Source organism: Rattus norvegicus, chromosome 10, assembly GCF_036323735.1.
Source record: "Rattus norvegicus strain BN/NHsdMcwi chromosome 10, GRCr8, whole genome shotgun sequence".
Classification (NCBI taxonomy): domain Eukaryota; kingdom Metazoa; phylum Chordata; class Mammalia; order Rodentia; family Muridae; genus Rattus; species Rattus norvegicus.
Genome location: NC_086028.1, coordinates 98,226,778 through 98,298,866, shown reverse-complemented (window position 1 = coordinate 98,298,866; position 72,089 = coordinate 98,226,778). Strand labels below are relative to the sequence as shown.

Genomic DNA, 72,089 nt, shown 5'->3' with positions numbered 1-72,089 from the left:
CTCTATTGATTCCAGCAAATTCTGGATGATTGCATTGTTGACTTACCCCTCATCCTTTGCAGGGAGGTTTCTTTCTAGTACTTTCTTAGCCCTTGGGCTCATGGAGAAGCCTCTGTCTCTTGGGTAAAAGCTATACCACTGTTATTGTCACTTACTGTTGCCTTCAGAAACAGGGGAGACTTAATCAGATTCCAGGTGAAATCGTCAATGAGGCCTACCAGGCCTCCTTGTCTGGTGCCGCCAGAATTTAATTTGGGGAGGTGATCTGCGTTCAACTGCTTACGTCACCTATGATGATGTAAGGACTCCCTAGTCATCGATCTTTGCTCCCATCTCTGCCCTTGGTACAAAGAATGCTACGTTTTCTTGTGCCTTTAATGAGCCCAAATAGACTCTGATGAATGAAAAGTGTTTATCGAGGGAACAAATGCCACAATTTAGCCAGAGAAATGAATACATCATTATTATAGTCTGGTAGGATTTGGGGTACCAAGTGCAGAGTGAGGACGTCTGGTCAGTTAATGACATATCTTGAGACGCTCTCCAGTATGTGTTAGATCCTCGTTCTGGAACCTTCTGTATTTCCCGTCTCCTGATGTTTTCCCGAGAGGAGCGCCGACTGACGCTCTCCCGTAGACTGTTTGGAATTATGGACATAAAGCCTTCAGAGCACAGTCTTTATATGTATATTCCTGGCCTGAATTTACAGCTTTTGAGAAAACAATCAAACCACAAATCGTAGTAATTATTAACGCATTAGAACCCCCTAACCCTCCCAGACCTTGCTTACCTAAATATACAATGATGAGAAGTAGTTTTTTTTTTCCCTCCTCTTCCTGGTCTTCTTACTTGCCTTTCGATTCACAGTGCACAGATGGTTTCCAACCGAGCTGCAGGGCTGGGGAGGCGACAGACAGCGACGTGATGCTCGGAGACAATAATACTCCATAGCTTTCCTATCAGGACAACAGCGGACCCTGCTGTCTCCTGTTTGTTTTGAGAGGTAGGGCCATGGATATTGCATGATTGGGCCTCACACGGAGGCATGTGCATGTGCTTGTTTATGTTTATATGTGCGCATGTATACACAGGTGCATGCATGAGTCTGCATGTATAATTTGTGTATTATGTTCATGTATGTCTGTGGGCATGCACGCATGTGCATTGTGTGTGTGTGTCTTTGTGTGCATGTGTCTGAAGCTACCTGGATTCTGTAGGCTAATCATTCCCAGATGGCTCCAGGGACTGCATTCTGGTCCCCAGAACCCCAGAGGCACTGACCCATCCTTAGCCCTTCCTGGGGACAGGGTTGGGGGTGAGGCACTGTAAGGAAAAGTGAGACAGAAAGTCTCTGTGCATAGATAGGCTCTACCCTGTCTTGGAGCTGTGGTAGCTCACAGGACTTTGTTCTATATTCCTTTCGGCCTGAGGCAAGCAAAAAAAACTAAGGCACCCATCTCCACCAGTTTCCAGTCTGAACTATAATATAATTAGAAGAAAGAAAAGGAAAAGAGGGAGTTAGAGGAGGGAATGGCTAGCTTTAGGAATCCCATTGGCCCGGGTGTGGGGATAATGGATGGGAGTGGGTTCCAACAGGGATTTATTTACTTACTAAATGTCCACGTCGATCCTAGCTTTCTGGTAAAAAAATCTGCTCAGTTGGGTGGGGTGATGTAGTGAGAGTGGGGTTCAGTGTTCGTTCTCCTTTAGCTAGGGGCAGCTAGCCCACAGAAGGAATGTGGGGCGCTTGCTGAGAGAAGAGTTGCCCTAGGTCTCTTTAGATCCCGGGACCTCCCTGTTTCATACACTTAATTACCCATGTTGTGGTTGCTGTCCCTGTCTAGCCACAACTGACCTTGGTCTGGACCCACACACTGCTAAGATCATTTACAAAGGGAATTCCAGGAGCCTGTACCTGCCCACCCCCTTGGGTGACTGCCACTCTGAAGTGTACATTCTCCTTCACTCGCTTGCCTTCTCATCTCTGGCTGAAAAAAATAATCCCCCTGCTAATGGTTCTTCCTTTCCATTGCCTCTCTCAGCCTCCTAGGAACCGCCCTTATATCCTCTCCTCTCCCCGGGTGTCTCAGGAGGCTGTACGGGGGAAGAAATGACTCTTTTAGCTTTACACTCGAAAAAAACGGTAGCTCTGAAAATAGCCCGTTGCTTGCTCAAGGTCACAGAGCTAATGGGAGAGGCAGATCCCCGGCTGCCCTGTTCTGGGAGCCGTGCCTGCCTCCCTCACAGACCCACGCACACACGGAATCCTGCAGGCCACTGTCGGAATGGAGCAGTCCCTAGACCCACTCCTCCATGGACTTCCAATGCCTCTCTCACTTGGCCACTAGCCAAATGGGTCCCATGGAAAGACACACGCTCCTGGTCTTTCCTGTGCTTCTGATTTGATTTTATCTCCCACCTCGTCCCCTAATCAGTGGTTGGTTGCCTCTGTCTGGAAGAACAGAGAACATAGTGTGCCCAGAACAACCACACCTGACAGGACACCCCTTTCCCCCTACCCCCACCCCATCCAGTTTTCATGAGTCATGAGTTTGCCTTTCCCTCTTGTCCTTTTGAGACAGGGTCTTACTGTGTAGCTGTCCTGGAACTCATTCTGTAGACCAGGCTGGCCTTGAACTCAGAGGTATCCCCCTGCCTCTGCCTCCTGAATGCTGGGATGAAAAGGCTTCTACTGACTTCGTTGTGCCCCTCCTACCCTGCTTTATTTATTCATCTTAATTGAAAAATAATGCCATTAGCTGTTTGTCTCTCTGTGCGTGCTTAAGACACGGTGCATGCATGGACACGGGACAATGTCGAGGCGCTCCCCCAGGAAACAGAGGCTTCTAACTACCTTTACATACTGATCCTGCTGGGTAGTTCCTCCACCTGGCTTTGGGCTGGTACATTTTGACGTGGGGCCTTTTCATGTTTTGATTCAGACTTATCTAGATAGTCAACATTAATTTTACCTTCCAGATTGACACTAGAACCTGGTTACCCTCTAAAACCTGCCAGAGCCCTCACCATTTTGGAAAGAGAGACCTTCCACACTTGCCCAGGCTTTCTTGGGCACCCTGGGATGTTTATTGATAAGAAGGGGTGTTTGCAGGGCTCTAGGCAACCTGCCAACAGTTTTCCTTGATGTTGTCACCTGTATTTACCTCTCTTCTGAAAATCTTTTGTGGGGGTTGATAGTCTCTTCACTTTCACAAATGACAATGCTGGTTAATTCACTTATCCAAAGTCTCAAAGCCCTTTCCCGGTAAAAACCAGTGTTAACAATAACCAAGTAAGCAAGCCAGAGCTGCCAAGTCTTGGATGCTTACCATGCAGAAACTAAGCACCGAGACCTGATGGGCAACATTGCTGGAATGTCTGTTTGACCTGTGGGGATTTTTTTTTCTTTTTTAAAACCTGTGGGCTTGTTTATATTTTAGTCTGGCCTTGTTTCTTTAGGACTCTGGGTTTGGAGAGCACCCTTAGGCCACATTTAGGGATGACCACTGTCCTTGAATAAAGCTGGCTATGGAAGAAATTGGGGTGGAAGGGGACGGGACTGCTTGGAGTCCAGAATCCGAATGTCTGTCTTGTTTTTGGCATTGGCCACAGCAGGGGTTCTGTCTCTCCTCTTGTCCCCCATTGCTGAAGGTCCATGTGAGGAAAGGCCCCATTCTTCCTAGGAGGAATTCAGATTAGAACCTTCTGGGTCAGTCCAGGTCCAGCTGATAACACATTGGTTTCCAACCTGATGCCGAGTAACGGAGTGGAAGTGGGGGATGCGCTAGTTTACTGACAGGGTAGCCAAGACCTTGCTCTCAGAAAGCCACAAGGTCCAGGAAATTTGCAACGCACGCAGGTGCTGTGATTATTCTTTTTCTGTTTAGCATAAAAGGAAGATCCTGTTTACCATTCACTTGGGCTGTATAGCTCAGCTGGTAGAGTGCTTGTCTAGTCTTCATGAGGCACGGTATAAACCGGGTGTGATCAGTTCCAGAGCTGTGGTGAGGAGATCAGAACTTTAGGGCCATCTTTGGCTACCAAAAGAGCCTAAGGCCAGCCGGGCTACTGGAAAGGGTTGGATGAGGGCTACTGTGAGGGACCGAATATCTCCAGAGGATACATGTCGGTCTTCTTTTTTTTTTTTTCCCCGGAGCTGGGGACTGAACCCAGGGCCTTGCACTTGCTAGGCAAGTGCTCTACCACTGAGCTAAATCCCCAACCCCATGTCGGTCTTCTTATCTGCTGGTTTCCTATCAATGGTGGATTGAAAATATTTTTAAAAATATGATGTTCACACCGTGCAAATGTAGGCTTTTCTTTCTTGTCATTATCCCCACAAACAAAACAATATAATTACCACTTACACAGCACCTCCATCAGGTCATACGTGACAGACGATTAGCAACACGTGGGAACTGTCTTTAGTTCTGTGCGCACACCATTCTGTTTTCTATGCGACTTGGGCGTCTCTGGATTTTTGTCGCTATGGAGGGTCCTTGAACCAATGCTGGTGGATACTGAAGAACAATGGTGTACAGAATGGGGACAGGAGAGTTCAAGAGGACAAGGTCATTCGATTCAGTCGCACACTGTGCTGACTGGCCCTGAGCTCAGATTGCTCTCAGAAAGCCAGGAAGGCTGGAGGTGGGAGGTGGGGCAAAAATACTCCTCCTCTAGAAAAGCCCATGAGCTTTATCAGCGTCAACAAGGCCTTTAAGCAAGGGTGGTGCATTTTTGCAGTGTCTGAGTCCTGCCTCGCTTGGGGCTGGCCACATTTACTAGCCCAAATGCAACCACAGTCCAAACTCATCCTATCAGTAGCTACCTACTTTTTAGCTGGGCTCATATCGGTGTGGTCCTTGGTGAAGAATTGGCACTTTGTGGCTCCACTAGAAAAAGAGAAAGTGACACATTCATGCCACCAGGACTCGAGGCTCTTGGGGTGACTTCCAGGCTGCTGACACTTGCTCACAGCCTCATTCACAGCCTCATTCTGAGCCCGTGGCTATAGAAGTTTCCATGGATACTCCAAAGTGCTTTGTGTGTTGGAAAGTTTGAATAAAAAGGTGAGAGAGAGAGAGAGAGAGAGAGAGAGAGAGAGAGAGAGAGAGAGGCAGTCACCAAGCTCACTCTAACTCTAAACCTCAGAGTCTTGGAAGAAGTCAGCTGTAGAGATAGTCTCAAACTGCAAACATACCCAGATGGCGAAGGAGATGTTTCCAGAGACACTGGGGCTTCTTCTGCTTGGGCAAGAAGTCTCCCTGCATACACCAGCAGGGAGTGGGGTTAGGACTTTTTAAGTTCCTGGGAGCAAGGCCCTTTCTACCTGATGCCTGTCACCAAGAAGCCAGGCACTTGTGGTTGGCCCCGGGAACTTCTGTAGCTACCTTCCTGTAGTTGGTAGCTGCCTTCTCTTCTGCCAGCCCTTATCTGGGAGAGAGGATTTGTACCTTTCTTAGTCCCAAAGGTTCTGAAAGAAGGTATTGTTATTTTGTGAAAACCCGCCCAGGTTAGGAACAAAAGCCAGAGGCTGGGTCTTCTTCAGGCTGGGCAGAACTCAATTGACATTCCTTTAAAGTGCCTCTGTATTACAGCCAATTTCTGCTAATAGTTAGTTGACAAGGGAGAAAGGCTACCTGACTCCTATACGGGGTTCCAGGCTTTCATTTTCCCCATTTCTTCCTGTGGGGGCTTAAGAAAAAATGGTACGTAGTTGGAGTTCCCACAAGGCTAGTATATTTACACCTTAGGTATGGGACATATGCAGAAATCTTACTGGACAAAGGTTTATTTTATAAGAGGTGTGATTGTGTGCCTTTTCAGGGTAGAGAAAATTGAGCTATCTTCTTTTTTTTATTTATTTTCAACTAAAATGCTTTTGGAACTGTATCTTAGAAAAATAAAATAGGACAATGCAAAATAAAATTTTGAACACACACACAGGAGGAGGAGGGTTTGTTTCACAGCTGAATTTGGTTTATTGTTACATATTATTGGTTATAGGACTTTAGAAAGATGCCTTATAAACAATTAGTCCTCAACGAATATTTGTTGAAAATAATTGCACCTGTTATACTCGAGGAGGAGTAGAAGGCCCTGGACCGCTCCATGCTCTTCCCAGGTGCTAGAATTGTTTTAATGAGCATCAAACCATCAGTTCCCCAGGGAGAGGAGAGAGTTGAAGGCTGTCATGCCCTAAAGCCCAAGCATATGTTCATAATATTTGTTGAAACCCAGAAGCCCACTTTTGTCAAAGCAATAAATCTCTCAATCTGTTTCAGATCATACTAGTGCATTATTTGAGGTGTGTCGAGCGAGGGAGGGATGTAGCTCAGTTAAGCACAGAGCTGCCTCACATGCGCAAAGCCCTGGGCTCCACCCCCAGCACTTTGGAAAACAGGTATGGTGTGATGGATTTTCCTGCAATCCCAGCTCTCAGGAAGTAGAAGCAGGACGTTTAGGAGTTCAAGGTCATCCTTGGCCACATAGTGGAGTTCATATCAACCTGGGCTATATGATACCCATGTAAAAGTAGTTTTTTGTTTGTTTGTTTCTTGAGATATGGTCTTACTCTGTAGCCTAGAACCTACACCAGAACTCACTATAAAGCTCACGGAGACCTTGAACTTCGGGACAATCTCCTGTCTCAGCCTCCTGAGAGCAGGCATTATAGGTTTGAGTCGCCAATGGCAGCTCTGATAATTATCCCAAATCAGAGGTCAATAGACCCAACTCAGACCTCTGGGGGCTTCAGATATGTCACATGACCATCTACCAACTGCTTTGCTTCAACGACTCAGGCCTTCTCATGTAGAAAGTAAGATATAGTCTTGTCTGAGTCTCCATAGATCTCTAAGGATTACAGGTTCAGGTCCAAGGGGATTCTGACCTGTGATAGAAGACCTGGATTTACAGAAGGAATTCTAAGTACACCACTGGTGTTATCAGTATGGATGTTCCAGTCCATCTGCCGGGTTGATAGACAAGCTAGGGTGTGGGTTTTCCAAGTATCCTTCTTTAATAAAAATCGGCTCAATAGCAGCAGTTTCAGGGGGAACATGGGTCAAGAGGGGTCATGTTAATGCATTGTTCTTTGTCATGTGTGCTGTCACAAACTATACAGAATTGTTTTTTTTTTTTTTTTTTTTGCTCTGTTCGTTTCAACTCAAACCAAGTGTTACCAGCCTTGCCCCATCCTCCTCTGTTTCTACCGCCCCATCCTAGCTCTCCAGACAGGGCCCACACATTGATTTGAATCTTCAACACTTAGCACCTGACTTAGATCACCAACTGAGAGAACAGGGAAGGTCAGTCAGCCTTACACCTCACCCAGCGTCCTGGGATTAGCATCCAAAACAAACAGATCTGAGGTGGGGATGTGGACTCCCAGAGAGAAGTTCCCACGTGTCAGAAAGCCCAGGAGATGGCGTTTCTCAAGCTTGCTGATGTCATTGAGGTTCACCGTCCAAGACTTTACCTTACTGAGGTCGCTGGCAGTTAGGACCTTCCAGAAGCGCTGAAAGAACCTTCCAGAAGTGCTGAAGAGGTAGGCTGGGTGGATTAAGAAGAGTGGGGAACGGGGAGGAGAGGGAGAGGAGTCCTGCCTGCTAATCAAAGGAGAAACCAAATAAAGTCCAAGAAAAATACAACGCTATTGTTTTGGGGGCACGGGATGCTGGAGGCTTCATTGAGTAATCCAAGTTACGCCCTTTCTCTGTGGGACTGAGGAATGTTGGCTGTGGCCCTGGAGGCCAGGTGGGAGGTGGGTAGACAGGTCTAGGAAGATGAGAAGTTCTGGAGCCATAACTCTGACCGTCCTCCTGGCCTTGCAGCTGGGACACAGAGAAGGAATGTGGGCTAGGATAAGGGAGCCGTGGCCATGATTGGGACAGGGGAGAGGAGAGCAAAGCCCTAGTGGAAGAAAATTGGGTGAAGGAGAAGGCTGTGGCGTTCTCACCGTCTCCTACAGGGGCTTCTGTGTCCTCAAGAGCTCCAGGTGGCAGTGTCTCTTTCTCATTGAGCCACAGGGCGGATACCCAGGGAGAGGTGGCATGTCTCAGTCTGGGCCGTGACAGGAGCAGGAAGTCCAGTCATTTCACAAGACACTTTGACACTGGAAGGAGAGCCAGCAACAGCTGGCAACCCCCCAAGTTGGGGTGGGAAAGTCTGGCCCAGTGTGAAGAACTCTTGGCTTCCCGTTGGGCTGTGGGTTTGTTGAAAAACAGGGCAGTCCACACAGTTGGGATGCCAGTCCACCTCAGAGCGCACTTTCTCTTCCCGTCCTTGGTTGTTTTCCTGTGTGATGGCATGGGTGCTGCTGCTGCTGCTGCTGCTGCTGCTGCTGCTGCTGCTGCTGCTGAACTCCCACAGCCCAAGGAAGGCTTTATGTGAACAAACGACGATACCTTGACAGGAGCGACTGTTCTGTAGCAAAAACCCTTACAAGGAATTCCTACAAGTGTTTGCCAGTTCCCTTGGTCACCCTTCCTTCTCCTCAATCTTTCTTGTCTTTTGATTTTTCTTTAACCAATAATCCTCTTTGCCTGCCTTCAGCTCTGGGCTTCCTCACTGTTCTCTTGAGAGAGTTTTCCTACTACTGGATCATGCCCACCAAGGATCGTCATCCTTCTCCCCCACTGAGAACTTCTTTCCCAAACTCTGCCTCAAATTCCAACTTGTCTTCAATTATAAATGTTGAAGACTCAGGCTCTCTTGCTCCATGCTCACACGGATGTGGAGTATGTCAGAGGTGTCTCCATGTCTTGTCTTGATGTCTCAGAAATTTCATCCCTCTAAAAGAAGGCAGAGTCCGTAGGAGTTTTCCAGTTTTCTCTGAAATACCTGTTTTACTGTTTGATTTGTTTTTTTTTCTTTTTTCATTCCCAAGACTCCAGACTTGCTGTGTGGAAGTGACTGCTGATCTCAGGCAGAGCGGCGTGCTAGATTGAGAATCCCTAGGTTCTCTCTCTTGATCTGCTCAGTCTGAGACCTGAGAGAATGAGTTGTGTTTCTGGGTTTCGGTTTGACGTCTTACTCAAGGCAACCTCCTCGAGATTTAGTGTCCAGGCACTGGGAAGAGAGCTTAATCAGCGAAATGCCTGGCCTGCAAGTCTGAGGATCTGCTTTTATCTCAGGTATTCTCATAAACAACCAGGTGCTGTGTGTAGAGAGCTGTAATCCCAGTGGCGGAGAGCTAGAGATAAGATGATCCCTGGGGCTCCCTGGCTGGCCAGTCTAGCCAAGTCCTAACCTTCAGGTTCAGTGAGAGACTCTGTTTCAAAAAAATAAGGTGGAGAGTGACTGAAGAAGCCATCTGACCTTGATCTCTGACGTCCACATGCATTTACAAGCATGGCATTCATAGACACACACATGAACACATATACCATATACCTACCCATCTCAAGTCGACATCCATCCTGTTCACATTTACACATTTATTTATTCTTACATTTACATAGGCTGGGAGATTTCCCTGGGGGGTAATCTTAAAAATATTCCCCAGTAGAGAAACTAACCTAAGTGATTTTGGGAAGACTTTTGAATGTAGGAGGGGTTAGAAGCTTTCAGAGTCTCTCCAGGTTGAAAGACAGCCATGCATTTGCCTTGAAGGAAACCGACGCTTTTACACTAGCCACAAGGAAGAGCTAAACACAGATGGGCACCAACCCGAGAGTCTCTAGGGTTTAGAGTTTTCAGGACACCAGCTATGGAAAACACCCTGGAGCTGAACAGACAAGGGATGGGCTGGTCTGGAAAGAGTTTCCTTCCCACCAACTGCTCACTTTACAGTTGCAACATATGGACAGAGTTTAGAGCTGATTGACTTTTATCACTTGAAAAAAAGAGATGATCTATCCAGTAAAAGGTATACCTGAACATGTGCCTTTGTCTGACTTCTGTTTTTTTGATATGAGAGAACCACTCCACCCCAGAACTCTAACATATCTTGTGTCCTTACCATAACCACTGCACCCCGTGTTCTCAATTAGAAGTCTGAGACCATAGAACAATGCTTTGAAGACAGTTCTTTGCCAAGTACTCAGAACATGAATCTCTACATGAATCCTTGGCTCAGACACACTGTTGTTGGTACTAGGATGTGCCCCAAACCTGCAGCATTAAGGGGACACATCCTTGGTCACACAGATATTGAGTGGAGTGTCTGAGCATGAAAACCAGGTATGTCTGTTGCTGAAGCCTGGGACCTGCACATCTCTGAAAAGAAAACCTGGGGTAGCAATTGGATAAACCACATGGCCCTGATATTTTCTGCCAAAAGTTTCCCGGGACAAACACTATAAAAGACATCACGTGGGTCTGGCAAGATGGTTAAGTGGATAAAGTTGTCTGCTGCTAAGACTGATGATCTGAGTTCAATCCCTAGGACCCACGTTGTGGAAAAAGGGCTGAGTCCTGAAAATGATCCCTACACTTCACATGAGTGTTACACGTGTGTTGCATGTACCTCCCCCCAATCAATAAATACATTGTTAAAAAAAAAGAAAGATACCACCACTGCTTGGAAGGAAGAATCAGAAGTCAAGAGCCATGCGGGAGAGAAGAATATTTTAAGGTTTATCTCAGGGTGGTTTTCTACAATTCTTCCAAGTTTGCTGAAGGTTTAAAAACTTCATAACAAATGACTAGGAAGAAAAGGACTGTACAAAAAGAAAAAGATGGTACAATGAAAGAGAAGGATGGAACCATGGAGTGAGATAAGGTTCTTCTGACATGGCATGGGGGCTCAGCCCTGTAATCCCAGTACTTAGGCAGGTAGGAAGGTAGGTAGATGATGGACAGATGAATAATAGGTAGATAAGTGGATAGCTAGATAGGTAATAGATGATAGACAGGTAGATGATAGGTAGATAGGTAGATTAATGATAGGTATATAGGTAGATAGATGATAGGTAGGTAGGTAGATAGATGATAAGTAGATGAATAGATAGGTAGATAGATAGATAGACAGATAGATAAGCCTGATAAGAGGTGCTATAAGATATAGGAGTGGTTCTTAACTCTCCTAATGCTGCCACCCTTAATACAGTTTCTCATGTTGTGATAGGAAGCCCCCTGACCATAAATTCTATCTGTTGTTACTTCGCGACTCTAATTTGCTGCTGTTATGAATCATAATGTAAATACATGATATGCGGGATCTCTATACGTGACCCCAAAGGGGTTGTGTTACACAGGCTGAGACCCACTCACAGAGGGCTGTGATTCTTGCTGCCAAGCCTGACTCTCCCAGTTTAACCCTGAGGACTCACATGGTGGGAGGAGAAAATGACTCCTTCAGGTTGTCCTTGGTTCTTCACATGTGCTGTGGTACATACCATCTCTCTCTCTCTCTCTCTCTCTCTCTCTCTCTGTCTTTCTCTCTCTCTCTCTCTCTCTCTCTCTCTCTCTCTCACACACACACACACACACACACAGAAATGTAATAAGCCTGTGTGTGTGCCTGTGTGTGTGTGTGTGTGTGTGTGTGTGTGTGTGTGTGTGTGTATGTATATTTGGAGAGGGCAGGGAGGGTGAGTAGGGTAGGAGAGAAGAGAAGAGAATCAAGGAGAAGCAAGAAGAGATACTATCTGGAAGCCACAAAGAGGGGCCTTGGCCAAGAACCTAAATTCTAAGCTCAGCATTTAATAGAAGAAAGAATTTGATGGAGTGTCCTGACACACTTTGGGGGGGGGTCCTCCTCAGCCTAATTCAGAGGACTCAAACCCTGAGCAGAGGGTATGTTTGAAGGAACAAAATACTCTTTTTTCTAGACCTTGCCAGTCTACACATTACATAGCATAGAGTTATGTGTCTGCCGCAAGGCTGGCAGAGCCTGAATGCGATATGTTGATAATACATGGAGTCTTGCATGCAGACTTTGTTTATATGTTGGGCTCTCCCTTCCAGCACAGGGGCAGGTAGCTGGCTGCAGGTCTGCATCGAAGCTTGAAGGGTTCAGTGCTTTATGGCCTCTGCTGTTTATTTTGCTGTCTAACTATGTTATCCATTGTGAGTTTGGCTAACTCGAAGCACCATAAAGAAATGGAGAAAGCACCCTTTAATACATAAGCAACGTGTTTCCTCATGGGGCCTTCTTTGTCTGGAGGTACTCTGTCCACAGAGAAGGGCCACCCATGGACAGAATGGGGACTTTGGTCTTCCATGTTTCTTTTTCTCCTCTTCCTCCTTCTCCTCTTCTTCCTCTATTTTCCTCTAAGTCTTGTTTGGTATTTAAATACTTATTTATTATTAATTAATAATTATTATTGTATGAATACTTTCAGTACTCATTTAAATACCCAGCCAAGTGTTTGGTCGAGGCTAGCTTCTGAGAACGGACAGTTGGCGTCTGTCTTTCAATCGTGAAAGACGAGTTCTGATCTGGAACTTCCCAACTATCAGCCTGGAGTGGGAAAAAGACCAATCCCTTTCAGGAAGCCTTCACCATCCCAGCCAAGAGGAAGCTCAGGCCTCAGGTTGAGGCAGGTTCCCACGAAGCAGCCAAAAGTTTGCAAAACAAGCTTGAGATGAGGAGGCTCAGACTTGGGAGACATCATAAGGTTGCGACAGTCTTGGAAGGGTGAGCTGATAGAAGAGCCCTGGGGAGACAGGGCTATGAGGCAGCTGCCTAGGCAGAGCCCCCTGTGCTTACCGCTTGGGTCTCAGTTCTCAGAAAGGAGGTGGGTAACTAGCTAGGATAATAGTCCCCATGTTTATATTTGAAAAGGGATACTGCATTTCCAGGATAATCCCCTCCAGCCTCCTCTTGGGCTACAGTTTCCAATTGGTCTAGAATGTTGAAGAGAAAATCAGGAGCTGATTACCTGGCCGGCTGAGCTGCAATCACACCTTTCACTACGAATTACGCACTCTTTGAGTTCAATGACATTGAGCGTCCAGGCTCTGGCTGGGACAAAGTCTGTGCGATGCTTTCCATCACTGGCTTAAGACAATGATTTGAACGGACAAAGTCCCCTCACTGTGCTTGATAAGCAGGAAATGGAGGCTTGTTTGCAAATAAGATTGGGAAACGGGATCAGCCTCTTGTTCAGCATCCGTCTTTGGCTTCTGATAAGACTAATGTGGAAATACGTTAGGAGAGACCAGTGGTGGCGGGAGCGAGCCTTCCCTCTCCTCCTCCATCCCCACCCCTACCCTCCTCTTTGTCCGGCTTGATAGGACAAGGTCTCAGCCTGTAGCTTAGGCTGGCTTCAAAGGCGTGGCAATCCTCCTGCCTCAGCATCTCAAGTGCCAGGATTACAGACAGGAGCCGTCACACCTGCCTTTACTCCCGACTTTTATGTATCCGAAGCAGCCACTGGAGAAGGTATTTCAGCGTCAAAGTTTGCTTCTTTGAGATTTAAATACAGCAGGGACCAACTTGACGTGATACATCTTTTCTATGCCAATTTTCCTTTAAAAGTTTTCATTGAGCCAGGCAGCGGTGGCACATGCCTTTAATCCCAGCACTCAGGGGGGGGCAGAGGCAGGCAGGTCTCTGTGAGTTTGATAACAGTCTGGTCTACAGAGTGAGTTTCAGGGCGACTAGGGCCACAAAGAGACATTCTATCTCAAAACAACAACAATGACAACAACAATAACAACAACAACAACAACAACAACAACGAGCTTTCATTTTTGGGTTTTGAGAAAGAGTCTTGGACCAGAGCTCACAGCAATCCTCCTGCCTCAGCCTCGTCCTGCTTACACTCCTGCTTACACATGTTTTTTTTTTTTTTTTTTTTTTTTTTTTTTTTTTTTTTTTGATTTCTGATTTCTATGTCCTGGCTTCTCTGACACCTTTAGCTAAGTAGATCTCCTTTAGTGACCAGAATGAAAAGCTTGCTATGACTTGATGCAACCCGGTAGCATTCCCTCGTTACATAGCCAGCTTCAGCGTAGACTCCATCTGGGTGCAAGTTACATACTGGGAATGCATGGGGTACTCGTCAGATTGGGAGCAGGAGGGCTATGGGCTGGGGAAAAGAGAGATTACAGGCTAGTGTCTGGCTGGGAGTGGCTTCTATTCCTGTATATTTCAAGGCCATACTTTTTAGGGAAAGAATTGATATTCTTTGTCTTTCATTTTGGAAGAGTGTTACTTTCAAGTCTATTTTGTACACGTTTGTATATGTGTAGTGTGTGTGTGTGTGTATATGTGTGTATGTGTGTATGTGTGTGTGGGGGGGGTTCAGAAGATGGTCTCCAGTGTAATTTCTCAGGGATGCCTATCCTTTTATTTTAATGAAAATATTCATTTTATGTATATGCCTGAGCCTATATACATGCATGCATGCATACATACATACATACATACATACATACATACATACATATGCCATGTGAATGAAGAGAGCCATGAGAGCCAGACAAAGGTGACAGATATCCTGGAGTTGGAGTTATTAGGTAGTTGTGAGTCACCTGGTGCTGGGAACAGAACCTGGGTCTTCTGCAAGAGTACATTCTCTTAACAACAGAGTCACCTCTCTTGCTCCTCCTTTTAAAGCCTTTATTTTTATACTTATCTATTTATTTGGATGTTTGAGTGGTTTTACCTGTGCGTGTGCCTGTGAACCACGGCAGTGCACTACTCGTCCTTCTGTGAAAATGCAAAAGCATATACAGCGTGACTTAAAAACCAAACCAAACAGTACAACAGAGTCTCCCCAGTCAGGATGAGGTGACCCTGGAGAAGGATGGGTCTGTGTAGAAGGAAATTTAGAGACCCTTAAGGGCGGGTAAAAGAAGTCCTGTTGTTTGAGCCATATCTAAGATGGACGGTTGGCTTGGAGGTACCCACACGCTCAAGGAACCCCTGAGATTACTGGAAGCCGGGAGAGGGGAAAGGCAGAAACCCTTCTCTTGGGCTTTGAGAGGAAGCCAGCACCTTTATTTTGGGCCTCTAGGTTCCCGATGGACCACAGAACGCTTCTTGTGCTGTTTTAATGCACCCCGTACGTGGCGGCTTTTGGTAGCCCTAGGATCAGAATAGATTTAGCTTCCAAGGAACAAATACTTTGGAAAGCAATAGCAGTTATCAACTCACCGGAGCCAAGCAGTACCAGTGGCCTGTGTTTTTCCAACACCGCCAGTGGGAGGTTCACAGGATCCTAGGCTTGGCACAGTGGAGCCCCAAGTCCTCTCTTAGCCTAGAGGAGTTTCTGTGGCAGGGAATGTGTCAGCTGTACGCATGCCTCAGAATGTATTGCTAAGTGGCTAGGATGTCATGGAGACGTCCTTTGGTGTGATGGCCTTCCACTTTGGATCCCTCCTTAACTCTCCTCTGTCCTCACCCTGGAAGGGAAGGGAACGCTCCTTCAGAATGACGGCACACTTTAGAGTCAAGTGTGGTCAAAGCCACAGATAGTATCAGTGGGTTTTTCTTACCTGCTTGCTGTGACACGGTGACAAAAATGAGAGAGTTCCCTTTGGCACGCTTTTTTTTTGTTTTGTTTTTTTGTTTTGTGTTTTTGTTTTGGTTCTTTTTTTCGGAGCTGGGGACCGAACCCAGGGCCTTGCGCTTCCTAGGCAAGCGCTCTACCACTGAGCTAAATCCCCAACCCCTTGGCACGCTTTTTAAAGCTAACTTGCCTCAAATATTGCCTGAACCTGGGAGACAAGGGAGGCTCCCTAGGTTCAAGCTGTCCTCAGGAGGATCTCAGAGTCCACCAGATTCTGAGGTAATTCTTCGCCTACTTGGCTCCTGCGCCATAGGAAAGGCAACCCAGGAGGAAGCCTCTTTTCTTCTGGATGTCGTGTTTGCTTGAAGCCGTAAACCATGGAGCCATGGGAGATGCTCTGAGATCAACAGTGAAACTTTCTTTTTCTTGGAGCTGCTGGGGTTCAAAGAGGAAATCGATGCTCAAAGCTTCCATTTCCCAGACGCACGAGACTTTGTGTCTGTGCTTCACGATCCTTGCTGCAACTTCCGGTCATTAGCTCCCTCTTCCTTCTGTGTAGGATGATGTCATGTAGCAAGGGCGGTCCAGGATAAGGCGAAGCCTATCATTGGATGAGAAGGAAGGGTAGGCGTGCAAAATTCTAGGATGGAGCGAGGAGGAGGAGCCCGGGGAATCGAGATGGAAACATGGAGGAAGATGATTCCGTTCCCGGTGGTCTAGGTCAATTTTATCTTGTCTAGGTGGGCGGTTTCTATCTTTATTAATTGGCAGTGAATTTATTCTGCGGATGTATCATATATTGAGACTTTAACACATAAATCTGATTGTTGGGTTACAGTTTGTTGAATGTTGATGTTACCAAGTAGCTGGGACCAGAGTTCCCAGCTGTCCAGGGCTGGCCGGGGCGACTAGCAATGGGAGTGGAGAGACTGCTGGGGACTAGAAGATAGCTAGGCTAACGTGGCGTTGTACCACACTGGAACCAGCCACCGCTGAGATAAATTAATGGTAGTTCTATACGGTGCCAGAACTAACGCCAGGGAGTGACTGCCCGGGTCAGAGAGTACCAGGGTCCCAGCATGGAGCGGTGACACTCGGGAACCAGCCGTGCCATTTTTTAAAATTTTTACCGCAATACTTCTGCTGCTCTAGAAATGGTCTGGAGAAATGGCTCTGTGGTTAAGGCCATTGGCAGTTCTTCCAGGGGACTCTGGTTCTGTTCCCATCACCCACAATGAACTCCATGCGTAACTCCAGTTCCAGGGGTTCTGATGCCTTCTTCTGCCTCTATGGGCACTGGGTACTCATGAGGTGCACATTCATAGATGCAGGCAAAAGATACATATATATATGCCCCAAATCAATATATATGCCCTTAACCAAACGTGTCCATGCCTTTACCATCAAATCAACTGGGGTTGTTTCTCCTTTCTCCATGCATGGTCTAGTTTCTATGGGCCGTGTGTGTGTGTTGGGTGTTGTTACTTAGGTGCCATGTGCTTGAACCTTCTTTCTTTTCAAAGTCTTTTCACTGGCATTTTCTCAGTAGGCTAAGGAAGATGGCCAGTGAAGCAAAGGTTTCCTTCTGACTCTTCCTCTCTGGCATTGGCATTACAAGCACTCAGACCATGCCTGGCTGCTTTTCATGAGTTCTAGAGAGGCAATGTGGGTCCTCATGCTCTCAAGGCAAGCATTTTATTAACACAACCATCTCCCGAGCCTCCACAGGTCTCCTTTCTTCAAGAAGCAATGGGGAGTGGTGGTCATGGAGCACCTGTCTTACATGCACTGAGCTGAGCACGGCCCTGAGTTAGCAGGGACGGAGGATGTGTGGCTCAGTGACATCAAAGTCATGTTCAAGATCATATGGCTCTGAAGCAGAGCTAGGATCTAGATCTCTCTGGGGAGGCTGGGGAAAGGGACCACACCCGTGGTGTATGCTGCCACCAGCAAAAGAAGAGGGAAAATGGCAAGACCTTGCTATCTTTCCACCCACTGTCACCTTCTTCCAGCCCAACTGTTTCTTGTTTCCATGTCAACAAAAGTGTTTTAATAGCAACGCTCACTATCTCCAAAAAGACCTGTCGATTTCTTTTCCTGCTCTGAACTTTCCTCCCAAAGAGAACACAGAACGGAAGAGCTCGCACAGAAAACCCATCTCCCACTTGAAGGTCAAGCATCAGAATCAAACTTGGTTAACAGGATATCCATATTTAGTGGGAACCCACAATGCCTAGGGGACCAGGAGCAGTGTTTAAGCTCCTCTGTTTGGGTTGGTCACTAGTCTCGAGGGAGATGACTCAGGTGTTGCTTGGCAAAGTCAACCGTCCCAAAATAAGGATGCTCTATGAAGGGTGCAGCCACCGGCCGCCCTCAGTCCACCTCCAATCCTTTCTTGTCACGTCTCTGACTCCCAGTCTCGTCCTGTTGCCGAAGCCCCTACCACATCCTGTCCTCTCTCTCATTCTGAGTTCTTGGCTGAGATTTGGCCCCACCTCTCTCTCAAATGACCTGAATTTCACAGTGGAGTGAGCAGAAGTCCAGATCTCTCCATGACTCTGCTCTAATGCAGGATCCAAAACAAGTCTATCTTTTATGATCTAAACCACTCATTCACTTATTCATTTATATTTATTTACTTATTTATTTGTTATTAACAGCATCCCAGGTAGCCTAGGTTGGCCTTCAACTTACAATGCAGCTGAGGGTGATCTTGAACTTGTGATTTTTTTCTTTTAATTTAATATTTGTTATTTTATTTGTTTATTCAGGTAATTTTGAGACAGGGTCTCACTATGTAACTCTTGCTGTCTTGGAACTCAACTACGTAGACCATACTGGCCTGTCCCTCTCAAGTGTTGGGATTCAAGGCGTGCACCACTAAGCCCAGACAACTTCTTATTCTTATCCTCTCATTTCTGCCTCCCGAGTGCTGGGATTAGAGGCACAGAGCACTATGTCCAGTTAATCCAGTGCTGGGGATTGAACCCAGGGCTTCTTGTACGATGGGTGAGCACTCTGCCAATGGAGCGACATCCTCAGCTCTCATTTTGAAACTTAAAATATTCGGATGCTGATCTTTCTCCAACCATTTCCTTAAAGACCTTAGCAAGAAATCTTCTTTTCTCTTTGCCTCTAATACTGCCTCACTCTGACCTCCAAAGCCCTTCTGAAAGTCAGAGTGTGTTATCCTATGACTTTATAGGTTCCTGGAATCATTCAACGAAGGTATATATTATGTTTCCTGAACCAGCTGGTGAGCTGGCCAGGGTAGCATCACGTTGTTCGTGGTTTAGTAGGATTTAGTTGTGAACTCCTGTGTATAGTTGATTGTCAGTTTTAAGGGTCTGTCTTTCTTTCTTTCTTTCTTTCTTTCTTTCTTTCTTTCTTTCTCTCTTCCTTCCTTCCTTCCTTCCTTCCCTTTTTCTTTCTTTCTTCCTTCCCTCCCCCTTCCTTCCTTCCTTCCTTTCTTTCTTTCTTTCTTTCTTTCTTTTGTTCAGTCTGCTGTCTAATTCTTACACAGTTAAGGTATGTTTACCAACACACACTTAGAAGAATGAGGAGGGTTCCCAAGGGGATCTAGGTGTGTGCCATGGCACTGATGTTCTGTCTTGTGCTACCCCCAAATGATGCACATTCTACCACCTGACTTTCCTGAGGTCCCTTCTGGCAGCAAACTCCTTTGTATCATTGGCCTTTGAGGCCTAATCTCCCCTCCAGGGTCGAGTCATCCATTGTTCACCTAAGCTCAGCTGGAGATATAATTACCAGTAGGGTCTGTGATTGAGGGTTTTTGGTGGTTGCTTTTTTGATCTCTTCCCTGAACTAATTAAGCCTGGACAAGGCAAGGCCATGAATTCATTAAAGGGGCAGACACTGATGGAGTTCCCCTCCAATTGTAGGCACCGTGCTGCTATGGCAGACAGTAACCCCACTCCCACCCGCCCAGACCTGACAGAGCAAATGACTAGAAGAAATTGGACTAGGGAGGCATCTCAGTGAGTAAGTGCTTACCATGCAATGGGGTTGATCTGACTTCCCCGCAGACCTTCAGAAGCCATGTAAAAAGCTGTGAGTGTGTGTGTGTGTGTGTGTGTGTGTGTGTATGTGTGTGTGTGTATGTGTGTGTGTATGTGTGTGAATGTGTGTGTATGTGTGTATATGTGTGTATGTGTGTATATATGTGTGTGTGTATGTGTGTATATGTGTGTGTATGTGTGTATATATATGTGTGTATGTGTGTGTATGCGTGTGTGTATGTGTGAGTGTGTGTGTGTGTGTGTGTGTGTGTGTGTGTAGGATAACCCAGGCAGAGAAGAGTACATACAGTCCATGGCGCTGAGGTGTTTTTTTTTTTTTTTTGTGAGAAGAACCCACAGGCTGCTGATAGCACAGGCTGGAACCCATGTTCCCCACCTGGAGTGTACATATTACAACTATGAATTCGGCCATACACACACACACACACACACACACACACACACACACACACACACACCATATATATGTATATGTTGCATTCCTTGTAGCGGTCAGAGGACAGCTTTCTGTCAGCTTTCTCCTTCTACCATGTTTGCAAGGAGCTCAGGTCCCCAGGCTCGGCTGGAGTCAACTTTGCTGGCTTTAGCCATTTCCTCTGCCCTGCCCACACCATCATCTTAAGAGCTTGGCCCAGCCGAGGCTTTCCTGGGAAGATTTCAGATGTAGATGGAGTCTGTACCACAGAGGTAGAGGGTGTAAAATGTGTCTAGAGGATGTGCCGAACCCAGCTCTGGGCTCCTGCTTGCTCTTTGTGCTTCAAGGCCTGCAGCTGGCTCTGGTGTGCAACTCCGAAGTCCAGTCAGAATGGATCAACTGTGAGAACTGGGGCTCGGCTGTCAGGATGTGGGGTGTGTGTCTCTTCTATTTATTCTTGCAGTTTACTTCCCTGCAAACACATGCCTCGCTGCCGCGCTCCTCTCCCAAGGAGGCTAGTGCCAGCACTCCATCGCTCATGAGCAGCCCTGCAAAAACAAACCCAGGTCCTCAAGGCGGCTGTAGGTGCCAGCGAGTCAGGCCTATGCTGGCTGGGCATCCCAGAGCCCAGGAACAATCTGGTCTTCAGGAAGAGAGGGAAGAAAAACAATTTTGAATTCCAGGCGCCCAGGGCCTCTTACAGATGGCCATTGTCAGGGGGATCGAAAACTAAACTGTGAGTTAGCACGGTGGCGCCTCTGGGAAACGGGGAGGATATTGAGGTTGGGGGGCCCGCTGCTCAGGGTGTTTGGCATTGAGGAAGGGGCTGGGTTGGCTGAAGACATCTGAATGGGTCCCTTGTATGAGCTTGGGAAGTGTGACTTTGAATGCCTCAGTTTCCAGTACTAATGCTGTGCAAAGAAGCACTGGTGACCTGACTCAGGGGGTAAAGATGCTTGCCTGCAAGCTCCAGGGCCCAAGTTTAATCCCAGGAACCCCCACGGTGGAAAGGAGAAACCTGACTTCCAAAAGTTGTCCTTTGACCTCGACACATGCACACGCATGCGCACGCATCCACGTAGGCGCGCATGCATCCATATAGGCGCGCACGCATCCACATAGGCGCGCATGCATCCACGTAAGCGCGCGCGCGCGCGCGCACACACACACACACACACACACACACACACACACACACATGCACACACACACACACACGCACGCACACACACACAAAGTAGAATCATTAAGTCAATAATTATACAGTGAGTAGCTACGTGTGGTAGCAACACCTATGGCCCCAGCTTTTGGGGAAGCTGAGGCAGGAGGATCAATTTATCCCACAAGGTCAAGGCCAGTCTGGGAAGCCTGATGGAAGCGATGGATGTCAAAAAACAAACGAAGGGACTGGAGAGATGACCAAGTGGCTAGGTGTGGTCGCTGTTTTCCCAGAGGACCCAAATTCAATTCCCAGTGCTCACGTGACAGCTTACAAGTGCTTATAACTCCGGTTGCAGAGAGTCTGATGCCCTATTCTGGTCTTCTTGGGCACCCAGGCATTCACATAAATGGAACAAACTAAGGTCGGGGATGCAGGTAAGTTTGAGCATTCAAGAGCTTGTCTAGCACGCACAGCATCCTGGGTTCAATTCCCAGCACTGCATACAGGAGTCATGGTGGTGCGTGTCCGGAATCCCAGCGCTTGAAAGGTGAATCCGAGAGGGTCAGTAGTTCAAGGTCCCCCACAGCTACCTAGAAAGTTGAAAGCCAGCCTGTGCTGTAGAAGACCCTGACTCCAAGTAGCGACAACCAAAAAGGAGTTCTCTGGACTGGAATGTGTGCAGTCTGTCAACCTCTACCCTTAATTCTGTTCTTTCTTGAGTCAAAGACGCCAGCACATCTCTGTTTAGTTCATTCAGGAAGGCTATGGAGAGGCCACAAGTTTAATATCAGGTGTTCTTGTCAGTTTGCTGCTCCGATTACTCCTTTCATGCACTTCGCTAAGATTTGGTGGAGCTGTGTTCTGAAGTCCCAGCATTTGGCTTCCAACTTGTGGGTCGCCACCCCTGTAGCGGTTAATAAAAAAAACCAAAATGGCTGCCTCCGGCGGCCACATGGCATCTGCGGGGTATTTTCATCTCAATTAGCAAAACGTCTCAACCACTAAGCTCCCAATCTCCATCCCACACTGCCCCCCCCCCCCCTCCGGCTACTCTCTGGGCTTTGCAGCGATCTCACCACCTATCTAGTTCCCAAGGCGGGTCGATGCCAAGACAGACAGTTCCACACAGAGATGGCCTATTTCCCTGTTCTCTTGCTTCGGACTCTGCTCACATTGCCAGCGTCCGCCCCCAGTGGTTACAGTCACAACTCCCAGTATCCCGTTAAAATCAAAACTCAATAAGCTTGTAGTTACTCGATCAGATTTATATCTTAAGTTCTCACTCCACAAAACGTCCGCACAATAAACTCACAACCAATTGATAATGACATAAACTGCCCTCCTAGATAAGACAAATTGCCCTATAAAAATCCATCCCTCATGAAACATTCATAACTACCTGTGGCCATTTAAGGCCACACAGATCTGGGTCGCCCTTCTCCTCCATTTTGGTTCCTTCTCTTCCCTCCTCCTCTCTTTCCTCTCTCCAAAACTCTGTGCCCGCCTTACTTTTTCACTGCCCAATCATAGGCCTTGCCTTATCTTGTGCCTGCCCTTACCTGCATATAGACATCAACTATATACCCCTTTGGGTTACATGACCCTTTGACAGGGGTTGTATATCAGATATCCTCTGTATCAGATATTTGCATTATGATTCATAATAACAGTATCAAAATTACAGTTGCGAAGTAGCAAAGAGAAACAAACACACAGGGGTGGTTAGGGGTTCACCATAGCAGGAGAAACTGTATTAAAGGGTCGCTGATTTAGAAAGGTCGAGAACCACTGGGCTAACAAGGGTGTTTGCCGTGCCAGGAAGTAGAGCGGGGGAATTCCTTCCTGGCTGTCCTCTAGGTGTTATGTCTTCAGGAGGTGACAGACTCTTGTTTGCAGGGTGGATCTTACTGGCTTGTGTAGAACTTGAGAAACTTCACAGCTTTGCTTGGAAGTCCTCTGTAAGGAGACAGAAGAAATGCCAGAGTTCGCTGACTAAATCAAGTTCTAACTGCTTTCCGTGAGAGTCAAATTCCACTGATGCTCAGCCAGAACATCTGGAACCAGAGGTGGACAGACAGGTAGACATTTGTGTGTGTGCATATGTTTCTGCATGTGAAGGTATGTATGTGTGTGTGTGTGTGTGTGTGAGTCTTCCTGTATGTAAAAATTATGTATGGTGTGTATATGTTCCTGTGTGTGTGAAGGCTGTGTGTGTGTGTGTGTGTGTGCATGTTCCTGTCTGTAAAGGTGCCTGTGTGTGTATGCATATAAAGGCTCGAGGTCAGTCCCACGTTTGGAGCTGTCTACTTTCTTTGCTGAGACAAAACCTCTCTATGGGACCTGGGACTTTCTAGTTTGACTCAGCTGTCTGGCTAGTAAACCCCAGACACCCTCTTGTCTCCACCACCTCAGTGTGGGGATTACAGTTCTATGCCACTGTGCTTGGCTTTTTAAAAAGTTCCCAGAATGAGATCCCCAAGGTTGCGTGGGGAGCATTTTATTGATTGAACCATCTCCCTGCCCCCGGAGAGGGGCGTTTTGTCATTTATTTTTGGAGGAATATTTTTGGTGGAGACCTGTCACCACCCTTGGGTTAAAGGTATAAGGCAGCATGCAGTGTATAGCCTTTGATGTACATGGTTTAGTTTGTATCGCGTTTGAACGTTGGAAACTCAAGAGTGTCATTCGATTATAACGCACATTTCAACTTAATTCCTCAATTTGAGTTTGTTTCAAGATCTATCTACATCTTACCTGTTTTAGACATCATGGCTAACAGGGTAAGAGACATATATTGGGATTAAGCAAACCTGTGGCGTTCTCTTAGTGGACTGTGTATAACAAGTGTTTTTTTTTTTAAATAGTTCAACCAGAAAAGATCAGTCAGAATCAGAGAGCATGACAAGGGCTACCATGACAGGTAGGGCTGAACCATGATGACCATTTTCCTTAAACACCTGCTTGAGTAAATTGCACAGACACTTTAGGGCACGTGGAGGCACTTTCTTCAAGATCCTTCCCCAGACTGTCCTTACCGTTTATGGAGTTTGAAATAAAACATCACCAGAGTATCATTCGCCAAAGCACGTTGTTCTTACATTGTTTATTGTTTTTAAATTTTCTTTACCCCCGCTCTTCCTCTCTCCTTCCTCCTCCTCCCCCTCTCCCTCATCCCCCTTTCTTTCTCCCTCCACAAGGCAGGGTCTAACTATGTAGCATTGACTGAACTATACCTTTCTATGAGGATCAGATTGGCCTGGAATTCACAGGGATCCTCCTGTTTCTGCCTCCCGAGTGCTGAGGTCAAAGGTGTGAGGCACCACCACACACAGAGTTTCCTCCTTATGATGTAAAGACTTCTCTTTGGAGAAATTTGTTTGGACTCACTTATAAACCCAGGGATTCCTAAGGATGCCTGAAAATGAGTCCTGGGGGATGCTGGTCCTCTGGCAAGGGTTTTGGGGATTTTTTTTTTTTTTGCTTAAAGAAAAAATAGTAAATTTGCTGTTTCGTTGGCTCCCTTTCTTTACTCTTAAAATACTACGACATTATTTATTTATGTTTGATTTGTACGATGTATATTATGTGCACACATGTATATAATTCTCAGGTGCCTACACACACCAGCCTTTTGTGCAGGTTCTGCCTTTTGTGCAGGTCCTGGAGTTTGAACTCAGGTCCATATGGTTGCATAGTAGGTATTTAGACATCTCCCACGGCCTCGGCTCTTCTTGCTTCCCACATTTTACTTGAATTATACTTGTATTGTAAACATTACATCGCAAGACAAAATGCATTTAGGATTTGTTTGCTGATTCTACTCCTATTTTTAATGTTTTTTTTTTTTTGAAATTGGAATGTAATGACATCATTTCCATCTTTCCTCTTCTGCCATTCAAGCCGTCTTGCTCTCTCTCAAGCTTACGGCCTAGATCTTTTTTTAACAGCTGTTATGCACATACACATATGCATGTGAACCCCCAAATATATAAATACAATCTTCTCAGTTCAAATAATGTTATTAGTATGTGAATAGTTTTGTGGATGACCACTTGGGAGTAGATAATCAATTTGAAGGCTCTTCCCCGGGGAAGACTATTTCTCTAGCTCTCATAATTCCTTAGTTGCTTTGGGCCCTATGAAGTTTTCCCCTTCCATGTAAGCATGTCTGTGTCTGGAATCTTTGTTTAGGTCATGTTTTGTCAGACATGTGGATGACATGTTCACAGGTGAAGCTTCTCTAATATTTCTAGGACACACGCTATCACAGCAAACTCCCTGTTCCCTTGGTTCTTATAATCCTTCGGTCCCCTGCTCTGTTAGGCATTGTGGGTGTATTGGTTGGGGCTGGACATCACGTGGTCACTCGTTCTCTGCAATTTGGTTGGTCGTGGTTTTCTGAATGGCCTTTGACTGTTGCAAGGAGACTTTTTTTTTTTTTTTGATGAGGGTTGTTTTATTTCTTACATATCCATTTCTTGCCAAGCTGGGACAAGGCTGGTAGAGAAGACAAGGGGTAGAGAAGACATTGGGTAGAGAAGGCATTGGGTAGAGGATGCATTGGGTAGAGAAGACATTGGATAGAGAAGGCATTGGGTAGAGAATGCATTGGGTAGAGAAGGCATTGGGTAGAGAATGCATTGGGTAGAGAATGCATTGGGTAGAGAAGACATTGGGTAGAGAACACATTGGATAGAGAATACATTGGATGAAGAATGCATTGGGTAGAGAAGACATTGGGTAGAGAAGACATTGGGTAGAGAACACATTGGATAGAGAATACATTGGATGAAGAATGCATTGGGTAGAGAAGACATTGGGTAGAGAATGCATTGGGTAGAGAATGCATTGGGTAGAGAAGACATTGGGTAGAGAACACATTGGATAGAGAATACATTGGATGAAGAATGCATTGGGTAGAGAAGACATTGGGTAGAGAAGACATTGGGTAGAGAATGCATTGGGTAGCAAAAACATTGGATAGAGAATGCATTGGGTAGAGAATGCATTGGGTAGAGAAGACATTGGGTAGAGAAGGCATTGGGTAGAGAAGGCATTGGGTAGAGAAGGCATTGGGTAGCAAAGACATTGGGTAGAGAACACATTGGATAGAGAATACATTGGATGAAGAATGCATTGGGTAGAGAAGACATTGGATAGAGAATGCATTGGGTAGAGAAAATAAGGAACTACAAATTCCTACCCATCCAGATGCATGGCCAGGGCTTCTGTCTGAGTTCCTCCGGTACTGTCTGTCATCTCACTCAGCCTTGGCTCTGAGTAACGAATTATTCCACTAATTATTTAAAAAACAATGTCATTTAAGAATTAATCAAATGGGTCTGGAGAGATGGCTCTGAGGTTAAGAGTTGTCTTACAGAGGATCTGAGTTTGGTTTCTAGAGGGAATATGGGATAGCTGGCAATTGGCTATGACTTTAGATTTCAAGGGATCTGACATCTGAGTGTATCTGCCCTCTCCCTCTCCCTCTCCCTCTCTCCTCCTTCTCTCTCTCCCCTTTTCTTCCCCCTCCCCTTCACTTCCCCTCCCCTTCCCGTCTCCCTCTTTCCCCTCCCTCTTTCCTTTCCCCTCCCTCTCTCCCTCTCTCCCTTTGCCCCTTCCCCTCTCCCCCTCTCTTCCTCCCCTTCTCCCTCTCCCCCATCTCTCTCTCTCTCTCACACACACACAAATAATAAAAATAAGAAAAAGTTAAAAGGGAAATACTGATGAGCACTACGTTCCCTCCAAGTCAGAAGACGTGACTCATACACATTTGCTTACATTTTCTCCCACGAAACCCTGTAAAGCAGGCACGATCCATACCATCCCTGTTTTATGGGCAAGGAAACCAAAACACGGAGTTGTCAAACAAATGCTCCATGGCTGTGCGTGTTGGTAGCGCCAGAGCCGAGATCTGGACTCGGGCCATGTGATTTTCAGATGTTCCGCCTCCGCCTCCCCAAGGACGCTGCATGCTCTACAAAGGTTGAACAGCTGCCGTTTACTGAGCAGCTCCGTCCTCTAGTCTGTCACAGAAGTCAGTCATAACACTTGGAGTTGGGAACCATCTTCAAGGATGTTCAGGGTAGGGGCTGGAGAGATGGCTCAGTGGTTAAGAGCACTGACTGCTCTTCTGAAGGACTGGGCTTTGGTTCAGGGCACCCATGTTGGATGGCTTACAACTTCAATGGCTCCAGTTCCAGGGGATCTATCACACACCCTCTTCTGGCATCCATGGGCACCTGCATGCAAACGCAAATACACGCTTAAATTTAAAAAAGAAAAAAACCCCACAATAAACGGATGTTCTGAGTAGCTCTCCAAGGGTCATTGATTTTCAGACCCATTCACTTAGTACATCCATTCAACGGATATTTATGGAGCCCCTCCTGTGTGCCAGGTACAGTTCTGATTGCTGTAATTGGAGCTCTGGGAACACGGATGTCTCCCTCCTCACTCAGCTTCACCATAACAGGGAGGAGAAATTGGACATTAAGAAAATAAGCAGACACAGAAGCCAATGCCAGAAAGAAAGTTTAGCTTTCTAAAAAAGACTTGGAGGGCGTGAGTGTCGGATGACGGAGGCACCTTTTTAAATGGAGGTTAAGGAAGGGTCTTTTTGAGGAAGTAGCATTTGAACAGAATCTTGAGTGACATGAAATGGCGAACGAGTGCGAGCCTCACGTAGCAGCATTACGGCTATTTTATAAATTAAAAAAAAAAGTTTCCATTGTGTATTTGACTTTGCATTGAAAAAACAGCACAAGATCACTCACAGAGCCCACAAGAATGTCACTCAACAAGCCATCAAGGGCCATTTTAATCTAGTTTCTTCGGCAGGAGGGATGAGGTGCGGGAGACGGTCCATAAAACTATTTGCCTCACGGGCATAATCTTGTGATTGTGGATTTGAGGACTGCTGAATGATTCCCTGTTTGTTCTCCTGGATTAAATTAGGGTCAGGGCAACTTCTATTTTGTATTTCTGTTCTTCAGCCTTGGCTGGACCAGAGTGTCTGGCATATTTTTCATTTATGTTGATTCCCCTGGAGGAAAAAACGATGGGGCGGAAACTGCCACGTGCATGCAAATTACGCCCTGATTGACAGCCGTGACCTCTATTTCCATTGGCTGTTCCTCAAAGCAGAGCTGCCAGTCCTCTGACTTGAAGTGTTGCAAAATGGAACGGTAGGGTTTCATTCCCACTGGGAGCAAGGTGGAGGACTGAAGTCAGTGTCATGTGCACTGTACCGGACAAGTGAGCATCCTAGGTGACGCTGGGTCCTTCTTCCTTGAAGATGCAGGAAGTGACGAACAATTTGCTTGTGGACATGGGGTCGAGTTGGCCAGCATCTTTTGATCTTATCCCAGTTTCGCTAGAAGTGTCTATCAGCAGTTATGGGGTAAACGTGATTATTATGAAGTTGGATGGCTCAAGGCACCTTTGGCGGGAGGCAATATTTTAGTTCTTGTTCAGAGTCCGAACATCTTTTCCAAACTCAAAACTTGTCTTCGGGCTTTGTCCTGTTTGCTGCTCCTTGGAAGACTGTCTCGACTCTGCCTCTCTTTTTGGATACTCACTTTCTTAGCTGAACTCCAACTTCACGGCAGTGCATGGAGTAGGCATATCCCACAGTGGTAGCAAGGCACACTGGGATAGAAAAGGAAGAGAGGAAAGGCAGAGAAGGCTGGTAGAAACTAAGGAAGAAAGAAGGCACTTCTGAACCATCCAGGGGAGTGATGATTGTCTGAAGGGCAGACGGGAACCCCAGCATGTAGGACCAGTAGATTCAAAACACTGGGTGGTTTCACACAGTGATTCAACCTTTCTGAGCCTCAGGTGTTCTTCCTCTGGGAGGGAAGAACGGAGAAACTGATTCCACTGAGCTAAGTCCAGTTGGACTGGAGAGATGGGTCAGCTGTTAAAGGCTAGGCTCACAACCAAAAATATAAGGTATAAGCCCAGTCAGATGTGGTCACGTCTGTGATGTCCAGTGACTTGCTGAATTCGGGACAAGTTACCATCTGGTGAGTTACTCCCTCATGACTTTAGGTGGACCCTGGGACCTCTACTTCACAGCCTGTCCTGGGGGTGAAGCTGGTCAGAGTTCTCTAGAGGAACAGGTCAGATAGAATATTCACAGGATATAAATGGGGCTGGCTTACACGATTCAGGCTGGGGCATTCAACAGTGGCTGTCTGTGTGCTACAGAGGCCAAGGATGAAGAAAGTGGCATCTGAGGATGCTAACAGCAGTGGTAGCCCCAGTCAGCCAGAGGCAAGGGCCGGTAAGCAAGCAACCCAGATAGTTAATCTGGGCTCCAGCTGGAAGGCGCTCATCACTGCGGTGGAGGAGTCTCCTCCTCTTCCTTAATCTTTCTTAGAAAAACTATCCCCCACCCCCACAGATCTGTCCACTTAACTTCTGGTTGACTCCAGATCCAATCAAGTTGACCGCCAAGATTAAACAGTTTATCCACATTTCTCTGATCTGCAAAGACTGTGCTAGCCAACACTTTTATGATGAAAGAACCCTTCTTTGTTTTCATGTGTATTTGTATGTGGTAAGAGTGTGTGTGTGCATGTTTGGGGAATACCTGTGTGGAGGGGCACTTACGCATGCATGTCCACATGGACATGAGGTCAGAGGTTGATGCCTAGCACCATCTTCAACACTCTTACACCTTACTCATTGAGACAGGTCTCTCAATCAGACCCAGATATTATAGATATGGCTAGATTTCCCGGCCAGCTTGCGCTGAGGATCCTCCGCCTCTTTCCAAGGCTAGAATTACAGTCAGGCCACTATGTTCGTCAGGAATTTTACACAGGTTCTGGGATCAGGACTCTTTTCCTCACACTTTTATAGCCAAGTGTTTTAACTGCCGAGCCATCTCCCCAGCTCCTGATGCGAGGATTGCACTCACAGCCGTTTAGATGCCAGCAGAGGCACCGAATGCTATGATGTCTTCTTTCGTCCCCACCTTGAATGGCCTGCCACCATCATTCTTTCAACATGCATCGATCTGAAGGCTGCCGAGTAGGTATTTTGTGACATGATTCATATTTACACCGATTCACTTTAAGTAAAGGAGATGGACTTCATCTAACCGATCGGAGACCTTCAGAACACACTCAGCTCTCCCAGAGAAGAATTTCAGCCTGTCCGATGGAGTTTGAGACTTTGTCTCCCATCATTGTATTAGCCAGTTCCTGAGACTGCATCAACAAACAAGCCTCTGTGTTTTCTATTACGCATTATCGTGTTATTGTACGACTATCGCATCACACAGTCACAAATTATAGTTTTAATATATATAGAGTTCAATTTTATTATATTACATATGTAATATGCATTCTGTAACAAATTATAAATTATTATAAACACACATTTATACTTTATGCATATGAATGCCTGCTCTAGATTTTGTTTTCTGGTGAACCCCCATGGAGGTAGAATCCTGTGCTGTGTGCACACATCTACACAAACACACACACTATGCTCACTATAATTTTAAGTAGGAGTCTTTTTTTTTCCTTCTCCATTATAGAAATTCAGACCTGAGATCTCATTGGAAAATAAAGGATAGAGAGCACTTCCTTGGTTGAATAGACTGGATTTCCTAATCCCATGTTGAGAAGAGGATTTCAGGATAGATTGGATGTCATCCCATCCCTAGACCAATGTCTAGTCCGTGCGAGGCTCCCCAGGCACTGGGTGGAGTATGGCAATCTCCATGTCCTGTTGCCTGGCTTTTCTGGGCACTTCCCCACCCCAAACTTCGTGGTGGTGGTTTGTTTAAAATTAGTTTTTGTTTGGCCTGTGGAGAAAGAGCAAATTGCAGAGTCTGGGCTGGATTCAGAGAGTTTTGCATTTGAGGTTCTGGACGTTGTGCTGTTTGTCTATTTTGAAAGTGGACAGACGTGGGTCTAAGACTACCATTGACCTAAAGTGTTCTTTGGGAAGGAGTGCCCAGAAGCCTAAAGGGTATTTAAGGCTTTTTTTTTTTTTTTGAGGAGAGAGAGAGAAGGGAGAGGGGAGAAGGAAAAGGGGAGAGGGGAGAGGGTAGAAGGGAGAGGGGAGAGAGAAAACTGGTTTTTAAAAAGAACAGCAGATTGTTCACTGGGCCTCAGTTCAGAATGGATCACAGTGGTCATTTGCATATTGGAAGTTGTAGGTTACATACACTCCATGTTCCTGAAAGAACCACATGCTAAACTTTGTGGTCCTTGCTCAAGCATTCCTGTTGTAACTGTCCAGGTCAATGGGCTCTGCAAGGTCTTATTTTATTACTTGGGCCCAGCCAATGAATGGTTGTTTAACAATCAACCAATCAGGACTGAGCACTTCCGGCATGCTTGTATCCTTTATTTGCATACTGGATCAGAATGAAGAAGTAGATAGGATAATTCTCTGCATAAACTAACCCTCCCCCCATCTCGGTTTCTTCAGAGCACATCATTGTGTTGTATCTAAGGCTGATTTCCCGTTTGATTTTTTTTCTATTTGTTCTGATCTTGAATTTTTCCTAGTCAAGTTTTCTGTATCTATATCTGTATCATATATATACATATACATATATATACATATACATACATTATATACATATACATATACATATACATATACATATACATATACATATACATATACATATACATATATATATATATATATATATATATATATATATATATATATATGTAGGGAAAATCTACTGTGTTCTGTGTGGAAGCATTGCCTGTCAATGGAAAACTAATGGCCTGTTAGCTAAGGTAGGAAATGGAAGGTTGGAGTTCCAACAGGGAGAGGGATTCTGGGATAGACTGAGACATGGAAAAAGCTCCTAATGCTGGTGGAGAGAGACAGACTCATGAAACTGGGAAGAGGTCACCAGCCCTGTGACACTCAGACTAGAATAAATGGGATAATTAAATTACGAGTTAGTCTTAGAACAAGCCAAAGCTTTAAGACTAGGCATTTATTCAGAAATAATTCAGTCTCAGAGTCCTTATTTCAGGGACTTGGGTGAGGGTGGTAAGCCCACAGTTACATTTTATTTTCTTTGTTTCTTTGTTCATTTCTTTCTTTTGGTTGTTAGTTTGTGGACTTCTGCAAGAGGTCCCAGGTCTTAGTTGTCTCCTCAACAACTATATATATTGGGTAAGTCTCCATAGATCTAGTCTTTATTTCAGTCTTTATCTCAACTTCCTTCAGTTAGGTTTTCTTTAGCCGGGACTCCATTCAGTCAACTGCCTTCAGTTCATAAAAGCTAGGATGAGGACTCCCTGAACTGCTTGAGGGCTCTAAGGAAGCAATTCTGTCACTGGAAATTTTTCGGAGGGACCCTAACAGTGGGAATACACTCAGTGGTTGTCTCTGACTCTTTGGCCTTCTTTTGGGGCCCTATTCTTCCTACTGGGTTGCTCTGTCCAGCCTTGATATGAGGGGCATACTAGTCTTTTTTGCAACTTGATATGCCATACTTGTTTGATATCCTTGGAAGGCTTGCCCATTTGTGAAGGGAAATGGAGGAAGAGTGGATCTGGGGACCAGGGGAGGTTGGGAGGGAAGGACTGGAAGACAAAAATAGTGAATAAAATAGTGAATAAAAATAATGAATAGTTCCACCACTGTAACAAGATCCCCAGACAGAAGCAATCTCGGGGAGGTAGGATTCATTTTGCTTTGCACATTCATCCTAGTTAGGGATGTCTCTCTATCAGAACTCTGAATTCATCCAAGTGGTCGTTGGGGTGGCTAACCAACCTTGGAAGGTCTCCAAAGCTCTGTGCATTTCAGGTTCTTGTTCATGCTGTCTCTTATGGATCTGTTCCGGGAGGAATCTTTTGGAAGCACGTCTGGCTTATGTCTTTTTCCAGATGGCCGATGATGCCAGAAGGAAACTTACGAGGAGGTTCTGCTGCTAAAGGCTGGCCCTTGCCTCACTCATCTTCCCTGTTGACTATTAATTCTATTTATTTTGCTCTCCGGGAGTTGCTCACATGGGTCTGGTTACATTCTAGCAACGTTCTTCATCACATTCAGCACCTCCATTCAGCCCCAAGTGGATCTTAACGACTCTGTCCCCAGTATCAAGTAATACTCCTCAGATCTTGTCTGGGATACAAGGCAGAGTGGACAGCATTATACACAGGCCTTTGTTCTGTGCATCAGCCTCTGATCTCAACTGCCACAGGCATAGCAGACGAGGATGGCGATTTGTGCAGAATTTCAGAGCCATTGACAGCATAGCTGTTGTATGTTCCGCAGAGGCGCCTGACCCTCATACCTTGTTGTCCTATGTCCCCCCCCCCCCAAGAACCAACACCTTTCAGCTATTGACCTCTATAGCAATATTTACTTGTTTATTTATCTATCAATCGGTACACTGTAAGAGTCAATGCCTTTGTTTTCAACTGGAAGGGCCACCAATATACCTAGACAGTCCCTCTTACTGAAGACGTGCCTACATCTTGTCAGATTCTTTGGAATGATTAGTTAATGTCTCACCTGTTGTGTGAATTCTTATGTCAGAACGTGCATGATCTGTTTCTTTGTTCCCCCAACTTAAGAGACTTGTGCTGCCAACCACATTTTCTCATGGTGTAGTCTATCCCCTAGAGATCATGAGGTCTCAAAGTAAAAGCTTCGGAAAGGACCTTGATTAAACTTTGCATCATGTCTTGGTACACAGTGATCTGACTCACAAGTACTTACCATGTTCAAGCCATTTAGCTTCTCCTCTTCTCCATAGTCATAGACAGTTCTGTGAATCCTGAGGATGTATAGGTTGCTGCCAGAACTGATGGCTCAAATTTTATTTGACGTTTCACCTGTTTTATAATTTAGAAAGATTTCCAATGGTCCTTTGCTAGAAAACAGTTTTCTAAAGATGTAAAACACTCAGTGACTTTAGATCTCACCTTGAAATACCTTGATTAATTCTCCTTTTCTATTTGTTCCTGAATAGGAAGGGGGTCACTCTAGAATGGGCCAGTACAGCACTTCTGTCAGTGGCACAGTGGTTACCTCCCCTTCTGAAGTCATTTGTTGCTGTTTCCACTATTATGAAAGCCACTGAAAGGTCGGTCATGAGATCTCTTTTACATCTACCCTTGTCACCCTTTGGAGGCCTTGACTTTTATGTCTTTAATACCTTTCTGCTGGTCACCTGAATGACTGTGAGATCTCTCTCCTAAGTCTCCTTGACTGGCACTGAGAACCTTACTGATGGCAGAACGCTTCTGTCATCTCTTGCCTAAAAATTCTTTCTTGAAAGATGATGACTTAATTGCTACTCCTACAGCTACATTTAACCCAGCTCCTCCTCTTGTATAACCTATAAGAAAAACCTTAAGTACACACCTGCTGAATTTATCTATACTCCCTTATATTTAGTTTGTTTTTTCCTTAGTTAATCCTGGCTCTAAGGCGACAATCTTACAATATAAAAACCTGCAGGAGTGGGAACAAATCACATTATCAACATCTTTCTGTCCATCTAACCTTTTAATCTCTAGCTCCATTAAATTCTTATGAGAGGCTTGCTACAGTAGGAGAGAGACCCATTCTACCTGGGATGCTTAGCTTTAATTCTGAATTTGACACAACTTAGAATCATCTGGGAAGAGTCTCAGCGAGGGCTGGCCCTTGAGCCGTGGAGAATTGTCTTAGTTTCATTAATGGACTTGGGAAGATTCAGCCCACAGTGGGTGGTAACAATCCCCTGGACTGGAGGATCCTGAGTTATGTAAGAATGGAGAACTAAAGCTGAACTCATTCGTGTAAACACGCGAGCAATGATGCATTCATTTCTCTTAGCTCTTCACTGTGGGTATGATGAGACTAATTTGTTAAAGTTGCTACTTTGACTTCCCCACAGTGATAGACTGTAGCATAGACTCATGAAATGAAACAAGCCTCTTCTCCCTATGTGGCATTTTGTCAGGGTACTTTGCTGTAACAACAGAACTAAAATTAGCATAATATCAACCCCCATGTATAGTTCAGCAGGATCCCTCTATTCCTTTCATCTTGGGCATCCCTTCAACGCTGCCTGTTAGACTAATTTTATCCTACTCTTCCAGACTTTCCCTGATACTCACACTTGATTTCACAGGGTCTCCCAAAAGTATGGCATGAAACAAAGCCCCAAACTTCTAGAATATGTCTGACTAATATAAGGTCTCTCTGGTCACATCTTAAAGCTATAGCAAGTGCCCCTGGGCTGTGCCTACCTATGTTCCTGACTATGGAGGAGAAGACATATTGACCTTTGCATCCTGTGTATTTTTCAGCTTTGTTGCAATTGGAATACTCTTCAAAGGAACAGCATTGCCATTGTGAATTATCACCCTTGTGACGACAGCTCTTCAGATGATGAGAGTGACAGTCCTGAGCATTTCCAAGTGTGTGACTTACCAGGTGCTGGGCTAGATTTAGAAGGGATCCTCTGTAGGAATTTTTGCATCCTGGGTAAGACAATGCATATGAAGAAAAATTTCTGACCTTGATAATTGAGTTGGCTATTCCATTTGCTAGACTATGAGAGCCAATCAGAGTGGTCTTAGAGACCCTTGCTTAAGGGTCCTGTATAAATGAATTACACTGATTATTTTCTTGCTATACAGTGCATTATCTGGTCATTGCAATGACCTCATAGTGCTCATCAGGCTTAACTGGAAACATATTAATTAACTAATCATTAACTCATTCATTCAACTTATTCACTTTACATTCCACTCACTGCCCTCCTCCAGGTCAGCTCCCCCCCCACAATGCTCCCTCTTCTTCTCTTCTGAGCAGGTGGGGGCCCCCTTGGTATCTCCCTACCATGGCACTTGAAATCTCTTTGAGGCTAGATGCTTTCAGCCAGACTAGGCTGCCCAGCTAGAAGAACATATCCCACTGTTTGTATATGCTCCACCCAGGGAGTGGCAATATTAGAACATGTGGCCCTGTAGGAGTATGTGTGGCCTTGTTGGAGTAGGTGTGTCACTGTGCATGTGGGCTTTAAGACCCTCCTGTTAGCTGCCTGGAAGTCAGTATGCTGTTAGCAGCCTTCAGATGAAGATGTAGAACTCTCAGCTCCTCCTGCACCATGCCTGCCTGGATATTGTCACGTTCTCACCTTGATGATAATGGACTGAACCTCTGAACCTGTAGGCTGGCCCCAATTAAATGTTGTCCTTATAAGACTTGTCTTGGTCATGGTGGCTGTTGACAGCAGTAAAACCCTAAGACAACCATATACAGGTAACAGCTTTTGGTACAGTCCCTGCTCCAGTCGTTTGGGACCCTCATGAAGACCAAGCTGCACATCTGCCATGTGTGCCCATGTATGTTCTTTGGTTGGTGGTTCAGATTTGAGAGCCCCAAGGGTCCAGGTTAGTTGATTCTGTTGGTCTTTCTGTGGAGTTTTTTTCCCTTCAGGGGCTGCAATCCTTCTTCCTAGTCTTAACTGGAGAGATCTAACATCTTAAAGTTGGCTAAGTCTTTAGGAAGGACACTCAGAAGGTTCAACTCTGATTGGTTCAACTCCCTATTCTTAGATATTGTCAGCTGATTATCTCCCCTCTGATGCTAGTGCCCTCTTGTATTCTGCAATAAGTTTCTCATGACTTGGCTGGGAGCTGGACTAACCATTTGATTTTTCTCTAGGAGAATTCTAGCCTGTACTTTACAAGACATCTATACTTGCACCGTATTAACCCAACATAGTGGGACGGAGGTGGGTCATTTTTGCTTTAACCCTTTATTAGAGCTGTTAGATGATAGAGTCTGATTAAAAGGAAGGAAACACACACACACACACACACACACACACACACACACACATGTCTGAGCCTCCTAGAATGAGCTTCTGCAGCTAAGAAGGCCTAAATGCAGAATGGAGCCTGGTAGCATGGGTGGGGGGCACACATGTACTCTGTGTTCCTGGAAGAACCACAAACTAAACTTTGCAGCCCTTGTCCAGCATGTTCCCATCTCAACTGCCAAGACAAACAGACTCCAGAAAGTCTTATTTTGCTACCTGGACCTGATCAATGAGCTTCGAGCTGCAGCTAGCCAATCAGGACTGAGCATTTCCTACAGGTTAATACTCATTTTCCTAAGTGGACTGGAATGAGTGGGAACCTGGGCAGGAACTCTGTGTATAGGACAGCCCTTCTCTTTGCTCTGTGGAGGGCTATTTATTTTGTACCTGAGGTACTTTTCTACTTTGGAAAATTTTTTTCTTTTTACCCCTCCTTTTTTTCCAATTTCTTTCCTGAGAAATTTTGAACCCCCCCTCACACACCACACACACACACACACACACACACACACACACACACACACACACACTTCAAATCAGCAGGCAGACAGCTTGCCTAGCATTCATGAAGGCATATATTCTATTCCCAGGCCCATATAAACAGGATGAGATGGAGGTCAGAAGCTCAGACATTCAAGGTCATCCTTGACTACATAACTAGGTGATGTCCTGCCTAGGGTTCATGAAATCCTGTCTTAAGACGATGACGACAACAACAAGCAAACAAATAACCAACAAATCAAACACCTCAAACAAACCACGAGGCTTCCACGTACAAAGACAGGCACATACATACACACTCCCATACCTTCTCACACATCCTACATACAGCTACATTAGTATTATATTAGTATCAGACAGATTTTTATCGTCCTCTATGTTTCTGGATCGTTTCATTTCTTTGATGGTATCAGCAGCAAAAATAGAAGCGTTGAAAGGTGACCATTTCCATTTACCTGGAGGTAGATTTACAGATGGCTGTTTTTTCAAGTGGACTCAGGAAGGGATGATCTCGGCGTGTGTGTGTGTGTGTGTGTGTGTGTGTGTGTGTGTGTGTGTGTGTGTGTTTGAATTAGAAAGTCTTTCATTGGCTCATTCGTTTGAGCACTTGGTCCCCAGTTAGTGCTATTCGGGGATAGGTAACGGAACCTTTTAGATGATGGAGCCTTGCTGGAAGAAATATGTCGCGGTCCGCGGGCTTCAAAGTTACATTCTTTTACCTTTAGGAGGTGGAGCCTTGCTGCAGGAAATACGTCACTGTGGGCGGGCTTTGAGTATTCATCTCATCTTTAAGTGGTGGAACCTTACTGCAGGAAATACGTCAAAGTAGGCGGGCTTTGAATACTCAGTCTCTCACCTTATTTGAGTCCAGTTCATGTTCTCTGCTTTGAGTTTGGAATTTTTCTCTATGCCTGTACCCATGCCTGCTTCGCTATTATGGCTCTCCCCCTGCAACCATAAACTGGATAAACTCTTTCTTCTTTAAGATGCCTTTGTCATGTACCCAGGTTCATGCTTAGGCTAAAATGCCTTGCTTCTTAGGCTAAAATGGCTAGTCAGTGAGTTCCAGGGGTCCTCCTGACTCTGTCACCTGTTTTTGGGATTATAGACATGTATTACCATGCCTTGATTTTATTTATATATTTATTTCCTTGTATACGTGTACACATTCATGTAGAACTGGGCATATACATGTCACGGCATACATGTGGAGGTCAGAGGACAAACTCAGGAGCCCATCTCACCTACTATGCTTGAGACAAGTCTCTCATTTTTTTGCCCCCCTAGGAAAACCTAGCTGGCCAGGAGGATTCCACAAAATTTCCTGTCTCTGCCTCGCATCCTACCACAGGAACTCCATGATTATTGATGTATGCCACCATACCTCACATTATGTCGGCTCTAAGAATCTGAACCCAGGTCATCACGCCAATACGGCTAACATCTAACCACTGAGCATTTCTCCAGCCCCACGAATGGCTTTTCACGTGGGTTCCGAGGATCTGAACTTGGACCTATAAGCTTGGGTGGCTAGAGATTTGCCGGCTGAGCTGTTTTCTAAACCCGGGTTTTTATAGCTTCTTATGTGCAAGAATGATAAGTCGTCGGTTTGTAGATAGGGAAAGAAGGGAGGAAGAGACTCAGGGAGCTGTGTCACCAGGTGAACATGAGAGGCAAAGCAATCCTCAGTTCTATCGCGGCTCCATCAAGCCATAGCTCCTCCCCCAGCTGGAAGTTGGAAGTTAGGAGATGGCTCAGTCAGTGAAGCACTTGCTTGCAAGCATGAAGACTTTAAGTTCAACCCCGTCTACCTATGTACAAACTGGCCTGACATGCATGTGCACCTATATCCCAGTGCTTTGGAAGCAGAGGCAGGCAGATCCTTGAGGCTTGTTAGCCAAACTAGTCTTAAAATACTAAGGAGGGTGACTGAGGAATATGCTCAGTGTTGACCTATGGTCTCCACATGGACTCATGCACACAAGTGTATACTCATGAATACACACACACACACACACACACACACACACACACACACCACACATACACCAACACACACACACACACACCAACACACACACACACACACACACACACACACACACACACACACACACACTGCAAGATGCATCAAAGTCAGGACATCCTGCCCAGAGGAGAGAATGATCTGAGTCCTCGTGCTCCCTATGAGTCCTAGTGCTCCCTATGAGTCCTAGTGCTCCCTATGAGTCCTAGTGCTCCCTATAAGTCTCAGTACTCCCCATGAGTCCCAGTGCTCCCCATGAGTCCTAGCGCTCCCCATGAGTCCCAGCGCTCCCCATGAGTCTCCATGCTCCCCATGAGTCCCAGCGCTCCCATGAGTCTCCGTGCTCCCCATGAGTCCCAGCGCTCCCCATGAGTCCCGGCGCTCCCCATGAGTCCCGGCGCTCCCCATGAGTCCCGGCGCTCCCCATGAGTCTCGGTGCTCCCCATGAGTCCCAGTGCTCCCCATGAGTCCCAGCGCTCCCCATGAGTCCCTGTGCTCCCCATGAGTTCCAGTGCTCCCCACGAGTCCCAGTGCTCCCCACGAGTCCCAGTGCTCCCCAGGGTAGCCCTTCTTGCATGTAAGCCCGCTGATCTCCTACGGAAGCACAGCATGCTGCGCCTTCTGCAGACCTGTTGTTGCCTTGCTATGGGTGAAGGTGAAGTAACATGTGGTGCCACTAGACTTGAAACTCTTGAGTTGGTCTGAGGAAAGATGGTTTTCATTTCAATTAGCTGAGTCATCTGGACTGCTATGGCCCTAATTGCTCACTGTAAGAAGCCGCATTTGGAAGAGATAAATTTACTTCTGTCGTTTAGGAAAGGGGTCAAGCAGGTCGCTCTCGGGGACTTGCCACCCCAGACAGGCTGCCTCTGGAGATCCTAAGTGTGTGTGACAGGTCGGAACAGCAGGCTTCCAGGTTGCTCCAGGGACACACTTCCTTGCAATCACTTCTCATTCCAACCTTTTCCCTGGCAGCCCAGCCAAGAAGGCAAGGCATCCATACCATCCACCCGAGGATCCAAAGAGACATCCAGAAGCTATTGGCCTCATTCTGGTCTGGTGATAGCCATGAGACTCCTCAGGGACAAGGCAGTGTGTGAGATAGTGGGTCAGGTAAGGATCGAGGGAGCCTAAACACTATTCTGTTTTGAAGTTGAGCATTTGTAGGGAGGGAGATGAAAACACTGAAAAGTTAGGAGGATATGTGTGCGCACACACACATACACACTTGACTAGGGGCAGGATGGAAAAGAAAACTAATAGAGTCTGGGGAGAGGAGCACTTTGTCTTCAAGCATGAGGAGCTGAGTTCAAATAGTCAGTTGATACTTACATGCCTATAAACCAAATGCTGTCTGTCTGTCTGTCTGTCTCTCTCTCTGTCTGTCTCTCTGTGTGCATAGATTATATGTGTGTGAGGTGTATATATGTGTGTATGTAGTGTATGTGTGTGTATGGTTTGTTTGTGTGCATATGTGTGTGTGTGTGTGTGAGAGAGAGAGAGAGACAGAGAGAGAGACAGAGAGACAGAGACAGAGGCACAGAGACAGGGACAGAGACAGAGACAGAGAGAGAGATTTTTGGGGCCCGTTGGCTAGACTAGTTTCAAATTTAGTGAGAGACCCTGTCTCAAGGGAATAGAAGAGAATGGCAGAGCAGAACAGCCGACATCATCATCTGACCTCTGTGAGTACACATGAGCATGTGCATCTGCAATATAGGCATGTGTGTATACCACATACACAGTACACAGAGAGAGTGGGGAGAGGGAGGAAGGAGATGACAGAGGACTGGAGGGAGACAGACACAGAGACACAGAGATGGAGAGAGTGAGAGAGCAAGAGAGCGAGGAAGTGGCAAAGCACCTTTGATCGATGTAAGTCTAGAAGGGAGGAGAGAGAGATATGGAAACTCACTTCCCACAGTTTACAAGCCCCTCTCCTCAGGCGGCTGTCGCTCCCACCCTATGGCGTTCTGTTACCTCCACCTTATGAGTCTACATGTGTGAGAAAGAGAGACTTGGTTTTCTTTTGATTTTTGTATAAAGCACATGAAATCAGTTCATGTAATCAATCACAGATGAGGCCAGCAGTGCTCAGAGCACACATGAAGAGAGTGAAGGGAAAAACCCAAGGGAAGGAGTAGGGCCACGCAGGAAATATGGTGGTGTAAGTGGGAAAGAAAGACCGTGCAACTTAGTAGTTAGGATTTTGACTCCACAGAGAAACTGTTGCCACAAATAGTCCTGATTTTTGTTTTGACCAAGTCTAAAGCGTATGTTCCACACGCTCTTCCTGCAATCTTCAACTGAGATCAGCTCCTGTGGACCATGCTTTGGTTATATGTGAAGGAGAGTCCGTGGTGATCAAGTGTCCTCAGACCTGGCCCTTTAACACTCATTAGATGTTGGTTTTTGTTTCAGATCAATGTTAGGTTGGGCAGAATGTACTGAGATTTCCCATGGGACCTTTGTCCCTACATATCACGGTCCTCCATTTCACTGACCCCAAAGGATGATGTAATCTTTGGGACTGATGAACCACAGGTGTCTAACATCATCTCCCAGAATCTGAAGTTTCACATTAAGAGCGCTCTTGCGGTTGTGGATCCTACAGGTTCAGATAAAGGGTGAGCAGGCCTCCTCCACCATAGCTCACACAGTACATGCAGTGCCTTGGAAGCCCTCTCTGTACCTCTTATGCAAACCTCCTACCTGGCAACCCCTGGCAACCACTAATTTTACCTTTTCACTGCCCTTTTGTCTTTTCCAGGACAGTAGACGGATATCTTAGTAATATGAATTTAAATTATTATCTATCTGTCTGTCTGTCTATCTATTGCCTATCTACTATTTATCTATCATCTATTTGTCTATCTGTCTATCTATTTGTCTATCTATCTATCTATCTATCGCCTATCTACTATTTATCTATTATCTATTTGTCTATCTGTTTGTCTATTTGTCTATCTATCGCCTATCTACTATTTATCTATCACCTATTTGTTTGTCTGTCTATCTATCTATATCTATCTATCTATCTATCTATCTATCTATCTATCTATCTATCTATTGTCTATCTACTATTATCTATCATCTATTTATCTATCTATCTATCTATCTATCTATTGTCTATCTACTATTATCTATCATCTATTTATCTATCTATCTATCTATCTATCTGTTTGTCTATCTACCTATCTATTATCTATCTATTAACCTATCTATTATCTGTCTGTCATCTGTCTCTCTACCTACCTACTTATCTGTGAGTGTATATATGTGTGTTTGTGAGTGTATGCATGTTTATGAACATTCTATATCAGGTGTGTGAAAAATCAGAAGACAGGGTGGAGAAGTCACCTCTCCTTCCACATGGGTCCTTGGTAACAGTCATTTACCTACTGAACCATTTCATTGACCCCAGACATTTTTTAGGAGATTTTTTAAAAAGTTTTCTCCTTATGCTGAGACAACTGAATACTTTTCAAAATACTGCCCCATAAATAGATATTTTAACCAGGAAAGAGATATATTACAGAAACAACAAGAATAGTTGAAATTAACAGAAAGCACTCTTAGGTTACTAAAACATGGCCACGGGTGGACTGGTGAGTTACAAGCTTCTGTCTTCATCTCGCTGACTCGCTGCTTCTGTGTTCCAGTCTTTTAAGTGTTTTCCTCCTTAGACACTGGTTGGCCCACGCTGTCCGCTCTCAGCAAAGTTATGCATGACTGGCACACTCCTCTTTAAATAAGTGTACTTCCCAAGGTCTTGTCCATGAGGCTAGGTTTCGCCACCCATGAGCTGCAGATGGCCCGCCTCATGGCTGTAGGTATGCTGGTAACATTGTATGTATGTGCGAGCACGTGCACCTCAGCTCTGCAGTTCTCGGGTGTGAACTCCGGTGTGAACTTCGTGGAGGACAGCCACCATGGTGCTGCATCGGGAATCCATCCAACGGGCCCTATTTAAAGGAAGGAGCTTGTTCTCTGGGTTAAAATTAGCGATGGAACGGTGCTATTTTTATTTAAAACAGCACAGTCTTATTTTCTGGACGTCTGTGGAACTGAATGTCAGTCCTTCTTCACTGTCCTGTGCGTTCGACCTTACACGTGGCCTTAATCAAATTCCCTAAAAGGGCTCATGGCGCTCAAGCTGTTTAGAATCTCCATGTGTTTGTGGATAGCAATCCAAGAAAATGGGCATCAGAGAGAACTTTTTCTTTAAAAAACAAAACAAAATTGAACAACAACAACAACAACAACAAAACCAAAATGCCAAAATCAAACCCAAAAATCCTTCCTAGGTTCTACCAGGATTTAAATCTCTATGCTGAATTTTCTGGGCTAAATCCTTTCACTTCAATACATTGACACTGCGCTCTATCATCCTAAACACTCGACTTTACTCTCCTTTCAGTTCAGCTCTCAGGTTTCATACATGGACTCCCTATGTCAACTATGTCAACTGGTCAACTATCACATGCTGTTTGAGCTGACGGAGACGATGGCTCAGGAATTGGGGACTCTCCCGACCCACTTCAGACCCAACCATGCTGGCATCAAGTGTTCTTCAAAACCTCTTGTCCTGAGTCAGGCTACTTCCCTGGCTATGTAATCAGGAGGAGGAGGAGAAAAAAAAAACCCAAAAAACAAAAATCAAAATAAAACAAAACAAAAAGCCAAAAACCAACCAACCAACCAAAAACCAAGTAGTGACCATTGAAACATGGTGCCTCTGAGAGCTACCAGGAGGTAAAATTTTCCTCCTAACAGTGGTTGTGGCTGTTGTTGCATGATATAAACATACCTGCGATGGGGCAGAAGAGCCAGAAGCGATGGGGCAGAAGAGCCGGAAGCTCAGCCAAAGACAGAATCGAGTGGGCGCTCTGCTTGGGACTCTCAGCTGGGGCTCCAGCCCACTCCTGCTGGGCGACTGTTGAGTGCTCAACTTGATAATGTTGCCTATCTCTTACTACTTCTTCCACTGGGACACAACTTAGGGGACAGCTCTCCCTCTCCATCCAGGATTCTTTGGATGGAGAATTTTAGCTTACCACTTCAACGGGGTTTCCCCCAGTCAGCGTCTGCTGGACGGGACGTTCCTCTGTTCCCGGTTTGACAAGGTTCTCTTTTGGCTCTCTTGGTTGGGGTTACTCCAGTTTTCTCTGCCGGGTGTTGCGAGGACCTGATTTGACTTGGCTTCTCTCTGTCTGCTGTTTGTTCCTTACTCTTTTACTCCTGCTTGCTAGACACTTGATAAACTCACTCGTTCAAAACCGAAAGTGCGTCTATCATAGATCACACTTCTCTACAAAACGACTTGATCAAGCCTCTCTCATTTTTACGGGCAAAACTTGCCCATTTTATAATTTTCATTGTATCAACATGCAAGAGAAGTAGCTCTCAACTCGGTGTCTCGTTACTCACTTCTGAAACAGCCAATGAGAAGCTGCCAAGTTCTTCACAGTTGCTTATTTTGGTCCCAGCACACTCTCCATGCCCTGCTTGAATGTTTTGCCAGATTGCCTCCAATTTATTGCAAAACCAATTGGCAGAACAATCAGGAAATATGTCTGGGGCCAATTTTAGCCAATGATGGTGCCGCCTCTTTCTCCACCCCCACTTTCCGCTAATCCATCAAACTTCTTCCCGATCTAGCCATTCTTCACAGAAATATTACACTGTGGCCTGGCTCCAAATGTTTAAAAAAAAGGCACTCTTCTTCTCTTTGTCCCACTGTACATCACCCTCACCCTGCTTCCTTCCCTTCCTTCAACCTTCCCAACGCACACATCTCTCAACAGAGACGCTGACCAACGTGCCATTGCAACATCAAAAATGAACCCTACACAAGAGGCAATGGTCCTCTTATGAATACAGGAAGTGGTGGATTTAGACTTCTTCCTGTCAATGTGTGACCCTTTCACAAATCTTTCACGTATCTCTGGTGCAATTGGTGAAGGCAGTGTCTGTGGGAATTAAAGCCAGGATGATCCTTGATCCTCCGGCGACGTTGAGTCCAACCTCAGGTTTCTCTACTGGGTGACAGGCACGAGAGATTATTTTAGGTAGACTAGTAAGCAGGGGGTTCAAGCAGGAAAATCGAAACCCACTCTAGTCATTTCATCAGGGAGAGCTTGGTCGAGGGAATCGGTTGGAGTGCTGGCTGGCTGAGAGACTGAAATGGTAGCAGCAGAATAACACTAGAACCATGGAGCAAGGGGAGCCACTGGGGCTCTCGAGATCTACAGGATCCTAGGAAGGTTCCTACATCCCTGGGGTAGACACTTTGGGGTGTGGGGAGTCCATCTGCACAGCTGCTGATGCTGTCTCTTGGGGCTTGGAGGGAGGTTCTGGGTTGTAGTTCTCACCTCTGAGGCAGAAGCCATATTGCTTTCTGGAGCTTGTACCTTCCCTTCCCACTCTGAGAAATCACATGATGTTGGCTCAGGGAGGTGGAGGCCTCCTCTGCCTATTGCTGTGGGGTGAAGTGCTGGGAGTAGGGGTTGCCAGTGGGACTGGGAAAGAAGCTCCAAGAAGGGAACACACTCTTCCTTCATTTTTCATGCGTATGTGTTGTGCCTGTGTACACATCCTTTTACGTGTACGTGAGCTCGATTATGTACATGCATGTGCACATGCCCATGTAGAGGCCTGAAGTTGATGTTGGGAATCATCCTTGGCCTCCTTTCGACCTTATTCATTGAGGCAGAGTCTCTCAGGAAAGCCCAGAGCTTGCTGATAAATGTCTTGTATGCCAGCTTGCTCTGAGGACCCCTCCACCCCTTGTAAGGATGGGGCTATGAGAGGATCACCACACCTCCTAGCATTTCAGTGGTTCTGGGTATGCAAACATCCGGGTAACAATTGCGCAGCAAGAACTTTAACCAGAGAGGCCCCTCCCTGGGCTCCCCCTTCTGTAGCCTTTAGTCTCCCCCTTGACCCTTTTCAGAACTGATCAGAAAACAACCGGCCATGGGAAAATGACACTTCTCAGAATTCCCCCTAGCACCCCAAAGGAGAGTCTGGGAAGTTTTGGAGCTGGGAAACAATGCCTTACTACTCAAGAGAGGTATGCAGGACATTTGTGGTCAGCAGAGGACAGGCCAGTCATTCTTGCTGACAGCTGGTATCAGGAAAAGGCTGAATTAATGGGAAGCTCACAGGTCATAGAGGTATGGCCTTGAGCTGGTTTCTGAGTCACTGGGACCTGCGTTTCCTAGACCAGTTTTTCGTTTGCATAGCCTTCTTGCTTGGGGCAGAGAGAGTGGGTTGGTGTGGGAAGGGAGAGATTGCAGAATGCAGAATTGTGGGTGGTGATGCCTGGGCCCCTCATCCAGCTGTGTAGGTACTAGAAACTGCAGAGTGGCTGAGGCGGGGCTGCAGGCAGTGGTCAGGCAGAAAACTGAGAACTGGTGGAGTGGCGGGGGGAAATGCCAGTGTCATAGTTTTAGGTACAGCAATCAGCATATTGGGCTTCTGCAGCATCTGAATGTATATATACATGGATCACACATGCGAATCAGATTTCTGATTTCTGGACTTGGGAGTAAAAAGTATGTGGGAGTAGCTTGTGTACGTATGTGTATGTGTGTGATGTAGTGCATATATGTGTGATACAGTGTGTGTGTGTGATACAGGCATATGCATGTATATGTGTATGTGTGTTGGTGTGTGTTTCAGGTGTGTGTGTTGCAGGTGTGTATATGTACATGCATGTGTGTGTATGTGTGTATATGCGTGTGTGGTACAGGTGTGTGTTTATGTGTGTGTATATATGTATGTGTGTGTGTGTTTTGGGTGTGTGTATGTGTGTGTGTGCTGTGGGTGTGTGTATGTGTGTATGTATGCATGTGTGGTACAGGTATGTGTGTATGTGTATATGTATACGTATGTGGGTCAGGTGTGTGTGGTTCAGGTGTGTGTGTTGTGTGTGTGTGTATGTATGTATGTGTGGTACAGGTATGTGTGTATGTGTGTATGTATGTGGTGCAGGTGTGTGTGTATGTGTATGTACATGTATGTGTATGTGTGTGTTGCAGGTGTGTGTATGTACATGTATATGTATGTGTGTGAGAGAGGTCAGCCTAGGCTGTTCTTCCTTAAGTGCTGTCTATAGTGCTTTTGAGCCAGGGTCTCTCATGGACCTGAAGCACCAAATAAGCTAAGTTGGGTGTCCCGAGACCCAGGCTCCGCCTGTCTCTGCCTCCCCAGCACTGGGATTGTCTAATTCTCTTTTGTTTTAGTGTTTTTTTTAATAAATAAATAAATAAATAAATAATTTTATTTTTTTTAAACATGGGTTCTTAAGGGGGCGAACTCAGGTCCTTATCCTGGCAAGGCGAGCACTTCGGCGGCTGATTTATCTCCCAGTCCAGGAAATACCTTGTTTAGAGGAAATCTGCAGCCCCACACACTTAGCGATTATTACAGTTCGTCTAGTGTGTGCAGTTCACGGTACCACCCCGGGACCTAAAGATGTGGAGACAAATGTGGTGAAGACGCCTGTCTTATCCTCCCTCACTTTGTTTCCCACAGTGGGATCGCAGCTGAGGGTCACTGCTAACTCACTAGAACACACCGGAGGCAGTTTTATGGGTTCTGAGCCCTACTCTAGACAGGGGTTCTGAGCAGGTGAGAACAGTGGGGGTCGGACTGCCCGGAGGTACAGAGTGCAGTTGCAAGAGGGAAAGTAGCAGGGAAGGACGGGGAGCTGGGGTCTCCAAAGTAGCAGGGAAGGACGGGGAGCTGGGGTCTCCAGCGGGCTGCAGCCGCTGGGCTCAAACATGCTCCCAGGGAGCAGCCGGACCGGTTTGGGTTTCACCTTCCGTTCACCTCTGATGAAAGCAGTTCTCATCACTGTCCTGAGAACAGCCAAGGGAAAAGAAACGCAGACGATCTGGACGAGGCATTACTGGGATAGAGAGCCATGTTAACGGAGAGAGACTCGGCGACTGGCTGGACAATCCCAGTGTAGTCACCGAGGTAGAGCTCAAGGCTTTTTCTAGAGGCTTTTTCTAGATTTCTATTTCTTTGAGTGATTGTGACTTAACCGGAGTCTTTTTCAGATCTGAGTGGAGGCTGCAGGTGCCTTTGAATGAAGCAGGTATTAGAGTCCGGTCCAGGAGATGGTCTGGGATTGAAGCCTGCCGCTGCCTGCTGTTGGGGTCCACCCCCTGCAGTCTTCAACCTTTGGCTTCCCCTTGGGTGACCAGCCTTGACACCCAATGTCCAAACACTGATAAAATCGATCCCTTAAGTGTGGGAAAGTCCTAACTCATTGATTGCTTCCTCCCCCACCCCGTGCCTGGCATGGGCTCTCTCCCAGGATGTGCCTAGCTTGTGAGGTTGGGGGAGGTCAGAGCCCTGATGAAAAATGAGTGGAATTCCACAGAATCACGCCAGTCTTGATAAATGACAGCAGGGGATGGTTTGTAGAGAGAGGAAGGATCAGGGGAAGTGAGGATAATCAGATGGATTAACGATAATCCACCTTTATCTGGATTTAAATGTATGTATGACTTACAAGGGGGGCACCTTGAGGGCTTGAGGAGTAGGGAGTTTAAAGGGAGAGAGGAATGGGAAGAAAAGAGGGTGAGGGGGGAATTAAAAAAGTTCTTGTTTTTTTTCCCCTCATATGTGGAATTTAGTAAGGTGTGTGTGTGTGTGTGTGTGTGAGAGAGAGAGAGAGAGAGAGAGAGAGAGAGAGAGAGAGAGAGAGGAGGAAGACAGAAGACAGAATATTTGGCAACATGGCTAGAATCACTAGCAGGAGAGGGAAAAGGGAAGTGGGGTATAAGAAAGCTACAACAATATATAATTTCTGAAACATTCTCATGGGCGGAGTTGTAGCTCAGTTGCTGGTGTTTCTCCAGAATACAGGGAGCCCTGGGTTCAGTTCTCACATAATCTGAGCATGGTAGTAAATGTTGTAGTCTCAGCTTAAGAGGCAGGAGGACTAGGAGTCCAAGGGCGCTACAGAGTAAGTTTGAAATCAGCCTGGGCTACACAAGACCCCATCTTAAAATAAAGGTCACAATGAGAAATTCCTCTATTTTGTATCTTCACTTAAAAAAAAAGAGCAACAATAAAGGAAAGAAGATAAGTCACTTTTGGTTTTTCCCCCTCATATGTGGAATTTAGTGAGGGGTGTGTGTGTGTGTGTGTGTGTGTGTGTGTGTGTGTGTGTGTGTTTTTCGTGTTCGACTGGTCTTTGTGATGTCTTCAGAGTAAGCCAGCTCTCCACTCCAAATATTCAAAATCATCAACAACAACAAACCCAAAAGACCTATAGAGTTTATTTTTTTTCAAGTTAATGACATCTAAACAAATTCTTTCGGAGACAGCTATTCTTTTCCTCAGAGAGATATAGCACGGGTGGTGCCATTGGCCTGAGACTTAGGTTTGATTGGACACACTCTTCTTTCAACTATGAACGGATCTGTCTGCTTTCTGTAGTGGAGACCCACTCTGCTCTGACTTGGGTCTGCTCTTAAGTAGCCTTACCCAACTTGAGTCCAGTGAAATCACGGCAAGTGGTCTCCCTTGCTCCTTTATTGCACCGATGTCTTCTGTGATTTCTAACTCTATCGCCCTTCACTGAGCCTGTAGATTAGATTCCAACTACAGAGGAACTGTTTCCAGGTGGCACCAGAGTGGCATAGAGGGCTAACTTTGATACCATCTCAAGCCCAGCCAGTGGTCAGAGTTGCGATGCATCGTGGGAGATCATAGAAATGTTTTGGGTGATTCTGCCATGGGTTAGCTGAAATGCCCTTTGGGAAGAAGATAACTCCCTAAACTTCCAGGCAGTTAATCAAATGTTTGGGTGTGTCGTTGATAAAGCAGAGGTTCAAAGAACCCAATGGTTCTTGAACAGAATGGCCTGTAAGTCTTTTCGGGGAGGTGTTTCTCCAGCAGGGAAACCGTCTTCCTACTGTTTAATCTTCTCTGTAGACTGCAGGGTCATGACAGAGGGAACAAGCGCCACTCTAAAGTACTGAGCTTATAATCGTGTTGCATTTCTGGTTGAGGGACTTTAGCACACAGAATTACTTGGGAGTGGAGGCGGAGAGCAAAGATTTAGGTCTACCTAGCCCAGTTCTTATCTGGGGTAGCTTGGTGAGTAGACACCATCTGCACTACTGAAGACAATTAATGCACAAGAAATCCCCACCTCCACCAGACAGCAGAGTGACCTGATTCTCAGTGTCAAGAGTGTCACAAAGTTAGGGCACCTTGATTAATGTCTATTAGGACCCACGTGACTCAAATACAGTACTTATGTTTGGTGTTAGCTTAAGGACAAGAAGTGTGGCTCACGTGTATCTTAGTATCTCCCTTGTTTATGATAATATTCCAAGGAAAAGAGTCTATAGTCTTCATTGGGAACACATCAGGACATGTGTAGCAGGACAGAGTCCTTTAGATAATACAATCCTCTTACCTAAAGTTAAAGTCATGGATCTAATTGCAAATGTCCTTAGAATATGCACTAGTTACAGCTGCCAAGTCAAGCCAAGTCTCCTGGCATCATAGGCCACTGTTCTTGTGACTACTCCTTAGCACTTCTCCACTCTTTGACCATGAGTCCGCAGACCACAGGTGAGGCACAGCTGGGCTATTCACTGGTGCAGAGGTTATCAGAGGGAAGGAAGGCTCATTTCCCTATGACTAAAAGTGGGCCTGGCCTCGCAGTAGTGAGGAGGCACTGCTCTGCCCAATCTGTCTTCATTTTCTACAGCCTTTTATGACTCTGTTTTAGAGAAACACAACCGTGCTTCAAAGGCTTGATTCTGTCAATTTCCCTGCACCATATGTTCCTATTAAAACGTTTATAACACTCTTTATCTTGAGATTATTATGTGAGGGTTACTAATGGTTAATAAGACATGCTACAGTGTCCAACTTAATGTTCATATATATATAAATATATATACATATATAAAGATATATGTGTATATATATAGAGAGAGAGTGAGAGAGAAAGAGAGAGAGAGAGAGAGAGAGAGAGAGAGAGAGTGTGTGTGTGTAGGAATAACACATGTGATTTATATCATTTCCAAAGATAGTCCCCAAATACTCTAAACAACAATAAAATTATGTTATTGTGTTGAATTGTTTTCAGAGTTGAAATAAATAAATAATTGTAGATAGTTGGAATGTATTCCTTTATGTATTAATTATCTATTTATTTATCAATCTATTTATGTATTGTTATGAATGTCTGATTAGTGCTTCACTATTGATAGCACCAGAACACTTGTTAGCATGGCATAAATGTTCTTTAATTGTAACTTCCATGGCTACCATATAACTATCATGACCTCTGGTCTCGGTGATTCCTTTCATGACACTGTTTTAAGTATGCTATGATATTCGGGTCAAGATTAAGTGAAAAATAAGCTATTTCTATTAAGTGATTGGGCCATCTGATTATAAAAATGATGCTCACTGTAAAAGAATTGAAAAACACAGGAAAGAAAACATGTTTATGGCCCCTTTCACTCATCTACAACAGCATAATGGGATACATTAATAGGTGCTGCTCTACACAGACACACAGACACACACACTCACAGACACACACACACACACACACACACACACACACACACATGTAAACCAAAGGTACACATATCTGACAATTCCATTAAGCATACAAGTTGCATATATCTGTTCTTGTTGTGCTTGAACATTGCCTCATTTCAACCTACAACTTTTTATGCGTGGCTTTGAGGGTCTGGTGACAGAGCTTTATAAGGGCTCAGTCACTCCCAGCGGCTTTCAGTTCTTTATAAACAATGCTGTCCCGAGCACTGCTGCCCCATCTTGCAGACTTTGTAAGATGGGATGAGATGACCCGCGTGAGGATCTTCATTCCACACTCACAGACGTTCAAGACGTCTCCTCTCTCAATGTTCTCTCCCTCCACCTTCTTTCCCCTATCTTTGATAAATTTTTCTTTTCCTTTAAAATGAAAAAAGTCATTTCATTTATTAGTATCAGTGTGTGTGTGTGTGTGTGTGTGTGTGTGTGTGTGTGTGTGTGTGTTAGTGTTGGCACCTGTACCTGGGCATACATGTGGAGTTCAAAGGTCAAATTTCTGAAATCAGTTCTCTCCTTCCACCGTGTGATCCAGCCATGGAATGCTGGTGAACAGGTTTTTGTTCCAATTACACCACCAGCCTGATTTTTGTTTTTCGTATTTTGATAATAAAGCACTAGAACTGTGGCTCCTTATGGACACACTTTCTAAGAGTGTCTTATAGGGCCACCAATCAGCTTTCTGCCTTTTATTTCCCTTCATTAAAACTTCCTTGTCACTGAGGGTGGTGCGGTGCCACGCAAGGACAGACTCATGCAGGTCCGGAATGTGTGCAGAGCGTCTTCTGCCCGCATGCCCTCTGCTGTTCCTTCGCTCCCTCCACTCTGATGTCCACCGTTGTCTTTGGTACCCTACACAGTTTGCTTTTACTTCCAGACCACTCCCATATATGTTGTGTAGCTGTGAATCTACACAAAATACAGGACCTGAATATGAGACCAGGAATGGTTTAATTCACTTCATGGGTATCTCCAGTTATAGACGTTTCCCTGCCAACATAACTTCACTTCCGTTTTTAGTTGAAAAACACAAAAGCAGTTCCATTGTGCGTATACCATGGTTTTCTTACCCACTCCCATCTTACTGGACATCTAGGTTGTTTCTATCACTCAGAGGTTGTCACTTTGGATATGCAGACTTTGCAGCCTTCAAGTAAATTCCCAGGAGTGACGTAGCCGGGTCATAGGGTAGATCTATTTATAGTTTTCTTGACAGGTTTTTCCAGAGTGACTGGACAAATTTTTTTTTCCAGAATTCGAGGCAATCTTTACGTCCATGTTCAATCCTGTGATGTGACCCTGCTTGCTGATTTGATTTGGGGGTGAACTTCTGCCTCAATCTTAGCTCAGGTTCAAGTCTGAGAGGGTAGGAATGAGGGTGTACCCCAGCCACTTATCTATGGGTAAGGAAGCAGAGATAGATAGATAGATAGATAGATAGATAGATAGATAGAGAACAGATTACCTAGATAGGTAGGTAGGTAGATAGATAGATAGATAGATAGATAGATAGATAGATAGAGAACAGATTACCTAGATAGATAGGTTGGTAGATAGAAAGATAGATAGATAGATAGATAGATAGATAGATAGATAGATAGAGAACAGATTACCTAGATAGATAGGTAGGTAGATAGATAGATTAGATAGATAGATAGATAGATAGATAGATAGATAGATAGATAGATAGATAGATAGATACATAGATAGAGAACAGATTACCTAGATAGGTAGGTAGATAGAAAGATAGATAGATAGATAGATAGAGAACAGATTACCTAGATAGGTAGGTAGATAGATAGATAGATAGATAGATAGATAGATAGATAGATAGACAGACAGACAGATAGAGAACAGGTTACCACGGTAAGCCCTTGCTGGCTTGTGGTCACCCAGCTTAACCCATCTAAGGATCAGTCCATTTGGTTCCTGAGTGAATCCAAACAGGGTACATCACTCATTCTGTTTGCTCTAGGGGGTCTAAGAATTATGTGCGTCATGAGAGATGAAACCCAAAATCCTACTTATTCATGAAGTCCATTTGATTATGTTGTAGTTATTACATTCAGAGAACTGGGTCTGCGCTTCCCTTTCTTCTCTCCCTAATTCCTTCCTTTTCTTTCCAGGCCAAGATAGAACCCAGGGCCTCAGGCACACTAGACAAGTGTTCTCCCAGCGAGCTACCCTCTGGTGACCTTGTTTACCTCTTCCTCGCAATTGAAACCCAGTTCTGAACCCTAAATGGTTTGGCTGAAGTCTTACACCTTACTCCCGCTCCTCTTGCTCCTTATCCCTGGGGGAGATACAGTCTACTCATGCCCGTATGACCCATAGAGAAGCACACTTTCGTTAGTCTTTCCTGTCTATGAAGACTTCTGCCTGCTCTCCACCCGCATGAGCGAACTCCCTCAAGTATACGTGGTATTTCATACCATAGGGACATTTTCAATTTCTCCTTGAGGTTTTAGCTATGTCTCTTCTTACAGCATCGATCATCAACCAGCCACCTGCTTAGAGCCTGTCCTTCCCAGAATCCTCTGCTCTTCCTGGCATTGGTCAGTGCTTCCAGATTCTCAGCCTGCTCACAGAACAACACCCTCTGGAGTGCTCTGGCTATGTCACGGTCATGAAGAGAAGCAGCTGGCAAGAAGTATGTTAAATACACCTGGCTCCTATGGGAATCACAGAGTTAAGCATTCCCACCCTCCGGGGCCACCTTTCACAAGTGAACCTGATTGAGTTTTCTTTGATTGTGTGTTTGCCTGACCTGATCAGAGAGTTTGGGCAGGAGTTTCTGTTGACACTTTCCTTCACTTTGGGTAAACTTTAAACATGGCTTATCACAGCTCTGACACATCAGAAAGGCTACATTTGTCCCTCCTGCTTCCTACCTCTTTCCTTTATGAGGAAAATAAAAAAGGTATAAAGGCATTTGCGCCCGGGAAGGGAGCCGATGGGGAGGAGCTTTCTGGTGACAAATCTGGGCAGTTTTAAGTTATGATCACTAGGAAATGATCCCCACTTTTCTCTCCATCTTCACAATTATTTTATTTCCCATAAGATAGGTATTCCTCATGGAGATGCCACCGTGTGGTCTAAGTCCTAGGGCCCGAGTCTGCGTCTTTGTGAGGTGACTCAGACAGGAAGGTGACCGTGCCAGTATGACAGGGTTGTCCAGTCTCAGACTAGACAGGTTAAAGCTCTTAAAGGTCCCTTTTCTGGTTCAACTTCTTACACAGAGCAGAAATTCTCCTCTCTCTCTCTCTCTCTCTCTCTCTCTCTCTCTCTCTCTCTCCCTCTCTGTCTCTGTATTATACGTGTGTGCATTCATGTGCATGCCCTTGTCTGTAAGGGCAGAGGACAACCTTGGGTGCCATGCCGCAGAATGCCAACTGCCTTGTTATTTTGAGACAGGATCGCTCACTGACCTGGAAGTCATTGCAGAGAATGGGCATATTCTTGTTACTGTCTCTCCAGCTCTGGGCTCACAAAGATGTTCCCCCGCCATATCTGTTTTATTTTCTAGGTGGGTTCTAGGGATTGAATTCAGATATTCATGCTTGTGCAACAATCTTATCCCCTCTTGAGCCATCTCCTCGGCCTGGAATTTTAGTCAGTAGCATCTCGTAACAGCAGTCACTGGTCTGTGTACATGGCTAACACAATCTCCTCTGGCTTTAGTCTCATCGTTAGCTAACATCTTCTCCTCAAGTACCTCAACACTACCCAGAACACTAAGAGTAAAAGTAGAGAACGTTGTTGTGTTCACACTGAAGTTTATGTGACTGATTCCTCACCAGGGTCATGGCTGGATTGTGGGATAGAAGGTTCGATAAAGTGCAGGATTTTCCTTCAGGAATTCAGGTTCCATATCTAAGTGTATAAAAAGACACTCAAAACAGGTTTCCTATGAACAATGACTTGTAACCTAGAAGTTGAAGAGTACTGGTCACCCAAACATTGTAATGATGACGACAATGATCGTGATGATGATGATGATGATGATGATGGTGGTGGTGGTGGTGGTGGTGATGATGATGGTGATGTGTCTTGAATCCATCCTTGGGGTGATTGACATGAGCTGGCTCACCTATATCATCCAGGGCACGTTGAGGTTGGTGGATAGTCCAGTTATTAATACCCTCATTTGAATACTTCCTTATTTTTTTATTTGTGATTTTGTATATGTGTTTGTCTAGCCATGTACATGAGTGCCCATGGAGGCCAGAGGCATCAGATCCCCTGGAGCTGAAGTTACAGGTGGTTGGTGGTGATGGGAACCAAACTCAGGCCCTGTGCAATCAGAGATGCCATTGCTCAAGCTCACACAGCTACGCATGAGGAGAACCCAGGATTCCTGCTCACGATTCTTTGTTCCTTTCAAGCCTGCAGCTTTCTCTGTCAGGTTTTGTGAATTTTTTAATTTTTTTTTTTTTTTTTATTTTGAGGCACCAGATAGACGTAAGTTAGAAGGGAGAAATGACACACGAGAAAGTCTGGACTTCCTTGTAAGTGACTCATCGCCAGTGTGGGCTTTCCTGAGTGTGCTTCCAGATACAAGGGAGGAGGGAACAACCACATGATGTATTATTGGCTGCCACCTGTAACTTACAGTAGGAGAGTTTACTGTCCACCGGACCTCGGTGCTAACATGATAATGTCATATGCTTTTGCTCTTAGCAGGTGACAACGGAAGAAAAAAAAAAAAACCCAATGGATTATAATTACGGGATCCTGAAATTTCATGCTACAGCTGACTGTAATGAGAATCCTCGTATGTTATGACAACTGAAGATTAGTAATTTATCTCTCGCCAAGCGGCAGGGTGGTTTCCGATGTTGCCGGTTTGTTAACTCTTACAGAAAGCACAGGTAATGTGTCAGATGGCCTCGTGAGTAATAGCCCGGTTTTATGATGCAGGATAAATCAATCACATAGATTTCTTGTGTTGGCTTAATGAGGTTAGGTCAGCAAGCACAGAGCTTGGGAAAATGCTGTTGGTCAACAGCCTCCAAGTGCTGACACAGGACCCTTGCGGGGCTGAGATTGGTTGGAGTGGATCCTCAAGCAGTTGGCCTGTGGGTGGGTGGCAAAGGTCTAGGTTCTGCTTTAGGAATTAGCTCTCAAGAAGTTAAGAGTTCCAGCATAGAGTCGAAGTTGCAGAGAGTCTTTGGAGGTTAATAGGTGAGGGGTTAAATCAATAAAATCGGTAAGAACCAAACGAAAAACAACCGGTTCTGAGGCTGGCAACCCTTGTCATTCTCTTGAGGAATGACAGTTGTGTTTGGAAGAGCCAGCTTGCAGACTATCACAATGGCAGATGACCCCCCGCCCCCAACCCAGAGCGGTGTTTGGTACACTCTGTGGGCACCACTGGTTGAGACAAAGTGTTTGAGGTGCTCTTTAGTGACTTCCTTGTCTTTCTACTTCCTTGCCATTGCTACAACCTTCCTTCACCTCTTGAGCCAGGGTCATGGAGAGGGAAGACATTCCATTTTGCTGTGGCCTTTGTACCTTGTGCTTTTTCTAGATGAGTTAGGAACTGCCTCTGACCTCCCTCAGACATTTGCCTGTGAGAAAAGATTAAAAGACTATACATGGACTGACCCTGGGCTCCAACCTCATAGGTAGCAATGAATAGCCTAGTAAGAGCACCAGTGGAAGGGGAAGCCCTTGGTCCTGCCAAGACTGAACCCCCAGTGAACGTGATTGTTGGGGGGAGGGTGGTAATGGGGGGGAGGATGGGGAGGGGAACACCCATAGAGAAGGGGGGAGGGGTTAGGGGGATGTTGGCCTGGAAACCGGGAAAGGGAATAACAATTGAAATGTAAATAAGAAATACTCAAGTTAATAAAGACAACCAAAAAAAAAAACAAACAAACAAACAAAAAAAAAACAAAAGGAAAAAAGAAAAAAAAAGTTATCAGGAACTTCTCACCCAAGTGCACACCCACAGGTACCATGGAGCTATCCCGTCTGCCTTTCTCTGGATGGACTGTCTGTGAGAACACCACACAACAGCGGTTCAAGGGGCCATGTAGGTCGCGCTTGTTAGGGGAGCGATCAGAGATCGTGGAAGGAGTCAGAGAAGTATGGGGCGGCCTGATACTTAAGTGTTCTCTCTGTGTCTTGCCTTTGTGGATGTGGCCATGATCCGTAAGGGCTTTCAAGTTGAGCCTAAGAAGAATTTTCCGTGGCTAAGGCTGTGTGTGTGTGTGTGTGTGTGTGCGCGTTGTTTCATTTCATGCTTCTACTGTGTCCTTTCTAGGCAGAGATGTAGACTGACCAGCTATGGCAAACATTTAGATAAACCCGTGTTAGTAACTGAGCAGAAGGTGATAGGGGAGACCTCGGGACAGTGTTTCCTGACAGGTGCCAGGGTGCCTCATCAGTCAGGATTGGCTGGGTTGTGGTGTGGTAACTAATCCCCGCGCCCACCAAGTAAGTTTTAACTTTTACTGTAAACTCAAGGAGCGCTACACAAACCCAGCATCTTCTCCCCCTCTTCCTCGCCCTCCTTCACCCTTCTCCCCCCCCCCGCCCCCCCCCCCCCCCCCCCCCGGAGCTGAGGCCCAAACTCAGGGCCTTCCACTTTCTAGGCAAGCGCTCTACCACTGAGCTAAATCCAATCAGCTCTCAATCTGAAAACGCCCAGGCAGGCGCCCCCGGAAACCCCTTTAGACACTCCCCTATGCTTTGCCTTTGAAATGCCCCCGACCCCCATCAACCCCACCCCTGGCTCACATGGTTTGAACACTTGATCTCCAGCTGGTGGCGCTGTTTGGAGCGTGTAGCAGGTGGGGGCTGGCGGAAGGAAGTAGTTTGCTCAACTGGGCCGGCCTTAAGGGTTGTAACACAGGGTGGATCTGAACGATGCTCTCTGCTTCCTGATCATCACCTCTGGGTACTGCTGCTACAACCACAAGCCACTCCCATTGTCATGTTGTCCTACCACGGTGGACTGAATCCCAGCAATCTATGAGCCAAAATAACCCCTTTATGTTGTTTCTGTTAGGAGCTTGGTACACAATGTCACCAGTCATTAAAACATACTCTTCGGGTTGGGGATTTAGCTCAGTGGTAGAGCGCTTGCCTAGGAAGCGCAAGGCCCTGGGTTCGGTCCCCAGCTCCGGAAAAAAGAACCAAAAAAAAAAAAAAAAAAAACATACTCTTTCCCTTCTCTTCCTCCAGAATTATTTACTTTAATTTTTTTCTTTACCTTTGTAGTTTTATCTCTCAAATTCTAATGGTTTAAGACAATAAAAAGCACATTTTAAGAAATGCGATAAATCTGCCACCAGAAGCTGAATATTATTAATTTGTTGTCATTATCATCTTTATTCTAGGCCAGACACTGCCAGAACTTTCTGGAACATTGCAGAGGGAATGTTCTGGGGAAACCTTTGGGAATGTTCTGGGGAAACCTTTTATATATATATAAAATATATATATATATTTTTTTTCCATGATATGTCCAGAAGGGGGAGTTGTGGAGGTACCAAGAGTCAGCGTTCTTGGGACAAAACGAACTGTTTAAATTAAAGCTTTTAGGGCAGTACCTGTCAATCTTAGTATTTACTCAGAGCTTATAACTATGCGAACTGTTTAAACATTTTCTGTTTAGGTAAGATAGTCAAGACTGACAGAGATCCTCCCTACCCCATCACAGAGAACAGGGTCTGACCCAGTATTAGCTGCCCATGTGGTCTGACCCAATATCAGCTGCCTTTGCATTGCTGTGTCCCAGAATATCTGACAGAAACACGTTAAGGTGGGAACGCTAGGTTTTGGCTCACGATTCCAGAGGAATTGCAGCCCACCGCCGGAAGACTAAACAGGAGTACACCACCTCCACCACCGCATTCAAGGTGGGAGCTGGGAGTGTAGAGCAGAAGGAGCTGTTCTAGGCCAGGGGAAACAAAAGTAAAGAGAGCAGAAAGCTACAGGAAGTAAGGGGGCGTGGCTAAGACCTTCAAAGGTCTTTCTCTTTTGCCTCACTTCTGCCAGCCAGGCTCCATCTCCTAGGCAACACTACTGGGTAGGGACCTAGTGCTCAGGACATGATCCAAGGGGGCTGGTGTTTCATCCTGGAACCATAATAGACCCCAAGTGTAAACAGAGCTATGGGCCATCCTTTTGTAGCATCTTGAGGTCTTTCTATTTCTACTCCGTGATCTAATTTGGAGAGTGTTGCGGGGAGGGTGGCGTAGGGAGAGGAAAAGAAAATGAGCTAGCCCTTGCTAGAGACCTCCGTGGTTTCTCTTTTGTCGTTGTTATTATTTCATGATGTTGGTCTTTCCCCCTAGTTTGGGTGACAAGAACGTGATTCATGTTCAAGGGGAGGGACCTTATCTGCCGTTTCTTTGACAGCAGAACTGTCACAAAGCCCATCCCTATAAAAGCTGACCTGGCAAATGAGACCAAGTCTCCACATGGAAAATCAAAGTCAGGGATCTGGCAGGGAGTTGAAAAGATGGTTTGAATCAGAGGCAGAGACAGACCATGGACTTTGGGGTGGGGGGCATAGGGGATGTCTGCACCATCGTGCCAAGATGGCTGGGGACTTGGGCCAGTAAGTTTCCACCCTGAGGAGGAGGCTCTAGTGGAAGCCAGAACATGGCAGGTCTCTGGTTTAAATTTGACTCATCAGAGGGTCCTTCAAGCTAATTGGGAAGGAGCGGGCTGTGTTTTCTTTCCTGCTTAATAACAGGAGAATTGCTTACAGCCCTGGACTTTATTAGGGAGAATTTGACATTGTTTGGTCGGACGCAGGTTCGGTCCAGGGAGCTAATCTCTCACACCTGTTTGGCGTTGTTAAGGAGCCAGGGGCCCTAGCCCATTTGCTGTTGGGTACTACAGAGACCGATACAGGGAGAAGGCAGGCAGCAAAACCAGAGAGATGCTGTGATTTCTCTCATTCCTAACTCTACAACTCCAGTGCTTAGGTGCAATGGCCTGTTACAAATTTACTGAATATGATGTCTCTGTACAGCGCAGATCTACAAAAGGACTGGGTCCCTAAACATTCGGCCAGGAGCTATTAGGTACATGGTACTGCCCAGTGCTTGCAAGAGAGCCGAGCAGGGGTCCTATACTTTGGGAATTAAGTTGTGAAAACAAAATAATTGTGTGTGTGTGTGAATGCACATATCCAGGGAAGCTAGAGGCATCAAGATACCCTAGAGCTGGAGTTAAGGGTTGTTGTGAGTCATCTGAACTGGAACCCATAGGACTCCTGATATGGAACCGAACTGGGATCCTCTGCAAATGCAGTACATGCTCTTACCTGCTGAGTCATCTCTCTCTTGTCCTCGCTTTAGGAATTTTTATATTAGTCCATCCCCGGAATATATTGGGTCATCATTCAGAGTTCTAGGAAGTGGGAGCTCTGAGGGAGAGGGGTTCCTCCTGGCTCCTGGCCTTGGTTTTTGTACTTCACTGGTGTGAATTCCAACACTATATATGTTATTGCATAAGTTCGGGAAATGTGGCTTTTTGCCTCTCAGGGAACATTTTACACCCAGTGCTGCTAAAATAATGGTCAATAGTGGCTGTATCGGAAAACAAAGTGTGTCCCATTCACCCTGAGGAGATGGAAAGTCCCTCATGAAGAGGACAAACACAGGGCTGGTGGGTGTCCAGAACATACACTTTTTCTTCAGTTCATGGCACCTGACAAATGAGGAAGCCAGGGCGAAGTAATTCTCCATAGACAATTAAAAATAGCAAATCGAAAATGTAAAGACTGGGTCTGGAGCTAGCATGTCATGGACTCAGAACTCCACAGAGGACTTGCTGCCTCTGAGAGATTGCTACCTCTGGAAAAAGCTTAGGAATGCTTTCTGTGTTCTCTGCCTGGGAAACCACAGGGTGGGATCCTGCCTTGACCCTCTTAGCATGTGTATTCCGGTCCCTGCTGGCTGTGGAAGACATATCAGAACATCCGACTTTCTTTGTCAGGACATATGCGTTGTTCCATATGGAGGGCAGTGGCCCTCAGAAGAAAGGCTGAGAAGGGGCGCGCAGTCCTGGTTGGTGAGGCACAGGGGCCAAGTGATTGAGAAGCCACCTCAGGAGGGTGAACTGGCTGTGAGGAGTCAGAGGCCGAAGTCCTGCACTCCCTGGGCTTTTGCAAGTCACAAATTCAACAGTAGCATTTAAGTAAGAATTTTAAGACAGACAGTACCCTCTAATAATGACACCCCCAACTATCAGCCTTTGGAGGTCCCCTAAGAAACTCTAGAGACCTGACTTACACCTCAGCTTTATGCTGGAAAACAGCCAAAGCTTCAGGCTCAACTGGCTTCAAACCTTGCTGCCCACAACGTTATGACACAGAGCTCTGTCTCCCTTACGAGCAGATGGCCATGATGTCACATCTATCTGCTTGCCTGTCTATGTACGTGGTAGTCGTATGTTTACGGCTTTATCTCTTTCCCACAGGAGCCTCTGTTCAGGTACCGCTGTACTTTCCTCTTGCTATTTTAGGACCAGTGGCAGGAGATGCTGAGAGCAAAGTTGTCAGGAGGAGATCAAGAGTAGACACCTTAGAGTCCTATGCCCATCCACGCACCCATACTCACACATACGCCTACCCTGTCGATTGGAGGGTTTCAGCCATTTGGTGATTCTTTGAAGGCTCCTATGAGCGGACAGCAGGGAGATCCAGTCATTCTCACCACACTAAGTCCACTGGATCACAGAAAACTGCTCCTCTCTTCTGAGCTGTATTCTGCTGTTTCATACAGGATTTTATTGAAAAACAAAGCTATGTCCTGGCCTTGTAAATACAAACAATAACAATGCAACAAGAATGAGAGCCCAGACTGCTGGCAAGAGAACAATAACAATGTAACAAGATGGAGAGCTCAGACTGCTGTTGTTTTCTATGAGCCGATGTCCTGGGCTCTGTTAAGAGTTTGATGTCACTCCTGAGAGACACAGCCAGAATACAGCAAATACAGAGGCGAATGCCAGCAGCAAACCACTGAACTGAGAATAGGACCCCCGTTGAAGGAATCAGAGAAAGAACTGGAAGAGCTTGAAGGGGCTCGAGACCCCATATGTACAACAATGCCAAGCAACCAGAGCTTCCAGGGACTAAGCCACTACCTAAAGACTATACATGGACTGACCCTGGACTCTGACCTCATAGGTAGCAATGAATATCCTAGTAAGAGCATCAGTGGAAGGGGAAGTCCTGGGTCCTGCTAAGACTGAACCCCCAGTGAACTAGACTGGTGGGGGGAGGGCGGCAATGGGGGGAGGGTTGGGAGGGGAACACCCATAAGGAAGGCGAGGGGGGAGGGGGATGTTTGTCCGGATACCGGGAAAGGGAATAACACTCGAAATGTATATAAGAAATACTCAAGTTAATAAAAAAAAAAAAAGAGATGGATAAAAAGAGGAGCTTTTTGTGAACAGAGAAACTGGGGATTTCTCTATTTTGTTTAGGCAGTTTCGATCCATAGAGTTTCACGATGATAATTATGACCAGGTATTCCAGTTCAGGAATAGAAGTGCTTTGATGATTAAAAAAACGGAGCCTATTTGGTTGGTAGTGGGTGAAAGGAAAATTACGAAGCTATGGTGTTCTCATGATTACCCTTGAAAGTAATGAATAAAGAAAATAAACCAAAATTTAAAAAAAAAAAAGAGTTTGATGTCTCTGACCCCGATCCTCCTAACCAGGGTGCAACGGCTATCCATGGGGCCAACAAACAGCTCAGAAATCTGGGCGTGGAATCAGTGGTCCCTCAGGCAAGGAGATAAGACAGGTAAGTGTGTCGAGTTGACAACCTGGTGTTCAGGTCTTTGCCCTATAAACAGCCTTTACCTAAACACAGGTGTAAGAAAGATGGGACTTTCTGGAGGCTCTACTTCAAAAGGAGCCTGCGCTTAAAAAATACATGGGTTTTGTGTGTTTTGTATGTTTGTGCCATGTGTGCATGGATGCATATGTGGAGATCTGAGGACAGCCTTGAATGTTATTTTTAAGACCTCTGTCTCTCTGTCTCTCTCTGTCTCTCTATCTTTCTGTCTCTCTGTCTCTCTAGTGTTTCTGTCTCTCTCTGTGTGCCTCTGTCTCTTCTTCCCTCCCCCCTCTCTTTTTCTTGAAATGCAAATCTCCAAGTTTGCTAGGCTAGGGATCAGCCTGTCTGCCTCCCCAGTGCTGGGGTTACATAAAGGGAGTATTTTGACCTGGAACTTTCTGCTTAGGCTAAACTGGCCCGCCAGGAACCTCAGGGATCTGCCTATCTCCATCGATGTTGCTATGACGAGAGGCTGTTCTTATTTTAGCCATCCTCAATTGTGTGAGCCTAGGCAAACTCTGGACTTCATCTTCTCATCTATGAAATGGGAGCCCTAGCTTACTTCTCTTTCCCACCAGGTCTCAGTAGGGCTGCCATGGTAACACTTTCATGGCCTTTTTGGAAGTCATGAACCAGTGCAGACAAGTAAAGGACGGAAGGTTGAGTTCTAGACTCCCTTGTCTGTGCTTGCATGAGTCTTACTTGGAGCTGTCCTGACACAGTAGCAAGGTGAGCAGCAAGAATTCAAGCCACAACCTCCTGATCCCTGTTGCCCTTCCTCAGTGTTTTGTGACCTGCCACTATTAGGGAAATGTTAAAGGAGGTACCTAATGCCCTCCACATACCTGTCAGTCCATACTCTCCATCATTAAAACCACTCCCTCTCTTTGTTTGTAATTTTGTCAGTAGTTGTTGGTAAGTGTTTAACAGCTAGTTCTCAGAAGAGGTACGCACAGACGTTCCTTACAAGTTACACTGACAAAAAGGATGTGGGAAGTGTGTCTAAAAATTACCACCTAGGTGGATTCTCTATGGCAGATTCCACTTGGTTAATTGAGTGTCCCAAGAATCTTGGTTGGGAGTTTTCTTGGACAGCAGAAGAAGCCTTCTAGTGACAATGTAAGTGTTGCTTGCCATTTATATTTTCATTGAGGAACAAGAAGAAAGAATGAAGCGATTCAGTGAAGGTGCATCCTTTACTCTAATGGTGGAGGATGGTTGTTCTCTCAATCTGGGGCAGTTTTCTGTACTAACTAGAAGAACATTTCTTAAAACTTTTTATTGTGTGCGATTTGTGATTCCAACAGCCCCGACACACGTGCAAATGCACTGTTGGTATTTTTAATTTGCACCGTCGCTTTCTTCATTGCTGCCTTATGTGCGAATGATTTCAAAGACACAAATAAAAACTAGGATTGACAGCATTTTTTTTTTTATGTCTGCAGAGATGTATGACTGTACACAGTGAGCTTGTGGATATGTGTTTATGTGTGCATGGGTGTACACCTATGTATACATGTACATGCATGTGTGTGCATGGGCATGCAGAGGCCAGAGGTCAACCTCAGAGACTCGTCTTCAAAGCTAACTCACCTTATTCTTTGAGGTAGTGTCTCCCACTGAAACTGGAACTCACTGACGAGACTAGACCGGCTGGCCAGGGAGATCCAGGGTTCTGCCTAACGTGCATATGTCCAGTGTTGGGATTACAAGTGTATGCCAGCACGCTTGGCTTTATTATGTGAGGACCAGGGCTCAACGTCAGATCCCCATGTTTGCCCAGCAAGCACTTTGCTTACTGAGCTCCTCCCTACACCCCATCACTCGCTGTGAGATGATTGTACAATCGTGTTGAATAACAGCATGGGAAACAGACAAAATAAATGTTTTCAGGACAGAAGCACGAGTACAGGAGGAGACAACTCATTATTTACCATGTCAGTTGCTAGAATCTCCTTTCGAGCAGTGCCAGCATTTAACAATTGGCTTGAGAGACTCCTCAAAATGTTTCCATCTGCTCCCGGGAGTGGGTGTGGCTTTCCCCAACACATCTTCCTGGTTGCCTGGTTGTTTTTCTCTTTCTCCAGATCTGGGATTTTTTTTTTTTTTTTTTTTTTTTTTTAGTGTTCAGAGAGCCGTGGGGGTGAGCGTGTCTATGTGTTACACGGGCGAGGACTCGGAGACATGGTTCCTGTCTCGCAGAGCTCACCACCTTCTTGAAAAACAAACAAATAAGCGGTGACTCAGAGCAGTTTCCAGGATGCGTCGTCTTCGCTTTCTTTTTACGAGACGGTGGCAACACACACCACGCGCATGCGCGCCTTGCTTCTGCTTCCGCCGTTGCTGTCTCAGTCTGGCATTAATGTCCAGTTTTCCACTGAAACATTCCTCTTCTCTTTCTGGGTTTGTGTATTGATGTGTGTGTGGAGGCCAGGGATCAATGCTAGGTGGCTAGGTCTCTTCCTCTTCCTCTTTTTTTTTTTTTTCCTTTAGACAGGGTCATTTACTGAATTAGGCACTTGCTGATAGCCCTGGCGATCCTCCTGTCTCCAACCTCTCCCCACCAGATTGCACATACACTGCTCTACCTATCCTTTCCCCACAGAAAAGAGAGTCGAGTTAAACACCTTCCAGTGTGTACAGAGACGCCATCGATCTCCTTTTCAGGATCAAACCTTATTCTTGACGCTTTTATCCTCTTTCATGGACAAATACTCCCTTTAGGTGCCAAACCAAGAACGCTAAAATTCACACTGATTGTTAAGAGCAAATTGTGCCTCGTTATGAGAGATCCCCATTTTGTAGGCTCCTCCTAAGACCCCCAGAGCAGGGAGCTGTCAAACCATAGTGACACGGGGATACCTCTGAGTGTATACACGTAGTGTGCATGGGCTTGCATACATGGGGACCCAGGCATGAAGAGTAAAAGTGTGTCATCACATCTTAGCGGGGATTGTTTGACACAAAGGCTTAGCAGTGGGCTCTGTCATCGTGTCGAGCATCTCCTAAAATGACTTCGAAAACTTTAATTATGCCAGGGTCTTATTTTCAGCTCTTGATAGCTTTTGAACTCTCAGAGTTGGGGGAGGGGCCATCCCAAGCCCGAGCCTTTTCTATAGCGCCTTTGTCTCCCTGCTCAGGTATTAAGTTGGTGGTTCAACAATCACAGGTACCCTTCGGTTCAATTTTCTCCACTCCACCCCCCCCCCCCTTCGTAAGCACCATCTTGGCCCTGAATGTGAGCCTGTGTTCTCCTGACCTACCATCCTGCACAGGGGGACCGAGGAAGAATGGGCCACAGGAATGCGCGCAGAACAGAGCCAAATTGTTCAAGCTGCGTGAAGAAGAAAGAAAAAAAAAGTGGGAGAGGGGTGGGGAGGGAGAAGAAGAAAAGATTCCCTTGTCGGGTCAGTTTCTCTGGAGATATTCGGAGGATAACACAGTAATTTTTAGGACGGGGTTGCGGGGGGGAGTAAAAGCGAGAGAGCCCAGTTTTATCGGCACAGTGGCGCGCACAGAAAGGTGACATTTGAGAGAACAATCGCGAGGTTGTTTAGCCTCATTTGCTGCTATGAATGAAGCCTAAGAAAAGGTGTCTTTGGGCTGCTCCTAACAGTCATCTTCATCACTCCTGCTCACCCTCTCTCTCTTTCTCAGTTCCCTTATGAAATAAGGGCACGCAGGTAATAAACAAAGCAGTATAAAAGATCAGATTGTGGGGTTCCGTAGGCTCATTCAATGTCTGGAGCATGCTTCGGCCGCTCCACCTCGGCTACTCCGAAGCTGACCGCGTGGAGACCCGGGGATGGTGGCAGGATGGTACTAGACCCCTTCTCTCCGTTTCTGCCACCTTGGTGAATTGAAAAAGGATCATGTCCTTGGTCATTTACACCATACCAGATGGCCAAGGTACAGAAAAAAATGGCAGGGCAGACCCCCTTGGATTTGCCCACGTGGAGTTTGGATATTTACCTGATTTCTTTGTTCAGCCTTGGGCCCGATCCAGGTGAGTAGGAGCTGAGGCTCAGAGGCAGTCTGACTATTGGATCTGACTCCCCTCCACCCCACAGAGGGTCCCCTCTGGTCTTCGCTTCTCTTTTTGCTTCGAGTCAGACTCTGGCATGAAGCTCCTAGCTAAACAGCCTAATGTTGTAAGAAGAAGGCCGAGGTTGCAAAGGAGTTTTATGTTTATGTAGGAACGAGGGACAAAGGACCACTAGGTGGGTTCTTTTTGCTTTTTTGGGGCTGTGTGTGTGGTATTCAGCAATGGCTAGTTCTTCTGCCAACAGGAAAGCTTTCTGACCCTGTTCTTCCAGGCCCGACCCCTGCCTTCTGTCTTAACCACCTCTGTAATCCTCTTGCTTTCAGTCTGTAGGGTTCCCCATGATCAACAGTGAATGGAGGGAGGAATGGGTAACATTGAAAAAAAAAGCAGGAGCTAAGCATAGCAGTGGGCGCTGGTAGTGGATTTGGTTTCCTATGGCATGTGGGTAGGCAGTGTACTTATCTGGAAACGTCATCCCGGTACTGGTGGAAGAAGCTGGGCTCCTACAGGTTAGGCCTAGAAGGATAAATGAAATAGGGGACCCGGGAGTTTTGGGGACTGTTTGTAAGAGTCTCACTGGTCCTTTATTCTGCTTTTCTCTGTCTGGATTATAAGGAACACATCTGGGTATGCGGCCTGGTGGTAGGCACGAGTGAGGTCACCCCAGTTTTGCAGAGATAAACATAGGACGCGTCCTTCTTCTGTATTTGGATAAGGGTGCCTTTTGAATGTCACACACATGCTTAAAAGATTTGCTTGCCTGGGTTGCTGATAGAAACTGTAATTATGTGGGTGCTTAGCTCAAGCATCCCGGTGGACTTGTCCTCCTAGTAGCCGTCTGTCTTTCCACCAGCGTGTGAGAGGAAAAGGGCATTCAACACCCATGGTCTATGACACTTTCTTACATTTGCAGGGCACATTGTGTTTTGGGATTTTATGTCCTTTTTTTTTTCCTGAATGATCTGTTTATTAACTTGTATTTTGTTGAGTAGAGGGTCAGTATAGTATAAGACATTCGTGATTTTGTTTTTCTCTCCATTTAACTGAAACCTTGGACTCCCAGGGTGAGAAATAGACGCACAGCTCAGGTGTGTGTGTGTGTGTGTGTGTGTGTGTGTGTGTGTGTGTGTGTGTGTATCCCTAAGAATAACACTACAAATGTTATATACAAATGATTTACCATCTGCCCTGTTCCTAAGAGGGCATGAATGCAAAATAGTCACTCTATCAATTCCCTATGATTTACTGACTTAAACCCAGGCTCTAGATCTTTCCAGAGTCACCTCTGACAGCATATTGCCTGAGAAATGAGTACAAATGCAGCAAAGGCGTGGCACTAATTCGCAGGAGCGGGGTTGTGCTCACAGCTCCATAAACGCGGTTCCCAGAAATGCAATTTATCGTCTCCGGTTCCCCTCAGTCACCAGCTACAGGTACCCCGAACACTTCCCCCGATTTCTACAGCACAGACAACCATCTCTCTTTTTGCTGAACTTTGAGAATATTTCCCTTTTCTCCATCTGCGTTTTCTGAGCTGTGTGGATTTCTCCGGAACTAACGAAGCTTCTCCCAGGATGCTCAGAGAGAGACAACTCAATCCTCTGACACTGAGCTGTACCCGAAACATCGTAGGGGTGTAGCTCGTGTTTGCACAGCAAAGGGGAACCCGAGAGGTTCTCACAGCCATAGATATTGATTTAGGAAAGCGTGTGATTCTGTTTGCTTACACACACGCACATCTCCTTTCTCAAGTGCAGATTTCAGATTCTCACCCAGTTAACTTTTAACTGTTTTATTTAATTTATCCGTGGTTAGTAATCAGTAGGTTACTTCAGTATCAGTCAAGTATCTTAGCATGTTTCGTCTACCAGTGTCGTCCACAGTTACTCTACACACTCAGGTAGCCTGTTAGAAATGTTTTCTCTCGGGCGCTCTATCCTGACACTCACAGCAATGTACACATGTCAGTGCCAAGTCCCAGAATAGAATAGAATTTATTTTCTTGAAATTCCTGATGAAAGGCTTAGAATGGCCAGGAGAGCTATTGGTAGCCCACGGGGCTAAGGGACTATTATTCCTTTGAAGTGAAAGGAGGAGAAAGTATAGTCAACAGCAGTGTAAGTTATGATCTAGGGCTACAGCCTGAAAAACAGTTTCCCTATTTAATGCTGGGTGAAGGGGTTGCCAGGGATGTCCAGCCCTGGGGATTTACGCTTTACAGACTAATGGGGGTATAGGGACCCACACCTTAGACACATGCATTATTCAATGTTGCTTTCTGTGCTTATTAACCTTGTGGGTACAGGCAGCATTAACCACTGGCCTAGAAACCTTCTGGAACAACATGGCAACATTTAGGAGAACACATAGTCTTGTGTTTGGGATTTTAAGAGACTCCGAGGCGACTTGGTGCTCAGGAGGATTTGAGAGCAGTTTGGCTTATAGCCACTACTGTTGGCTAATAATTGCACTAATCTTTACTTGAGGGAGGGGTTGTGTGGGCATTCCCCCCTGTCCCTCAGTCCTCTAGCCAGGGAACAATAGGGACATTGTGTTTCTGCACTGTTCCATAAGATGGGTCAGGGGCTGCTACTGGGTGGATAAGGTCTTCAGTGGATGAGCCACCAGGCATTAGCTCTCGGCCATAATTAAGGAACCCGAGAGCTCTGTATTACAGCTTCGGCCGGATGAGAGGAAAAGGTTTTATCCCATGAGGCATCTGAACAGCAGCTGAGATGGGGTTATCAGACCCATCGACCCTTGGGGTTGGGGGTGCTTAGCAGCAGGTGCAACGCTTATTTGACAACAACGGGAGGCTGCACACCCCAGTAAAAACCATTCTGCCTTCTTAAGAACAGAAACCAAAACCAGGAGTAGAAACACCCAGCGGAGATGGCGCTGCAAAATGAGCCAGGAGCTTGTGCTTACCTGGAAACCGTATTTACCTTTAATATTAACGTTCATACTACCACGAGGTGCTAAGGCCGTCTACAAGGCTAAGACGATTTTAGATGCTCTTTCGTGAAACAGAAGATAACTTAATGCAGCCTTCCCCGGGGGAAGCATAAACTGAAAACACCATGAGAATTCTGTTTTTTTTTTTGTTTTGTTTTGTTTTAGTCTTGCAATTACTATTATTATTTTTTGGTGTGTATGTGTGACTCCAATCTGAGCTTCTGCAGCATGAACTCTGTAAAGGACAATGTCGAACTGAAATGTCCAAATTTGGACATGGTTGATATGAAGGACTGGGAGTGGAGAAGGTCATGTGTAAACTTTACGCAGACGGTATGTCGTTTTATATAAGAGAATTGTGTCTGTTCAGGTTTTCAGTATGCAGCCGGGTCTTGGAACCAGCATCCCAGGGTTACTGAGGGACACCTGTACCCTCTGGTGTGCAAAGTGCTATCTGAGTATTAAAGTGTGACGATGGTGCACCCTACCATTTAGGAAGCAAGTGCCTTGATCACGCCAAGATGCTAAGAGCAAGTGAGGACATTGTCGCCGTTTAGGCTAATTCCCTGCATGCTCCTGGAAGTGGGGCACCTAGCCATTTTATTTAAATTTCTTGTGTGTGTGTGTGTGTGTGTGTGTGTGTGTGTGTGTGTGCAGGTGTATATAGATGTGTGTGTATCTGTGTGTGCATTGTGTGCACATGTGTGCATGTGTATGCATATGTGTGCAGGTATGTACATGTATGTGTATGTGTGTATGTATATCTCTGTGTGCAAGTGTGTGCAGGTATGTGTGTGTGCAGGTGTGTATAGATGTGTGTGTGTGTGCAGGTGTGTATAGATGTGTGTGTGTGTCTGTGTGTGCACATATGCACACATGTGTGTATGTATATCTGTGTGTGCACGTGTGTGCAGGTATGTGCATGTGCATGTGTGTGTGTGCGTGTGCGCGCGGGCACACACGCTTACATGTGTGCACATGAGCGTTCATTTTTGTGGAGGCCAGAGAACAACATTAACTGTTGTTTTTTAGGTGATGCTCCTCCCCCACCTTTTTGAGACAGAGACTTACTGATTGGGCTAGCCTGTCAGGCCAGTGAGCCCCAGGGATGCTTCTGTCTCTACCTTCCCAATGCTGTGATGACAAGCAGGCACCCCATGCCATCCCCTCCTGCCATGTACTTTGCTTTGAGGTCTAAACTCAGAGCCTCGGCTCGTCCAGCAAGCTCTATACTGACTACAGCATCTCCCAGCCCACAGAATCACCCCAACAGCCAGTTCTTTCCAGTGAGTTCCA

General features: G+C 45.7%; 1 long non-coding RNA gene across 1 annotated transcript; it reads right to left on the bottom strand.

Annotated features, from left to right (window-relative positions):
- Positions 1 to 42,879: 42,879 nt before the first annotated feature.
- On the bottom strand, positions 42,880 to 44,871 carry LOC103693474 (uncharacterized). The gene is made up of 2 exons (XR_594924.4): positions 44,182 to 44,871; positions 42,880 to 43,593 (listed from the first exon to the last, which is right to left on the bottom strand). It is a non-coding gene; the product is annotated as an uncharacterized LOC103693474 (long non-coding RNA).
- Between the last annotated feature and the right edge of the window lie 27,218 nt (positions 44,872 to 72,089).